At 38.3% G+C, this 72,089-nt stretch overlaps 1 protein-coding gene, 1 long non-coding RNA gene and 1 pseudogene across 2 annotated transcripts; 2 read left to right on the top strand and 1 right to left on the bottom strand.

The window, feature by feature from the left end:
• Positions 1 to 14,136: 14,136 nt before the first annotated feature.
• On the top strand, positions 14,137 to 18,360 carry LOC139044852 (large ribosomal subunit protein eL43-like; annotated as a pseudogene).
• A 14,361-nt stretch (positions 18,361 to 32,721) lies between these two features.
• LOC123283803 (uncharacterized) lies at positions 32,722 to 39,496 on the bottom strand. Its single transcript, XR_006524521.2, has 3 exons — positions 39,358 to 39,496; positions 37,413 to 37,938; positions 32,722 to 36,992 (listed from the first exon to the last, which is right to left on the bottom strand). It is a non-coding gene; the product is annotated as an uncharacterized lncRNA (long non-coding RNA).
• Positions 39,322 to 49,469, top strand: AREG (amphiregulin). The gene is made up of 6 exons (XM_044766147.2): positions 39,322 to 39,666; positions 41,017 to 41,247; positions 44,151 to 44,352; positions 45,077 to 45,232; positions 47,259 to 47,358; positions 49,217 to 49,469. The coding sequence occupies exons 1-5, from the start codon at positions 39,606 to 39,608 to the stop codon at positions 47,350 to 47,352; spliced, it is 744 nt and encodes a 247-aa protein (XP_044622082.1). The 5' UTR covers positions 39,322 to 39,605; the 3' UTR covers positions 47,353 to 47,358; positions 49,217 to 49,469.
• The last annotated feature ends 22,620 nt before the right edge of the window (positions 49,470 to 72,089 follow it).

Genomic DNA, 72,089 nt, shown 5'->3' with positions numbered 1-72,089 from the left:
CTACCATTCATGTGACTCATTGGAACGGAAATGTAAAGTTATTTGAAGGTATCCGGAAAATTTTGTATTAAGTGAACTAAACAAAATAAGTTAAATGTTGAGAGATGAGTCAGTTCTTTTCTCCAAAAGCTCTAGAATTCCTGACATCATTTAGAATCTTTGGTCTTCTCATAGTTATTCCACTCGTTCTACATCTAAATCACAGACTCTCTCAGGATTGTTAAACCAGCATACCATTATTCAAATTTTGAAATTAAAGCAGATAATTTTGCCGTGGGTGGAAGGTATCTGAATTTTTCAATAAACTTTCAATTTTGTAATACTTTCTTTTCAGGAACAGAGAATATAATGCATCAGAATGATGCATTTATATCAATAGTTCTGAGAAACTGGTATCCAAGAAATTTCCAAACTGTACCACAGATTACACAATAAAAGTATTTACAAACAAATGATAGTTGAAATAACACGATGTTTTGTTTTATCCTCATAAGATGTGCAAAGGGTAAGTCAATTTCCTTCCCAGACGGTGGTTTGTATAGGTGGTGACATCTATGGTGAAATGATCATGTACGCTTGCACGCTATTCATGTCCGGGCTTTTTCCATCAAAGAGAAATGACTAAGAGTGACCAAACTTGCTCATGGGGCCAAGAATTCCAGGACAGTCTTCTTGCTTGCCCAGGCCCAAACTCTTATGGGTTCATGGGTAGAAATCCTTTCTGATCATCCTCATAACCACTTACAACTGGGAAAAATTAGTTAAATAGTCTCTTAAACTAGATATTACTTAGTTATTACAGGTGACCAGTTGTTACTGAATCAGGTTCATTTTTGCCCACTGCCCAGAAAGCCAAACACGAAGATGACAAGATTGCAGTAGAGAGAGAGTTTACTCACAAGGCAGCCACGTGAGGAAGCAAGAGCATGAGCCTCAAATCTGCTTCCCTGAAAATAGGGACTCAGGGATATTTATGGGATAGGGAGCAAGATGGTCTGAAATATGGAGAGAGGTGACTAGAGGTGAGGTAATTGATGATCTGCACAAGCGTAGTCACACTTCATGCCTCTTCATAGGACCCATGTTCACCAAAGTGGCAGCATTAGCATGATCTGAGGGTAGAGTTTTTAGCATCTTGGTGTCCAAAGGTCACCTATTGGACATCTTCTTGGGCCCAGTTGTTGAGTTGGTGATCTCAGCCGGCCTGAAGTGGACAAGGAGTTCTAATTCCTGAAAAACAGCTCACACACCCATTACCATGGTGACCTAGGCTCCAGGGAGATGTTATCTGTAGGAGCCTAGTGGGAGTTGGATAGCATATTGCCTAAGCAACACAGCTAACAATAAGCGGGTTAAACAGCTAAAAGCTATAATCAGTAATTTAAAAAAGGAAAAAAAACTTTAGTACCTAGATATTTAATCATCAATGGCTGTTTGCCAGTTTCAATCCCCCCTATTCTTTGGTCATTCCTCATTCTTGAGAGATTTTTTTAGGGCCATGACTGATCTAGCTACTTCCTGCTGAATTGGAGTGTAGATCTGGGTTAAAGGAACGAAACTGTTTAGCACTTATTTGGAAATATTCTCCTGTTCCTGGCTTACCAGAAGGGTAAGAAGTATAGACAACCCAAATTTTAATAGTCCCTGAAAAATAGACCTAATCCCAGTGGGGCCTCCATCTGATCTCTAGGTGGAGGCAGACATCTGGTCTCAGTTCCTGATAGTCTTTTGTTTTGCTGGCTATGTTTCAGAGATCGGAGCAACAGCCTATGCCCTGATCTTTCAGTTGTCATTGATGATGGCCATCAGCACAGACTCTCTGCCTGGGGGTCATCACATTCCTAAGGAACTCAAAAGAACAAAGTTATCAACTTATAGCAGCTGCCAAAGTCCATAAAATCTACAGAGGATGTCTGGGTTAGTTAATCAGTGGTCATTCAAAGTTACAATATGATTTCTTTTTTACAATATGGCGTCTCTTATGTTAACCTTGTTTTGACTGGTATCAATCCCCCCTTTTGTTATCTTCAATATTGAGGGATTATCCTGTTGATGAGGGGCATAGGTTGTTCCATCTCATTGAACCAGCCTCTTAGTAAGATGGTGGTTGAGGTGGGCTCCCAAAGTTCAGCCTGTATTGTGTTAGCAAGTAAACAGGGATTTAATAAGAAGTATTTCTAAGAGACAAAAAGTAAAAGAAGGTTAATGTTTGGAGCAAATTATAAACCAGTGAATTATAAACCTTCCTGAGCCCAGGCAGCAGCCAGTCAAAAGATTTCTAGGTGTCAGAGTCGAAGCATCTTTTGCAGTTTGAAATGTGTCTGATGATGTCATCAGGTGTTCAGGTATCTTACTGAATGTCTTACACAGCAACAGACATGAATCTCTCTTAAGTTTATATCAAGTTGTCCAGCTTCAGTTTGCAAGGCTTCAGGAAAAAGGGTAGGTTCAGTTCTCAATGATTCCAAATGAAAATGATGGGAAAAAAATTAAAAACGTTAATTCGGAGATTTGTAGACAGATATTTCAAGAGACTAGAAGAATTTAGGATGCAGTCCAGTTAACAAATATAAAATAAAAACCTCAAAGACAATTATCAAGACTAGAACCTAATATCCATGAATGTGTACTATAGTTTTCATTGAAATGTAATTTTTCTCTCTAAAATCACCCTCATTTTTACCAAAGATAGCCAAATTGAGACTAATTGGTTTGAAAATAAATTTAGTTTCAATAAACTTGGCCCAATTATTTACATAAGTACAGCAAGAATCTGCTTTGCTGGAACTCTCTGAGGAATCTTGGGTTGAACTTTAAAGGCCTCTCGAGGCCAGGAAAGCCAAGCCAAAGACCTGTCATCAGATTTTGCCTGCAATACCTACAGATTTGGGTGGATTCCTGTCTTCTCTTGAGGTTCCACAAAGTATTTCAAGGCTCCAGGTACCTGCCAGATAAGTGACCATCCTTACTTACCTGGGTTGCTGGAATCCTCATAAACAAGGTACCAGGCCAATATTTCCAAGTGGCGTTACTCCAGGAAGACAACTTTATTCCTTAAAAGCTGTCTTGTCATATCTGAGTCTGTATGTTTTTCTCAAATATGACATTCCAGTCAAAGCTTTGGTAAGATAACCAATGTTTCCAATTGTGTCCTATTATAAGGAAAACAGATTCTTATTGAACTTATGCAAATAACTATATTGCAATGAAAACAATACTCACTCATTAACAGTTTTCAAATCCTGGAGGGATAAGGTAGGGAGAGAAATAAATATTTCAAATCTGCTTACAAAGGTATAATTTATCAAGTTGATATGAGTTATAGTTACCATGAGAGAAAAAGACTTCCTTAAATCTGGAAACAAAACAGAACATCAAAAAATCAGCAATATCTCAAATGAAAAGTCATATAAATTATAATCAACCTCATCAGTTCATCCAGTCCTGCATAATCAATTTTTGATCTTAATGTTTTGTCGGCAGTTTTATAAGGTGATCATTTCTCTGTTAGAGTTCTGTAATTTCTTACCCAGTTCAGTTTTACAATCTGAAAGTTTATAAGAAACCTGTATTCTAGAGTGTCAGAGTCCTTTCCATGAATTTCTCTGAAGACAAAACGTATTTTGCAAAAGTATCAGAGTAAAACATTAACTGTCTATAAACCACAAGATTCCAAAATGGCAACTGACAAAGAAATTTGGTTAATTTTGTGACATATGATACTTTAAAGTAATAACCAGAATTATGGCTGACAAGCAGGACTGATGAGAATTTTAGGAATGTTATATAATTTTTAAAACATTTATATTAATAACATTTATCCACATAATACCAGCTAAGAAAGTTTATCATCACTTATTTGATAATGCTTCCCATGTAATTTAACATACCAAATAAGCCTAATTAGCTTAGTGTCTTCCTCCTTAGAGGAAGAGAGAGCTAATCTCTTTGAGAAGTCACAGGGGGCCTCTGAAAATCCTCAGAGAAATTCTCTTCCTTCTTCCAGGCAAAAAGAAAGCCTTTATTCAGGATTTGAATATTTTAGTTGAGGGGGGAGCTTGTCAAAAATATCAAAAGGTTTTAAAACACTTGTTCAGATAGGAAACAATCCTCAGTTATCTATTCAAAGTGATGACAGAAACAGTCAAGGGCAAACAGTTAAAACAGTCAAAAAATCTTAACAGAGGGGCTGGCCAGCCAAGTGCTTAAGTTTGCATGCTCCACTTCGGCAGCCTGGGGTTTCACCGATTCGGATCCTGGGCATGGACCTAGCACTGCTTGTCAGGCTGTGCTGAGGCGGCATCCCACACAGCACAACCAGAGGTTCTCACAGCTAGAATATACAACTATATACTAGGGGGCTTTGGGAAGAAGAAAGAAAACCAACAAAAAAGAAGATTGGCAACAGTTGTTAGCTCAGGCACCAATCTTTAAAAAAAAAATCTTAATAGAGAGACCTTAGTCTTTCTGATCACAGGAAATTATTTTAACAAAACATAGATTTTTCTGTCTTTTAGGTAGACTTTTTCAAAAATAAAGAAAAAACCTTTTATAACCTCTTTATCAAGAGTGGATCAAAAGTTCAAGAAAATTATCCTTTTGGGAGAGAAAACCAAATTTTAATTTTTGCACCAGCTCATATATTTTTCTTTACGTTAAAACTCATTTACTTAATTGGATTTACTTTAATCTTAGCCAACTTGACCAGGCATAAAACTCCTTCCAGAATTTTTTTTTCACAAATCTTCTATAACTTCCTTTTTGCATTCAGAATTTGTCCCATGCTTTCATTCTTCCCTTCTAGTACTTGAGGACAAATTCATCTTTCTTTTTTTTTTTTAATTTTTTAAAAAAATTTTTTAAAGGTTGTAGGTCCTTCTGGTTGTGCTATGCGGGACGCCGCCTCAGCATGGCCTGACGAGTGGTGCCATGTCTGTCCGCGCCCAAGATCCGAACCAGTGAATCCCTGGGGTGCTGCAGCGGAGCAGCGAACTTAACCACTCGGCCACTGGGCCGGCCCCCAAATTCATCTTTCTTAACCCAACAAACAAAAATACTTCCATTCTTTATACCTTCTTTACTGAAAACATACATTTTAATTTCTTTGTATACAGAGCTGTTTGCCTTATCAATTTTTAGTAGCTTTAGTTACATATATATTAATTAGAATTTTTAACCCTTACAGACCATTGTAAAAACCAAAAGCTAAGCAATTATGAACCGTCCTTTACATTAGCATCCTGTGGCTTGGCAAATTTATAAATATGCTTTATATTTCTAGAAACATGCTACTTCATGGTACAATCTTAATAAAGTACAAGACATGTTTATTAATAGACCCAAACGTCTTTTAATTTCTTTGTAATAAGAAGCCGAAAGTAGGTAAATCTAGACATTTCTAGAGATAATGTTTCATATTTCATCTTATTTGAAAAACGACCCAGATATCCAGTGAGTTTTTTATCATTCAATTTTATCCAGCAACACTTCAAAGTTTCAAGTTATCAGAAAGATTTTGGAAGTTATTTTAAATATACTTGTTATAAATCATAATTATTTTAAAAAGTTCATCCAACACTTTTATCTTTTTCACATCTATTTAGTTTGCTAATTCTAAATAATTATTTAGATTGCCTATAAAACTTCATGAGGCATTAGACAAAATTAGCCATCATTTTAAATTATTATTTTTGCTAACCAGTTTTGTAATGGAGATATAACACCAGCTTATTTGACCAATAAATGTAGAATAAAGGCTGTATGTCTGCATCATACCCAGTGCTGACTCTGGAGGATACGTCCATTTTAATCAAACCCACAAATTTAAATAAGCTTTCATTTACCAAAGATTAATTTTATATCATGTTAACTTAAAAGACATTTGGATTAATTTATTTTCCATTTAGAAATAATTTAGGTAAGTGCTTACTTTAAGCCAATTAAACAGAGCTCTTAATTTTTGGCCATACCATCCCGAGGTAAAAATATCACACACATATAACATACACATAGACACACATACACAGAGACTGCACAGCTATTGTTTTAAAATTACTGGCATGAATCAGGTACGAGGCTCTCTAGTTATGAATCCAAATTTTGTTTTGAGCCTTTTTTATTAATATTTGTGGAGAAGACACTCGAGATGCTAGATTTTTGGCGAGGGCACTCTTCTGGCTGTTTTTTTTGGCTTTTTTCTTCTTTTCCTTCAGTCTTAGGAATTAGTGATGGGCTAGATAGTCCCCAGAGGGTTTGCAAGCTCTCTGAGATAAGGGAAATGGGTGGAACTGCCTCTAAAGCTGCATTTCCAGTCTTACAAGGATTTTCCTAGGACAGTTGCTCTTGATTTCTCAGAAATAGTGTTGTAACTCAAACAACATTATGGTTTGATCTACCTGTCCAACTACATCATAAAGGCACAGAGGAACCACTCAAGTTTTCTCCAAGATGGAGTTTCTGGGGCATAACATATCTAAAGTTGAAAGTGTTTCCAATTAATTAAAATGCACCCAATGGGTGAGTCTCTGGGGATGCTTGGGGCATTCCCCATGGTGATAAAGCACCGTCAGTGTCTGGCTCACAGTGGGCTGGAGAAGGGTGCGGAGCCCGACTGCAGGTGTCAACCTAGTTATAAGATTTACTCAAGTCCCATTCAGCCCAGGCACTTCGTCCCTGAGCCAGCACAAGCCAAGCCAGGGAGGCAAAAAGCAAACGCCTGGAGCTGGCGAGGATGGGCTCCCAATGTCAGAGTTGAGAGTTAAGTCCCTAGCAGAAAGTTTTCCAAGTTTTGATTTTATAGAAGGTCTAGGTTCTGCTCAGGTCCAGCCTGAACTGAACCCCGACTTGATGACAACAGGGGAGGTAAAGAACGAGACAAAGAAGGGAAAGAGGTGATCAGGCCTTGCCCTCCCAGCCTCTTCACAAGAGTTATCAAGATAATGTTCACACAAACAACAGTTCCTGGGCAAGATAGTTTACAGAATAAAGTACCCGTCTCCTGTCCCCACAACTGACTTAATAGGTGCCTAAAATTCTCAACAAGCTCTTGACAGGAGACAAAACAGGTTTCCAGATTGTCAGTCAAGGGATTGACTAATGGGCCAACCTGGAATCACTACTGGTGCCCGAAAACCAGAGGAGAGCTCCCGGGTGGAACACGGGCTCTTCAACACCAGGCAGAGGCGGGGTGGGGGTGGGCTGTGGAGCTTTCATTAGCATCTGTAAGACCACGAGTGGAAGCTGAGATTCCAAATTTGATTAAGTTCTTAAGACTAGTCATTGTAAGAGCTCTCTGATTGTGGCCACGTGGTGTTACAGGAAAATACCATCTTTTTCTTTTTCGTGGACTCGTAACAGAATGTTGTCCAGTTTTGAAGAAGGCAGCCTGGAGGCTGCAGGTGGGAATCAAATGAGTGTAATTTAGACATGGCTGGTCAAAGTATACTTATGCTGCAGCTAGAACCAGATCTCCAAACCAACCCAAGCCAAGCCAAGCCAAGCCAAGAGCACTTCTGTGAGTGGATTCCCTAATTCTTCCTTCTTATTGGGCATCCTCAAAACCAAGGCCCTCACAATGAAGGCCAGACCAAGGCTTCCTTTGTTGGAAGAAGAAATAAGAATGCAGTCACTTGTACCAAAGTTACTCACCAAAAGGACGTCTTCCAAACCAAGGAACCATCTGTCTACTGCAAAGTGAAAATATGCGCCAAGAAGTTGGCAGCACCAAGCCAGTAAAGAATCCCAAATAGTCCCAGGAGAAACACTCCTGGCAGCTGCTGGACTCACCCACAGGCTCTCTACACTGACAAGGGGCTGACGAACCTTGGGCAAAAAGGTCCATCTGGACTTAGCTCCTGGCTGGCTTGCCAGATTGTTACCGAACCAGGTTCATTTTTGCCCGCCGCCCAGAAAGCCAAACACCAAGATGACGAGATTGCAGCAGAGAGAGGGTTTACTCACAAGGCAGCCACGTGAGGAAGTGAGAACATGAGCCTCAAATTCTTTTGCCTGAAAATAGGGACTCAGGGATATTTATGAGATGGGGGCAAGGTGGTCTCAAATATGGAGAGAGGTGATTGGAGGTGAGGAGAGGTGAGGTAATTGATGATCTGCACAAGCGTAGTCAGACTTCATGCTTCTTCATAGGACCCATGTTCACAAAATGGTGGCATTAGCATGATCTGAGGGTAGAGTTTTTAGCCTCTTCACATTCAAATATCGCCTGTGGGACATCTCCATGGGCCCAGTTGATGAGCTGGTGGTCTCAACTGGCCTGAAGTTGACAAGGAGTTCTAATTCCTGAAAAACAGCTCACACACCCATTACCATGGTGACCTAGGCTCCAGGGAGATGTTATCTATAGGAGCCTAGTGGGAGTCAGATAGCATATTGCCTCAACAGCACAGTTAACAATGGGTGGGTTAAACAGCTGAAAGCCATAATCAGTAATTGCAAAAAGGAAAAAACTTTAGTACCTAGATAGTTAATCATCAGTGGCTGTTTGCTGGTTTCACAGTGATGATAGCCAGTGACAAAAACATACTTCTTCTATGATAAGATATAAGTTTTGTTATTCTCTAACTCCGTGCATAGCAACCCTGGCTGCACATCACTATTGAACACAAGAGATTTAGAAAATATACCTATGCCCAGGTTTTACTCCAGACAAATTAATCAGCATCTCTTAGAGTGAGACTTAGTTTCTGGAAGCTCCTCCTGATGCTTATGTGCTGACAGGGTTGGGAACAATGGTCTCAATCAATGGGATTACTCGGCAAGCTTCATGAAGTAGGGATGCTCAGGTCCCACCCACAGAGATTCAGACTTAATTGATCTGGGGTGCGGTCTGAACACTGGGAGTTTTGAGAATTCTGAAGGTGATTCTAAAATACAGCCAGGCCAAAATGATGATCTTATACATTGCCCGTATCTTCTGTTTAGAGATCTGTAGAAATCTAAGAAGAGGAATCCTCCTAAAGCAGTGGCTCCAATGTTGTATCTCCTCAGACACAACAGAGCCATTTATAACCACAATAATCCTTCACATTTATTTAGCATACAGTACATTTCAGAGTGTTCTCCAAGGCATTAGATCATATTAAATAGGTATGGAAATATTTTGAAAATAATTAGAAAATATAAGACCAATACCTCTCTATTATTGCTTATCATTTTCCACTTTGTATTATCAGTTATTTTAACTCACGCTTAGCTCCTCTAATAAACTGAAAATTCCTTAAGGTTACCTTCTGTGTCTTATTTATCTTTGTAACCCAGGCAAGTGTTCGATAAATGTTTTTACTTGGTAAGTGCTTGATAAATTTCTCTGGAATAAATGATTGGATAATTCCATTTGCTTTGATGAATACTATTGAGCACTTCTGTGCCCATCTCTCTCTAGCCCTTCTAGATACAGTGAACTGTATGTACACGGCTCCTGTTTGCATGGAGCTTAGATTCCAGGGAATGAATGAAATACTAAGATTTCAACCTCCAGGACTACCGCATATGTCTTGCATCAGTACTGACATGCCTCAACAGAGCTTGGGACTGGCACCAGCCAAAAAACCCAGGCGACACGTGCCTTTTCCCTTGCTAACAAGCAGTCAAGAACCAGCCTGTCTCGAACTGTTGCAATCCTTCTATCATCTTAAATGAACAACTTCCTGTTACTTTGAGCTTCCTCACACAGGGGACTTAAAAAGCAATGTATTAGCAATGCTTAGAACAGAAACCTGAAATCTTAACAGATGATGCCAGTGCCTCAGGTGGCCATGTAATCTCTGTTTAATTTCCTCATTGGAAGGACTGTCCCTGAGGTTTCTATTTGAACTGGGGATTTACTCACGCGATGTTAAAAGCAGATATATTTGCCAAGGAGATGTCTTGGCGTGAGAACACATTTAATATTCAATTAAAATAAAATTATATGTGTGCATGTGTAATACCTCCCACTGACAACTCTGAGGAGAATAAGGGTGGCTTTTCTTTAGGTTACATGAAATTGAAGAAGTGATTAAGAAGAACTTCAAAAGGCCTGCTGTTAGTAAAAACTCTCCCTCTCCCAAACAGCTCTAGTGTCAGATGCTTGTTTATCATCCTTTTAAGCAAAGACTAAGGTCTGTACTCTCCTTTCAATGGAAATGGGGCATCATCAGAGAGACAGATGGGGCTATAACATGATCTGAAGATAGGAGATTTGAGAATCAGACTCACTGGCCCTTCAGATTTCAAAAGTGCCCTTGGGAAGGAGGAAGAAAAATCAGAAATGCCCCTACTTTACTCAGAGTTGCATTCTGATGCACTGGCACCTAGAGTGGACTGGGTGAGGTGTGGCCAAAAATAAATTTCCCTGCAACTATTACAATTCTGCTTTGGGTTTTAGAATTCAGGCTCATTGGATTTTGTGATCAAAATGTCTTTTAGAAGTCCTGGCAGGCCGCATGGACCAATGGCGGTGATTCTGTTCAAAAACCATTTGTGCTTAATACTGAGCCAAGATAATATTCAGTGCAAACACCTGATTAAAGAATTACCATTATACTGGGATCTGAGGTGTGGAGGTGGGGATGGAAGAAGAGCTATTTTGAGTTTTGAGTTCAAACATAAATGTGATATACACAGATGGAAAAACATTAGTCTATTGTCAAATTCAACTTCCAAATAAAATTATTTATCGTAATAACCACTTTTAAAAGCACCTTGAAAAAAATTCACATAGAAAGTGGCAAATCATCTGAAGTTCAGAATCTCAGAGTCTGATCTAAAGTTAGTGTTTTCTTTCTTAATATCCCTTGCTGTGTTTCTACAAATGCTAATCTCAGGTTTATGTTTTCAAAAACAGTAGATATCTCCCAGTCCCTTATTATCCTTTTGAAATGAGATAAGAAAAAGAGCTAATTACTAGGGAAGAAAAAAACCACACTGTGTATCCAAACAGCTGACCCATATTAGGTATCACTTTCCTTTTCTAAGGCAGAACAGGATGATGATCCAGTGACTACTTTCAAAGATTGGAAACTGGCTAACAGGAGAGAATCATCTTGGAAGGTTGTATAGAGGACACTTTCGTTGCTACCAAGTAATTAAGTAAAGCGAACATATCAACTGATATTTGATATAAAGGCAAGGGAAATTTTACTGAAAGCACAATCTTTCTATGTTGCAAATATTAATATTTGAAGGAAGAAGTATAGTTATATCAGTTTTCTGTTACCTAGCATTTTATTAATCAGAGTTCTCTATTAATTGGCACTTCTGAAAATTTCTAGTACGTGGATAGTTTTTATGCAGTATTACAAGACTGGATATTGAAATATTGTGAAAAATTATTTAAAGGCCAAACATACAGTCATGTGCTAGATAATGATAATTCAGTTAACAATGGACCACGTTTACGATGCTAGTGCCATAAGATTAGTACCATATAGCCTAGATGTGTGGGAGGCTAAACATTCTGTGTTTGTGTAAGTACTGTAGTGGAGGAAAAAATTTTCCTCTACCCTTCTAGGTTCTTCTGGCTGATCTAAGAATTAAAGTGACGTGAAACAGATTAACAGGAGAAAAACAAACAAGAGTTTAATGACGTGTATACCTGGGAGAAACCCAGGAAAATCGAGTAACTCGCCAAATGGCCAAAGCCCTCAGCCTAAATACATCCTCAGCTAAAGACAAAAGAGGATGTCGGGGGTAGTGGTTTGGGACTTCAACGGGGAGGGAGGCAATTCCCAGGTGGGTTCAAACATTTGGAAAACAAGTGTTTGGCTGCACAAAAACAGAAGAACACAGAGGAGAGCCCAACAAACAGGCTTTCCTAGGATCCTCCCTGTCTACCACCCAGTGCATGTTATGCTAAGGTGATAGTCTGCTTCCCGAGACAGGTTTTTTTATCCAAATTCTTTTAGGCAGTTAAGGGGGAGTAACAAGAAAAACTTTCTGAGTCTTTTGTTTCTTAAAAATAGTCAGCCTAAAATAGCTTCATGTTAAAGTGACACATATTGGGGTGGCAAATTTTGTCCCCTTCAGTATACTCCATCATGTTCACACAACAATGAAATCTCCTAATGAGACATTTCTCAGAATGTATCCTGGTTGCTAAGAGACACACAATTGTGTTTGTATACTCTAATAGTTGAAAATTAACAGTGCTATGTAAGCCATGTTTGGCATATCTTAATTAACTATAGCATTATTCCCTAGGAATGCAAAATGCCAGACTTTTTGTAAATAACATCTATTTGAAGAATTCCCCCTTAAGGTATATTACTAGAAAAGATTTGTGTTTGAGGCCAATTCGAAAAGTAACACTGCAGAAAAATTATTAACGTATCATGAGTCTTGTACTTCAAGTGCCAATGAATTTGAGCTCATTGTTTCACTTCTCCATCAATTTCCAGATAGTAGATGGTTTCTCATTAAGCTTGGTTCTTCTTGACATGTCTGTCACTTTTACCATTTGGAGAATGATGTGTTAGGCTCCCATTATTGAGTTCAAGCATAGTTGTGCAATGGTGCAAACTGTAGGAGTTGTGACATGTCAATCACTAAAAGGTCATTAAAATGCATTTTTCAAAGCACAGTCTTTGGACCACTTGCATCAAGAAATCATCTGCGATGTTTGTTAAACTTGTGGATTCCTGGGCTCCATTCTAGATCCAATAAATCAAAATCTTGACACAGGAATGGGCATTTTTATTAAGTGCCCCAGTTGATTCTTACTCATGCTGAAGACTGAACATATCTATCTTAAAACGATTTCTTTTCCCAACTTTTAAAACCGAACTATTATAAAAGTTGGCAGTACTTAAAGATTTAGACTTATACTGAGCTCTAAGCTCTGCCTAATGTAAAACTGTCTCTGATGGAACTATATCACTATGTCCTATGGAGCCTCTAGGAAGCTTTTCCACAGTTACATGATGATGTTGGTGGTCATGGTAGGGGTGATGGTGGCAGTGATGGTGATGATGATGATGTTGATGGTGGTGGTGGTGATGATGGAATCACATTAATTTCGATCAAAATTCCATGCCGTTTCTTGAAAATGTTAAGCACACCACTTATCTCAGGGTCTTTGCTCTTATTTATGTTCCTTCTGCCTGAAATGATCATTCTCTAGACTTTAAAAGTCCTATTCTCCATTGGTGCTAAAAAATCACCTTATCTGAGAGATCTTCCACCCCAAAATTGTACCACCCTCCCTTACTCTCTATGCTCTCACATGGATTTATTTTTCTACACAGGTATTATCATACTATACATTATATATTTGTTTACTTGTTTAAGTTCTCCCTCCATTAGAATGTAAGACTGATGAGAACAATGTCTTCTTGTGTTTTGTTCACTGCTCTGTTCCCAGCGTCTAAGACAGTAAGTGGCACATGAGAAATCTTAATACATATTTGTTGGAAGTGAATGAGCCAAAATACACAGTTGTTAGTTAAACCTTCAGCAAACACATGTTTTAAAATGTCCAAAAAGGGAACTGGAATGTGAGCTTGTAAAACCTTAACTTACTCCATGCTTCTCATGCTTCAGCAAAGTTGCCTACACAAAGAATGTGCTAAAGGTAAATTTATGTTCCAATGTTTTAAGACACTCCCTCCTAATAGTCTCCCTGCTTCCACTATTGTCCCATTCTAATTCATCCTCCACACTGAAGACAGGGTGATCAGACTACATCATTCTTCTGCTTAAAATTCTTCAAAGGCAGCCCACTGGGTCGAGGATAAAAGACTCCCAGGGCTTTGCACGGTCCAGCTTTATCTGGATTCCCATCACTCTGCCTGATCAGCTCTTCCAGTAGTGCAAACTTTGCCAAACTCAAAGCCACATCTATGTTGACCTCTGTACCTGGACTGCTCCCCCGGCCCTTGCCTTGGCAAGCTCCTAATCATTATTCACATCTTGGGCAAAATGCCACATTTTCTCAGAAGCCTTTCCTGACCTTATGATTTAAGTGAATTCTCCTTGATGCATTTTCTGATAGCATTGTATGATTTTCTTCCATAATATTTATCACAATTCACATAGTTTTTTATGATATGATTATTATTTTTTAAAAAATCTTATCTCTATTAAATTTCAAGTTCCACTTCACATAATCTTCATTTTCTTTTTATGTCCCTAGTAGTTGGCACAGCGCAGTGTGGACTCTCAATCAATACAATTGAATGAATGAATGAACTGTCTGAAGCTAACCTCTGGTAAGCGTTGTGTTAAGATATAGCTAATTTAGCTCTCTGGGTTCGGACCCAGTTTGAGGTAACATGGCTAAATGTGCCAAGAAGATCAGAATTCTCTGTAAATATGGAACATGTCGTGGTGCCTCCCACAGGAAAATGGTGAAGAAAATTGAAATCAGCCAGCATGCCAAGTACACTTGCTCCTTCTGTGGCACAACCAGGATGAAGAGACGAGCTGTGGGAATCTGGCACTGTGGTTCCTGCATAAAAATGGCGGCCAGTGATGCCTGGAGCTAAACACCACTTCTGCCTTCACAGTAAAGTCCGAAATCAGAAGACTGAAGGAATCAAAAGACCAGTAGAAGCTCCACCACTTGAAACATTGCTAGCTTATAATAAATGAATCAATTTATGTAACAAGAAAAAATATACAGCTGTTTTACGCCATTGTGAGTACTTTTGAAGTTCACAGAAAGCTTAATGTTTTTTCTGGTAGTTTTGTTTTAATTCTATTGTCCTATTTTCATTGTTAATAGTAATTCTCATGTATTATCTGATGATTTGATTTAATCCTTTAAAATCTTTCTGAGGTAATTATTATTGTTTATTCATAAACGAGGCTTCGTACAAGCGATGGGTACGACGATTTGAGTCCAGTCCTGTTCACCCCAAAGCCTACGCCTTTACCTCTACACTGCATTGCTTTGGCGATATTGGAGCCTCCCACAGGTCTCTTGTTCCTTCCAGAAGCTTTGGATATGTCTACACTTGGGGATTGTCCTGAATTTACATTCATTGAAACATGGTTCTTCTCTGTTCTTTTGGGTATTTACAGAATCTAAGGGAAATAAGCTAAAGCATCCTACGTCATCAGCAGACACTGCAATCAAATACTCAGTAGTAATCCATAGGGCCTCGTGTTTTTAGGTTCTGAGTTTGGGATCTTATAAGACAAATTAGTGGCTTACCTTATTTTTTTCAACACTCTGAGTCAAAAAATTTTAATGAGTACAATGATAACCATATATGTTAAGATTTGCCTAACATTCAAGATTTGTATTTAGCAGCCACCTAGCATGCTAAATGCTAAGCTTAAACATGCCTTGGCATGAGCAAATGAGTTTGCTCTCTCTGCCCTCTTTATGGCATTCAGGCTGACAGAGAAAGCTCCCCAGTCAATGAGAATGCCCCATCAGCTATGGAATTTATAGCGTTATTTGCTTTGAATCAAAGTTCACTTGATCACCTCTGGCATTCCGGATGTTGGCCTGGGTCCTCCCAAAATGTCCTTGTTTATTCTAAAGTAAACCTCAGTTGAGGTTTCAAAATCTTGATTAACAGGAAATCAATTGACTCTGTTGAATTAAGTAAAAGCCAAAAATTCTTTTTATGTGAGAGTCCACTGGACCTTTGAAGACATGCGTAAATGATATGTGAGTCACTAACTTGAATGAGTTTATTTTGTATCACTATGATTTTGCTTTAAATCTCTAGTATTCTTTTCATGAGATAATTTTACTTGTTTTAAAATCATCGTAGAATTTCAATACTCTGTGTACCTTTATGTTTATTTTATGTTAGACCTCAAATCTGACTGTTCTTGTTTAGATTAGGACAACACACCAAGACAGGAAATCAGAAACTTTCTAACAGGATTATCTCTTTTGCTATATGATTTACAAGAAAGAGCAGGGATAGCATTGCAAATTTCAGAATAATTGACAAAATTTTCACCCACCTTTAAAATAGGAATTGGCCCATTTGGTAGACCATGAAGCTTGCTTAAAAGTGAAGAAAATGTGAGTAGTAATTTAGCTTCTTATTTTTCCATGCTTATTACATAAATGTGCACTAACTTAGTGCACTTAGACTTTCATGTGCCATTGGAATCACATGGGTTTCTTGTTAAATAGCAGATTATGATTCAGCAGGTTTGGATCTGAGATTCAGTCTTTCTATCAAGCACCAGCTGATGCTGATGCTGATGGTTCTTAAACCACTCTGGTCATGCCTTACAAAGAGTAAGAGTTCAATAGAGGCTGAATTAATTGAATTCGGGAGAATGATTTCATGAGGGCATGCTATGACTGTCATTCTTTTATTTATTGAACAAATATATTGAGGCCTCTTATGTTTCAGGCAGTGGGTATCCATGGTGGAGTAACCAGATACACAGCAGCCCTTACAGGCCGTAGTAGTGAGAATCAACTGAATACCAGTCCAGTCCCTGCCTCAGAGTCCCATGGAGAAGACAAATATTAAAGAAATAAACATATATGTAAATCCATCATCACAAATTGTGACATGAGCGATGAAGAATGTAATGAAAGAGAGTAAACAATTCATATTGGGGTGTGCAGAAGTGAGTTTCAGTTGACTTGGATGATGCCTAGATATTAACCATACGTAGGGGAGGAGAAATGTGTTCCAAGCAGGAAAGATGTCTTGGGCAGGGACCCTAAGGGGCAAAAAAATGAGGTTGGAGTGGAGTGACCACCTAATTTATTATCTAGTAATATTTTTTATTGTAACAGAATGCGTTCTTAACTACTTTAAGACAATTAGGTATAAATCACGGTGTATTACGCCTCCCAAGTGTGGGTGAGGGAGATCACAGAGGCCAGGTCACAGAAGTTCTTTTGGCCATAATGAATTTGTTGGGTTTTTTTTTTCCCTCCAATGGGAAGACCTTCTAGTTATAGGAGTAACATAATCTCATTTATGGCTTAATAGCTCACTTACTCTAGAAGCTATAAGGATGGCAAAATCAAAGTCTTTTTATTTTATTTCCAAAATTTTTTTATTTACTTCAGAAGAAGCAGTCTCAAAAAGATAGAACATAGGCCTGGCCCCATGGCCTGGTGGTGAAGTTTGGCACACTCTGCTTCAGCAGCCCGGGTCTGGTTCCCGGGCACAGCCCTACATCACTTGTTGGTGGCCATGCTATGGCAGTGACTCACGTACAAAATAGAGGAAAATCGGTACAGATGTTGGCTTAGGGTGAATCTTCCTCAAGCAAAAAGAGGAAGATTTGCAATGGATGTTAGCTAAAAAGAAAAAAAAAAAAAAGAACGTTAATGTGAGAAGGACTAAGGTAATATTTTTATTTTGTCCATTTATTTGTTTCATGTGGGTACATAAGATTTAATAGCCATATATTAGCATATGAATTTAGAAAGTGTTTCCATTTGTTTAATTAAAAGTGCATAAGCATTAAGTAAAAAATTTCTGTAAAGAATTTTAAGATCTTTAGAATATCAAGTGGTACATAAATTCAAAGAATTTTTAATACTGGGAACCTAAAATGATAAACGAGATATGATGAAAGACTGGGGCAAATGTGAGGTGTATATGCCAGAGGCCTGAGGTGCAGACATAAACAATGGTCCATCGCCCATCTGTGTCCACTAGGAACTTAAAACACCTCACACAGATGATATAGAGAGACCTTTGGGATACCTTAAAACAACTGAAAAAGGTTGTTTGAGATAATTCTATCTCAACAGAGGTAACAACTTCTTTTGCTACAACTAAATGCCGCCAGCTTTCTTTACATTTCTTCTCTTGAAGAAATGATTTCTCGTTTCCTTCCCAACCTTTCTAAACAGAAGACCAAAATGCTGACAGTTTACAATGCTTGTCTATGGCAGTGATTCTTCGACTCTCATCACCTCCCTAACTTTGGTGTGTCAGACTCTCCCCCAGAGCCAAGCCGGTTTCTGGCAGTGATTTGGAGGCTTGGGGAACACAGTCACTCTTTTAGGACGCTAGGATTGTTCATGTACCCCAAGAGCCTGATGCGTGTACACGGGTGTGGGAGTGAGGGCGTTCAAAGGCCCCACTGCTTCCTTTCTTCCCTCTTCTTCAACCCCTCTCTACACACCCTCTGATGCCAGTTGACTCATTCATTCTCCATGACCCATCCTCTCCTCTGGAACCGGTCCATGTTCTCCCCGCCTTCCCGCTTCCTCTGCCTGGAGCTCTAACTCTAAGACAGAGAAATGCTTTCCTAAAGAGAGGAGTGATATCACATCCTTTTTCAAACTGTTTATCTTATCCCCAGCCCCTGCTACACCCAGCACGCTTAATGCCCTTTGTGCTAGAGATGTCCTTAACATTTGTGACTGAATCAAATTTATTTCAAATGCACTACAATATCTTTGCTACTGAAAATAGTTCTCTGAAGAATGCTTTAAAATAAAGAAGAGGAAGTAGTCATTCCTACCTGCTCACCACCACTTTATCTGTTTTTTGAGTAAAGATTTCCACCTATGCTGTTTGTCAAAATGAGGTAAACCTGTAAAAAATATGGCTCTTCAGCCATCTCCAGTTTTAAATGCCCCTTTTTTAGCATGTCACAACTAGGGGCTGATACAGCCACTCGAAAAAGTAAAGGTCATTTTCTGATTATATCTAGTTCTATAAGACAACATGTCTTTTAAAAGTAAGAAAGCTATAACTTTTTATGTTTTTTGCAAAAAGCAATTGAACATAGCAGAATACAATGAAGAAAAAAATCACCCTTAATATAACCACCCAAGGATAAGCAATGTTAACATTGAGGGCCATTAGGTCACATTTTCCAAAATGAGTTTCCATGTTCTCACAAGGGTGGTTAGGGCTAGAGATGGGGGTGGGGACGAGAGAAAACAACTGTGGCCAACGGCACCAAACTATTTCTAAGTGGGTGGTAGAAGATATACATCATCTCTTTATCCTTGCAGGATGTCACGGCTGTCTCTGTAGAGAGTAAGAAAGGAAGTGGGGGTGAGAGCAGAGGAGGGCATGTCAACAAAACTCTTCCATCCCTACATTCTTCTGGATACTTCCTCAAATGGTAGGAAAAGTCAAAGAATAAAATTTAACAGAACTCAGTCTATTAAGTTATTTGCGAAATCTCTTCTGGGGACACGTGAACCTGGTTCTCCCTGTGGATAAGAGGTGATAACAAACTGTTAACTTGGATGTAGAAAGGATCTTAGTCCATTCTGTTCAATTGGGACTAGGTGGCTGGATGTGTTTGTGACTCTACCTTCTTCACAGATCACATAATTCCACATGACTGTAGGTCCCACTGTATGCTTGCTCTTAAGGGCTCCTAGGACAGGATATTATGCCCTAAAATAATTCCAGCCTCAGGAGCTTTGCATTTGCTATTCCCTCTGCCTTGAACATTGTCCTCCTAGATCTTTGCATGGTTGTCTCACCATCATTCATCCAAGCTCAAACGCATACTCTAAGAGAACTTCCCGAACCCTCTCAATACACAGTAGTCACGATCACTCCAGCCCTCTCTAACTCATTTTATTTTCTACATAATCTTATTAACATTTGAAATTATTGTCTTTATTTATCTACTTGTTTATTGTCTGTATCCCTCCATTATAACAAGACAAGAGAGCTCACGTGTCTAGTTCACTGCTCCTCTCCAGTGTCTATTAAAGCACATTGTGCTTTAAAATATATTCATTAATGTTAAATATTTATTAAATAATGAGTGAATGAAACAAACACTTGATGCAAATTATACTGATAAAATTATACTGATAAAATAACTTCATTGAAAGCAATGAGTAAAGCTTACATATTGCAACTTTCTAAAGAGTCACTTGAAAACTGAAACAAGCTAAAGCAGAACTTTCTTGGTGAGGCTAACACACAGACTGGCCCTTCTATGAGCCGAAACCCAGAAGATGAATAGGTTCTGAGGCTTCTTTCATCTGCTTACTCATTTCTTTTCCCCAGATGCTCTTAATTTACTCATAGGAAAAGACTTGTACGCTGTGAAGTACTTTATAAACAGAAAATGTTTTTATTTCTATTACCAAGAGTCATCTTACATTCACCCTACTTCTCTGTTGAAGATGAAGAAAACAATGGTGACGTGGGAGAGAATGAACTGTCCAAAGGTGCCGGACACAGAAGGGAGGCAACTATCACCAAATCCAAACCTGTCTACCACAGACGAGGTACAATCGCAGCCCTCAAACAACCTTATAAAATACTTCTTGTCAGCCCTATTTTCCAGATGAGGAAACAGAGATTAAAAGAGTTTTGAATAGCCTGTTCAAGATTACATAACTTAGCACTAAAGCTAGTCCTGACTCCAAAGCTAATGCCTTCTGCAATACCGCGATGCTCCAGAAGGGCAATGACGTATGAAAAAGGAAGCCACCCTGTTACTACTGTCCTCACTCCTTACTCCACACCATATCCAGTATCGAAACATGATAGCTTGTGGCAATGATAGACTTCCTTGAAATATGGAGGACAACATGGATCATTCACTTCTTCTGCCTCCTCACAAACATGTTCCTCTCCCTGAGGTCTCATTTCCACTGTGACTTTGACTTAATTCATCATCACCACTACGAAGAAGAAGAAGGAAAAGGAGGAGGAGGAGGAGAGAGAGGAAGAAAGGAAGGGATGATGGAAAGAAGAAAATAAATATATTAAGGCTCTGGGCACCAGGATTCTGACGGTCATTTTTCTAAAATCTTTTTTAGTTTGTTTGATATGGACATCTATATCACCTATTGCACAAAATGAGGCTAAACAGAGAACCACTTTTCCTCCATTTACATCTGGCACCAAAATATCTGGCTCAGTGTTAATCTAGATTTTATGTTTCTCTCTTACCACAGATATCACTCTCCTTTCATGCAATTTCTGGCCTCCAGTTTTCTCTTTATGGTCTTTGCTGAACAACAAGGAGAATTTTTTGCTCTCATTCTAACTTTTTAAGGAAATACTCATATCTTCAAGTAAGATTAGGGAGAAGTTGGGGTACGGGATGTGGAGAGGATGAGGTAGGAGGAGAAAAGGAGGAGGTGAAACTTAGTTTTAAAGGGAAAACTTTGGAAAGGAGTAGAGTAACCTCATTCCCACCACTCAGCTCTCAAGAAAAGAAGAGGTGGAGCGGGAGTGACTGGTACCTCAAGTGTGACTGCAGCCATTTTAGTGTGCGATCTGAGCTTAAAGTCCCAATGCAACTGGCTGGCTCTTTGCTCTCATGGCCACTCTCTTTACCAGCCACATCCCTGTCCCATATACTAGGACCAGTTGTGTTTTTAGTGAGGTTGAAGAGATTTAAAGTGTCCTCAGTCCCCTGTATTGTGATTCAACATCAAGCTATGTTTGCTGCTGGTCCTTCTCTGCCTGATGCCTCCCTCAGCCCTCCCTGATTATGGTAACTAGATGCTTATATGGTTCCCATAATTAGAACTTTATCTTGCTCATCCAACTGAGATCCTGAATTTCTGCTCTTCCTGCCTTGGACCCATGTTTGGAGTGTTGCTTTGGATCTGTGGAGTGTTGCTTTGGACCCGTGACCTCATTTTGATGAGTTTTGACATGGGTACTACATCCATGTAACCACCATCCAAAACCAGATATAAAATGTTTTTATCACTCCAGAAATTTCCTCACTTCCCTTTCTAATCAATTCTTTCTTTCATCTGTTCTAAGAGCATCTGCTTTCTCAATTATTCCACTATAGATTCTTTTGGCCTATTCTTGGACTTCATATAACTGAAACAATAAACTCTATTGAAACTTTTGTATCTGGCTGCTTTCACTTAATTTAATGATTTTGAGGTTCAGCCATGTTATTGTCTATATGATTCTTGTTTATGGCTGAGTAGCATTCCCTTATACAAACATACCACAATTTGCTTCTTTCTTCTTTCGTTGATGGATATTGGGTGGTTTCCAGTTTGGGGTAATTACGAATATGGCTGCTGTGAATAGCCTTGCACATTCTCTTCAGTAAATACACACAAGTGGAATTGCTGGCTCAAAAGTGAAATATATTATTTAGCTTTATTAAAAACTGCAAGCAGTTCTCCAAAGTAGTTGCACCATTTTACTCTCCTATGAGCAATGTAGAAGAGATCTGGTTGCTCTCCATCATCACCAGCCTTTGGTATTGTCAGTCTTTTCAATTCTCGCCATTTGTATGGGTGTGAAATGGTACTTCACTATGGTTTTACTTTTCATTTCCTTGAAGATGAATGATATCCAGTATCATTTCCTTCACATGTTGCCCATTCATATTTTCTTTGTGCACTACCTTTTCAAGTCTTTACTCATTATTTTGTTGGGTTATTCATTTTTGTATTGTCATTTTGATTGAATTCTTTATATATTCTAGATACAAACTCTGTCAGATATATGTGCCATAAATATATTTTTCTAGTCTGTGGATTGTTCATTTTCTTAATGGTGACTCGAGACTCATAAATTTTGAAGAAGTCCAAAATAGCAACTTTTTGTTCTATTATTTAGTGCTTTCTGTGTCCTGTCCAGAAAAGCTTTGCCTATACTAAGGTCATAAAGATATTTTCATATATTTGCTTCTAGAACAGCACAGACTAGTAGAACTTTCTTTGATGATCGAACTCTTTTCCATAACTGCACTATCCAACACAGCAGCCTCTAGACATATCCAGCTATTAAACACTTTCAATGTGCCTGAGGAACTGATTTCTAAATTTTATTTAAATAGACACATGTGACTAATGGCTACTATACTAGACAGAACAATTCAAGAAGTTTTAAGGTTCTGGGTTTTATGTTTAGATCTAGGATGAATGTAAAATTAATTTTCATGTGTGATGTAAGAATAAGTCATAGTTCATTGATTTCCATATGGATACTCATATGGAATATGGGGACGTCTTGGGGAAATAAAGTCTTCCATTTAAGGGTTGCTTCTGCTCTCATTAAGATCTCTGTGCAATTAGGAACTCATGGCAGTCAGAGGGAATTGTAGAATGGTACAGTACGGCTGGGGAAATACAGGGTGCCTTGGACATATGTAGAATGGACAGGCAACTTGGATTTGGGGCAAAAGTCATGGATGTCTTCCTGAAATAATTAGTGTCTAAATCAAAGACTGAATACAAGGTAGTCAAAGGTGAGAAAATGTGTTTCAGGCAAAAGAACAGAAAGAAAAGCAGCTAACAAAAAGAAAAATATACTGTTTGAGTGCTTACAATTAGCCAAACACAGTGCTTTAATGGTTTTTTTTAGTTAACCTTCACATTTATCTATTGAGACAAAATAACACCACCATTTTGCAGATAGGTAAACTGAGGCAATCAAAGACTAAGTAGAGGCCCACCCTGTGGCTGAGTGGTTAAGTTCACGCGCTCTGCTTCTGCAGCGCAGGGTTTCACTGGCACCACTCATTAGGCCATGCTGAGGCGGCATCCCACATAGCACAACCAGAAGGACCCACAACTAGAATATACAACTATATACTGGGGAGCTTTGGGGAGAAGAAGGAGAAGGAAAAAAAGAAGATTGGCAACAGATGTTAGCTCAGGTGCCAATCTTTAAAAAAAAACATTAAGTAACTTTCCAAGTCACATGCATAGTAAGTAGCAATACCAAGGCAATACCAAGCAGGATTTGAAAACAGTCTCTCACCCCAAAACCAGGCTCTTATCCACTATTCAATAATGCTTATATTATTTGACAGTCATTTCATTTTTCTGTATTATTTTATCTAATTTTAATTTTTTTATAGTCCCCTTGCTGTATATTAGATCCCCAGAACTTATTCATCTTATCTCTGGAAGTTTGTACCCTTTGACCAACCTCTCCCCATTCCCCCACTCCTATTCCCTGGCAACCAACATTCTGCTTTCTGTTTTTATGAATTTGACTTTTTAAGACTCTATATGTAATGAGACCATACAGTATTTGTCTTTCTCTGTCTGACTTATTCCACTTAGCATAATGCCCTCAAGGTCCATCCATGTTGTCACAAATGGAAGGATTTCCTTCTTTTTTATAGCTGGGTAATATTCCAGTGTGTGTGTTTGTGTGTGTGTGTGTGCATCACATTTTGTTTATCCATTCATTCATCAATGGAGACTTAGGTTGTTTCCATGTCTTGGCTATTGTAAATAATGCTGTAATGACCATAGGGGTACAAACTTCTCTTTGAGATAGTGATTTTATTTCCTTTTGACACATATCCAGAAGCGGGACAGCTGGATCATATAGTAGTTCTATTTTTACCTTTTTGAGGAACCGCCATACTGTTTTCTATAGCGGCTGCACAAATTTACCTTCCAATCAACAACGTACAAGGGTTCCCTTTTCTCCATATTCTCGTCACACTTATCTCTGTCTTTTTGATAATGGTCATTCTAACACGTGTAAGGTGTTTAAAGAAAAATAAAGAGTGTAAGCCCTTTTATTTATTTATTTTGTTCTTGTTTTTGTTTTTTTTTTTTGGAGGAAGATTAGCCCTCAGCTAACTACTGCCAGTCCTCCTCTTTTTGCTGAGGAAGCCTGGCTCTGAGCTAACATCCGTGCCCATCTTCCTCTAGTTTATACGTGGGACGCCTACCACAGCATGGCTGCCAAGCAGTGCCATGTCCGCACCCGGGATCCGAACCAGCGAACCCCGGGCCGCCGAGAAGCGGAACGTGCGAACTTAACCGCTGCGCCACCGGGCCGGCCCCCTGTAAGCCCTTTTAATTGTTAGACCCTCTCCATGAAGAATCAAGGTATCTTTTTTCTTGACTAATTATCATCTCTACTAACACTTTAGCCAAAAGTGTAAGCTTCTGCTCTAATATGAAAGAATTTTAAAAGTCAGAAAATACTACAGAGATAATAGAATTCTATGCCCACTGGAGATTGGTCAAATCTTCTACCCTGAGTTAAGTATCACACGTGCAGGCTGAATTTTGTACTTTCCTCATTCCCCTTATTCACACTTTGACACTGTGATGAAAGTTCTGGTTTTAAAGCATCTAATGCTCCAGCACAAGGCCATATTCCAGGCCACAGGAGAGAAAAGAAACCAGTTCACAGAGTACATAATGAGTCCCCAAGTTATCAAGTGCTGGCCGTAATAAACTAAGAATAGCGTGTAACTCACTTCCAAGTCGTTGGTGTTAGCTCCACAGTGCTGACAACAGGGAAAGTAAACAGTCAACAAAATGGTTATGAGTCAGAAATAGTACACGGCATGTTTACAGAAGGCCAAGTCTGGCTCTTTCTTTGTATCCCACATAGTTCCTTCTTACACGGAGCTCCTTTTGAAGTCAGTTAAAGCTCTGTGATGGAAACGAATGAAGAAACATGTAGAAAAAAGCCAATAAATGTGATGGTCAGTGGTTTAGACAGCAGTCATTTGAGAAAAAAAAATCATTACATGTGATTAGGAATCTATCTTAAACGATTTCCTAACATCGTAGAGGTGACCGTGATACTGAAGCTAGAGAATGGATCACCAAGTGCTGTTTCTTTGTTAACACTTCTTTTGCATAATTACTGATACATTATAAATATGCTTTTGTTCGTATGGAATTTGATGATAAAAATGGAAAAAATGCATCATAACGCATTTCCCACTTAAAGATCCATCAAGAAATTTTAACTCTGCCCTTCTACATTTCATTGTCTGCATTATTAAGCTTTTTTATTTATTGTACTAACATTTCATTAAAATTATTTATAGCTGGAAAACTTAAATTTACTTACACTTACAAGTGTTAACAAGTCATATTAGAATAGAATGCCAATCTCCTATTTGATTTAAAAACAATATCTAAAATTCATAACCATATGCCTTCTGAGAAGAAGCCTGAAAGCTTTCACAGGGATAATGAAAGGTGTCCTGAGAGGAGAAGCAGGCTGGTGATGGTGAACTTCTCGGCAGCCACACTGAGCACAGACGGCAACGACACAGTCACTACAATGTTCTGAGTAGAATAACTTTGAAACTAGAAGTTGATTCACAGCCAACTATCAATCAAATGTAAAAAAAAAGATACATTTTAAGATATATAAGAACTTGGGCAACTAACAGCTCATACACTCTTATGTTAAACAGTTTATTTGAGGAGATACTCCAGGGAAAGAAAAATTGAAATGGGAGAACATGAAAGAGAATGACGTGGTAAAAGAAAGAGTAGCAGCTGAATATTACCCGCAAGAGGTGAAGGAAATTAAACAGCAAGACACTTTGGGATAGACTGATGGGCAGAGATGCTTGGAAGATGGCAGACACTATTAATTTCCAATTTTTAAATTATCTATACAAAAAAGCAAAATTACATGATAGTCATAATGTGAACATATTTGAATGTATTCTTCTATTTGACATAACTGAATTTCAAAGTTATAAAACAGAATAAGGCTAGTGTAATAAAATAACCACTGGAAAGAGATTAATAAGAGAAGAAGTGGAGGCTGGACTGGTGGCACAGTGATTTCGTTTATGCACTCTGATTCAGCAGCCCAGGGTTCACAGGTTTGGACCCCAGGCATGGACCTGCACACCACTCATCAAGCCATGCTGTGGCGGCGTCCCACATACAAAATAGAGGAAGATAGACACACACGTTAGTGCAGGGTGAATCTTCCTCAAGCAAGAAAAAAAAAAGAAGTGAAAAGTGAAAGAGTAAAGTCAACCTACTTCTATTTTTTATTTGGAGGGAGTCAATATTTTCCATATAAAGTCAATAAATTCAAAACAGTGTTTTAAGGGCATTGTTTATGGTCATAAAGGCAACTGAATAAAGAAAACTATAATTATAGCTTACAAAAATTGGAAACCAGATGGGATTGGGAGACAGTATTAACTAATATATTTCTTTTCCTTCTTTGGGGGAACTAAATAATCTCTAAAACTGATAAGTCAAGAATGGAGCTACAGCCGTATTATATAAAGTTATATAATAACCACCAGAAGAACCAAAACCAAATAGACGCCAGTGGTTACCTCTGAGAAATGGCACTGGGGGAGGTGGTAGGGGCAGGTCTTTGTGAATTATTTTATGGACACTTTTATTCTTGATCTGATTTAAACATGTCCAACAATTACTTTGAAAATTTAACAATGAAATGAATGAAACAACTTGTTTTAAATTCTGTAATCTAGTCATTTTTATTCACGGATATTCCAAAAAGAATTTAAGGAAGCTCAGTTCTATGAGTTCTCTGGTTTTATATTTGCTAAAAGTTTTTACTCTCATAAACAAAGCATTTTGAATTTGTTTCTTTCAAAGATATGCTTTGGACATTGAGTATATAAGAAGTTGGAGGGAAAATATCCTTAAAACAAATACGTGGTTGCTATAAGGGAACATGTTAATGATTTAGGAGATGACAGAGAATCACCTTCTCACTGTCCTTCTCCACCACTGACATTCCTTGTGTTGAGGAGACAGCAGATCAACAACAGACGACACACGCCTCAGCTTTCATAAGCAGGACATGTCGATATTCCCTATTATTCTGAACTGTTCTCAATATTATTCTATTTTAAAATTTCCCTTTCCCATGTTGAAGTTCTTGAGAATGTTTTCTTCAGCTTGCGCTGTGAAAGTCATTCTTTGATTCCTCCTACAAATTTTACAAAATAATATTAGAGGTGTCCGACTTCAGGCTCCAGATCCCTGAATTACGTGTCATTTGCAAACAGTACACATTTTGAGAACTCTTGAATGCATGAAGGGTGCTACATATGTTAAGGCCTCCGGAATGACTCATGTTTAATTGAACTGCCACAGCAACAGTTCTTGGTAGGTAACAGTCTTTCTCAAAACATGAGGAAACAAAACAAGATGATGTCACAGAGGAAGAAGTACAGAAGAGCGCCACTGACTGCCTGGTCTTTGGCTTCCTGTCTGTTCATGTGGTTTGTAACAAAGAAAAGAGGTCACAGAAGAAGGGTATTTGTTATTACAAGAATGAGACATCAAATATGTCTTAAGAGTCGTATCTATTTCATCACAACTTTGTAAGGCTGATGACAGTGGCCCAGTCAACTAATAGACAGAGCTCTGTGAGCAGCTGGTCCCTGGCTCCTGATTAGATACAGCTTTTGCAAATGCTGCTGCCTTTACTTAAAACACTAGCATTCTTCTCATCCTCACCCTCACTCCCACCATAAACTTACATGCATAATCATCTACTCTTCATATAATTACTCCAACTTCTCCTTCCCAGATGTCATTTCTCCCAAGAAGTCTAGCTGATTCTTTTAAGTCTAGGCTACATTCCCATACTATGTAGATCTCAGAGTACCATGTCTTTTAGTTACTATCATGCCACTATCACAGTCCATTGTAATTGTTTGCTTCTCAACTGTATCTACTTCTGCACTATAAATTGCTTTAAAAAATTATCTTTTTCATTTTTGTATCCCTAAGGCCTATCACAGTGCCTGGAATATAATAGGTGATACATGATAATATGTAATACATAATAATACATAACAGGTAGTAGGTGTTGAATTAATGAATGAATGAACAAATGACTTGCCGGTTCAGAACACCATCATGGCCGTTCTTGAAAGACGAAGCTGACTTTCAGAGGTGATCTAACCAAACTTGCATAGAGTGAGGAAGAAATCCACATGTCAATTTAGTAATTTACAGTGAGAATTGTGACTGCTGATGTGCCTGGTTACAGGAATCCTTCTGGCCTGCACGGACCTTGGGAAACTAGAGAAGAGAAATTCTAAGCAGAAAGTTGCAATGGCCTTGGACTGAGTGAGATGGACATATCTAATTTTTCAATAATGATGTGTCAGCTACAGAATAAAAGAGATGGACTCCTTCAGCCAGAGAAGACCCTTCCTGGAAACATCTTCAGATGGACGGAGCCAACTTCAGCCTTCTTAAATCTCCCTTCTGATGGCACTTTTGTCCTTCGGTTTTATTAAAACAGTCGATGTCTTGTAGGCCTATGAGCAATTTTGATCATTTAGAGTTATTTCACATGTCTGCTCTGCTCTATTAATTAAAAACTCAGAGGTCAATTTATTTCTAAGATCTTTTACACTATGGTATCACTACTGTTTCATTTATCAAGCAATTAATTTCCTTTTAAAAACATTGGTTTGGCACCTACTGTATGCCTAGTGCTATGGGGCTATGCTAGTCATTTCATGTAATAGTGATTAAATGCTGGGCTTTGGGTTAAAGAGACTAGGTCTGGGTCCTACTTCTAGCAAATAAATGCATGGCCTCCAGCAAGTTATCTGAACCCTTGATTTCCTCATCTGTTACATGGGGATGCTAACACTTACTTTATAGGATTTTATAAAGACCAAATGAGGTGAAATCTATCAAATGCTTCGAGCATAAATGCTAGATAAATGTTATCTAAATGACACGAAAATATTTACAACTTAAAGATTCTCTCTAGTCAGAGGCGCCTTTCACTGTAAAGGAAGAAGAAACCCAAACTAACAGTTTCAGAATTAACAATAAATTGTGAGTATTTTTTTAGTGTAGGAAACACTTAATGGATTTCTATTCTTTATCTCAGGACCTGTATACAATGATAAATAATATTATTTACTGAGAAAATCCAATATATAAAGATGTGCTAGGAATTAAGGGTGAAGAACAGATGAAGAGAATACATCTCTGCCCCTAGTGCTACAAATTATCCAGGTTGGGTAGAGTTAATTCTCATTTTCAGTAGCTTTTCAAATATCTCTTTCACGTTGCTTTGGTAATCATATTAACCTAATCACTACAACGTTTTCCGATGTGAAAAAAATTTATTTTAAAAAATGACGTAAGTTCATTTAAATATTATCTTGGTGACTGTGAAATAGAGATAGTAAATGGATGTTCTTGATTTGTTTACTAAACGCTTGTTAATTCATTCAATTCATTCCACCAAAATTAATTGAGCCCTTATCCTGCACCAAGCATTGTGACAGGTGAGAAAGAAAAAAGTAGTCCCTGACGTCCTGGGGCTGGTGTGGTACTGTCATCTTGGCCTTGATGTTCTCCTATTGAACATAAGCAATTTTACAGAACGTCAACATCAAACAAGGCCACTCTGTGGCCACGATGGATTACAGCAAAAGCAAGACCATTCCATGATCATGTCTGAACACAGACAAGACATGAACATCGGCCAAGCCACAACAGTGACCAAATATCCTCCTATCCTGACTTCTATGGGTGACTGCGGATTCTTTAACAGTGACAGCTTTAGCCTCTCTCCTTCTATAGAAGACTTATTAAGATACCCAGTTGCTGAATTATGCCCACTTCCTGACAGCATTCAATCCACAGCAAAATGTCGCTCCTCCAACCCTCCTCAAACCACCTAACACAAGCCCAAATCCTCTAGGTCCTTTCTAATGCTTACTCTACACTATCTTTTAACAAGAGACCCACGGTTTCCAATGGTGGACATTCTCCCTAGCTGCAAGTTGTTCAGCTGTGTTCCTGGTGGTCTTTGGAGGGCATGGACATAGAAGGGAATATCATAATGAATACAACGGAGTGTCTGATGCCAAATTATTTAGTATTGGCTTCAGCTGCATATACCAGAAAACCTAAAACAATAGTGGCTTAAACAAGATAAAAGGTTTTCCCCCTGATATAAAAGAAGCCTGAAGGTAAAGAGTACAGGGCTGGTGTAGCAGCTCCAAATCAGGAATTCAGGCTCTTTTTGTCTTTCTCTTCCACTATTCTAGCACAAGCCTTCCAGATTCAAGTTGACTCATGGTCCAGTATGATTCCTGGAGATGCAGCCAAGTGTCCATATTCCAGGCAACTGGGAAGGAGTAAAGAGAGAAGAACAGGAGTGTGGCTCCCACCTTCACCAGCTCCCTTCAAGAAGCCTTCCTGGAAATTCTACACATCACTTCCGCTTACAGTTCACTAAACCTCACTGGCAGAACTTAGGCATGTGGCCACCATATCTTCAAGAAAACCTGGGAAATGTTATATTTTAGCTGGGCATATTATCAGTCTACACAATATCAGGGTTCCGTTACTAAGGAAAGAGATGAGACTGGATATAGTGGAGTCTATAACAAAATTATTGGTGTGGTAATTCGTATTGAAAAAATAGCTCTCCCTTTTACTTTGGTGTTGACTGAGTTAGTTTACAGTGAACAATAAATTCCACTAACAAACGAATTCACAACAGAAAGGGCTTGATTCTGTAGGAAATGCTGGTACGAAGACATCACATGGTAGGGAAATACAGCAGCCCCTCTTACCCTTGGTTTCCCTTTCCTCAGTTTTATTTACCCAAGATCAACCTGGGTCCGAAAATATTAAATGGAAAATTTCAGAAAGAAGGAATTCACAAGTTTTAAAATGCACGCCGTTCTGAGTAGTGTGATGAAATCTTGCGCTGTCCTGCTCCATCCCACCCGGACGGTGAATCATCCTTTTGACCAGCGCATCCACGCTATGAATGCTACTTGCCCGTTAGTCACTTAGTAGCCTTCTCTGTTATCACATAAACTTTATTACAGTATATTGTTATAATTGTTTTATTTTATTATTAGTTATTGTTGTTAATCTTCTTACTGTGCCTAATTTATAAATTAAACTTTATCATATGTATGTACGTATAGGAAAAGACATAGTATATATAGGGTTCAATACTGTCCACAGTTTCAGGCATCCACTGGGGGTCTTGGAGCACATCCCTCCAGGGGAAAACTACTGCATTGCACAGCTTAAAAAAAAAAGAAAAGAAAAATTGAGAGGAGGATCCTTGTATATAGCCTTTAGATATTTAAAAACAAGTAACCCTCTGGAAATGTCATGTCTCTGGAGTCAGCAGTGCAAGCTATTTGAAACAGGACCTTAGTAACAGGGCTCACTCTTGTTGCCCTCATCATTCTAAAACAATTTTAAATTCTTACAGGCTTATCTGTCACGGTAAGCAGAGGTTCTCAAGTTATGAAACCAGTTATAACAGTGTTGAGATATTTATTTGTGTCTACAAAATGCATCAGAAAGTTGTTTCATTGGAATTCCTAGTAGTTTCTTTACTGGTCTCAATATTAATAATAATAAAAATACATTAGAGATTTTAGTGATTATGAAAGGTCAGATACTGCTCCAAGTGTTTCACATGTATTATTGCAATTAAACCTCACAAGAGCCCTATGATTTAGGTATTGTTATTATTATCATCTCCTTTCTAAACATAAGAAAACTAGAGGGGGCCGGCTCCGTGGCTGAGTGGTTAAGTTCGCTCGCTCCGCTGCGGCAGCCCAGGGTTCGGATCCTGGGCATGGACATGGCACCGCTCATCAGGCCACGTTGAGGCGGCGTCCCACATCCCACAACTAGAGGGACCTGCAACTAAGATGTACAGCTGTGTATGGGGGAGTTTGGGGGAGATAAAGCAGAAAAAAAAATATTAAAAAAAAAAAAGAAAACTAGAGCCACAAAGTATTTACATAACTGGCCCCGGTTGGTAAGGGGAAGAGCTGTACTAAAATCCAGGAGTCTCAAACTCAGATGCTACAGCCTTAATCACCTCACTCTCCTCCCTGGATATAGCACACAGCAAAGGACAGCACAGATGTGGGAGCAAGTGTACAAGGGTAAATAAGGGTGGGGAAAAGCAGACGGCTCACATGATCATTTTCTTTCACAACTCACATCCTCTTTTGGAAAAACGGATGTGACTGATTACAGAAATCATGTTAAATCAGTTTGTTGGGAAATCATCCTCTTGTCTGGATTGAGGCTTTTAAGTTAAAAAAAAAGAGAAGTAATACATGATTTTTGTACATATATTAGGACATACAGATAAGCAATTCCTCAACCAAAGATAAGCATTTTTAACATATCTTTTCAGAATGCTTCTATGCATGCATATCTATAAATACATATTTATATATAATATGTACATAAGTGTTTGTAAATACAGTATTAAAAGTTTCATACTGTACATAGTTTTGTTAATTTTTTACATAACAGGTTTCAGACATTCAAAAAATATTAATAAATATATGACCATATAACTTTCTTGTCTTACTCTTTAAAATAACAGATTCTTTAAAAATGTAGACTTGCTCTTATACTATTATTCTTTTTTCTTTCCTCGTGTGTGCGTGTATTAGCCCCCAAAATCTATAAATGCAGAAATGAAGATACACTTTTAGTTTTTCCCAGGAAAATCCAATTGTAACTAATCATTTTGTCCAGATTGAAATATTGTTGTCAGGAAAATAAAAAATGAAGCATATTTTATAAATTAGTATAGGCATATCTTCAAATCTCCAAATTAGGCAAATTTAGAAACAAAATTTAACATGGAATTTTTAGAAGTCATTATATCCTTAGCTATCTGGCAGTTAAAATAACTTTTAAAAGTGCAAACTGCATGAATTTTCCCAAAGATGTAATTTTAGGTAAAACATATTTCCAAAGTTTCTATTTTTTTCTATTTCAATAAATGTAAGACTTTTAGTAGATACTGTTTTTCAGATGGGAACATTTGACCAAACTTGTATTTCCTTAAAACATTCTTTAAATTTTTTTCCTATCATGTAAGTAGCCCTCTCCCACCATTATACTAGAATTAGTTCCGGCCAGTTATACTGCTGCAAAGCCAAATATTTCTTTATAGTCACACAAGATAGTGCTTGAGAATCACAAAGTTATCTGGCAATTCGACATTAAAGAATCCTGTTGGAATGTTTGCTAACTTGAGAAGAGACCAAAACTAATGATTTTTGGAATTCCTATGGAAGGAAAGAAATCTAGGAGTGAAATTACATCTGCAAATAGCAAGATCATTTGGGAGTACATAAATCCAGATTTAAGACAAAAATATTGATTTCAGGAAAAATACTGAGGGACACACGCTGTTTATAAAATGTATAACTATATTTTCAACTCTTCTTTTTCTAGGAGTTCTAGACGTGCCTGTATTTTCCATATTAAGTTATAAATACTTTTTCTTATTCTGGCCACGTAATTTTAGCACACACATTCAGAAAGTTTTGGGAAGTATGACATACAAAGGCCAGTTTCTTTGTGATTTAACCTATCTCTGCCTAGGATAGACTATACAGGAGTGGTCTACTCAACAAATTAGTAATTTATTCACCTATATTTAAAAACTGCTATTCTCTGGGGCCGGCCCGGTGGTGCAGCGGTTAAGTTCGCACATTCCGCTTCTCGGCGGCCCGGGGTTCGCTGGTTCGGATCCCGGGTGCGGACATGGCACTGCTTGGCAGCCATGCTGTGGTAGGCGTCCCACGTATAAACTAGAGGAAGATGGGCACGGATGTTAGCTCAGAGCCAGCCTTCCTCAGCAAAAAGAGGAGGACTGGCAGTAGTTAGCTGAGGGCTAATCTTCCTCCAAAAAAAAAAAAAAAAAAACTGCTATTCTCATTGAACTCAGAAACAAAAGCCCGTCATGTTCATGGGAAAATACAACAAAATCTATGTGCAATGTAGCCTCGCTTTGCTAAAAGTGCATGAATGTTTAAGAGACTGCCTAAACTCATTATAGAAACAAATCAGATATGATCATTAATAATAGGATCATTTAATTCTTAGAGATATGCATATGCCATCAACTTTTAGGTAACAAGAGGGCAAATGCAAGGTTTTGGCAACTATGAAAAAGTGGTCATCGCGCAATATTGAAGTTGTGATAACTGGAGTGATAAATTGTAAAATAAAATGCAAGAAAATAAGGAAAGTAGAAATACATTAAAGAAAGGTTAAGTACATACAAAGTGATTTTTGGAAATAATAAAAATATCAAGGATATAATTATTTAATGACTATAATTGATAGTCTGCAAAAATCTTTCATAGGATTCTGACTACTTCAATCACCTTACTTCAATACATTATTTTTCTGAAATAACAAAATGCCAAATCTTATCCTGAAATCCTAAACTTATAAAGAATTAATAGCACACTAAAATTTGACACATTTCCTATGATGGTTGATGGTATGATGGTTGCAGACATCCTGTTTTCTGGTCTTAGATTCCGAATGGAGTTACTGAGCAGCCGCAACAGTTTGGTGTTGATATGATTCCATTTATGTGACAAATTGGTTCCGGAAGAAGTACATGCAAAGTGGATTTTTTTCTTTTTCATATATTCAGACATATTTTTCTCACACTAAAGTAGTTCTCTATTTAAAGGGATAGTCTTTGAATCAGTTTGTAACATGAGTTTCTTAGAGGTAAAATAAATGTCTTCATTACACTTATTTAAATGCTTCCTGTGGAAATTCATTTCTCCATCCTTCACATTCCCAACAAAACGTCCATCTACATGAAGCACAGCCCCACCAGTTTACAATCTCTCTGAATGCACCTTGATTGTTTTCACTCATGTATCCCCTAGTGGAATAGTTCTTAATCAGAGAGAGGCACATAGCAGAATACTCTTGAAAGTTCTTTAAAAAAAATACACAGGCCTGGACCCCACATCAAACCTGAATCAAGAGGGGAGATTGGAGTGTACATTTTGGAAACGTTCTCTGGTGATTCTGATCAGTTGACCTTTAGTTAAGAGCTGAGAGCTCTTTTCTAGCAGTGCTAAGACAAGTGTTTGAGAAATGATTAGTAGAATGAATGAATTCTACAATGTCCTAAAATCCTCCACATTTTTGAGGCACAATTCAATGCCTCTGTCTGTTCAGCATCTCTCATTCTTTTTGTCTATGCTTATCTCTATCCTACTCTCATTCCTGTCCATGCTTATCTCCACTCTTCCACACTGCTGTTATTGTTCAATAGAATAATCCTCTCTGTTTTATCCTTCCATCCATTTCCTCTAGAAAGAAACCATGAACTACTTAAGCATAGGGTCTATCTTGTATTTCTTTTTAATCATCTTCCTTCACCATCCAAAATTTTCTATATCACACATTTTATTTCCCTTTTAGCACTTCTCACTACCTAAAATTATTTTGTGTATTGTTTCCTTATTATGTGTTCCCCCTTAACAGAAAGTAAGGTCATTAAAAACAAGGACATTACAACCTATTCAAAGTTCTATTCCCAGTGCCTAGAAGAGTATCTTGTTCTCAAAATATATTGGCTGAGTAAATGAACGACCTAGAGGATTCAGTTTTTTGTGTAAATGTAGTTAACTGTATATGACATTCAGTTTCCATTGTATCAAATCATCCACTGCCTTCAGTCCCATCTGCTAAGTTCTTGTTCTGCAAAAGCCATCACGTTAAGGCTATAAAGGGCAAATAATTTTATTTTACTAGTATGCCAAGGCACCCAATAAGCAAGTTCATTTAAGGCCTCTTTTTGAAGGAACTGGAAATCGTATATTCTTTAGCATGAATACATTCAAAGGCGAAAAGTAGAAAATTATAGACATCTAAATGGAGCTAATCATTTGTTAATAATATAGAAAATGTTACTTATAGAGAATTTCTTAATTTTAGTTTGGGGGTTTGTGTGTTGACTCATAAAAATGACCATAGTGTAATACTTACTCAGACCCTGGCACTATCTGTAAAAACTCAAGATCAATTATACGAACAAACACAGAATTATACTTTTTGTTCTATAGCACACCTTTTAGCTGACTCAAAGTGAGTTTGCTTCCACTATACATATAAAATTTTATCATGCTCCAGATACTAGACACCAAAATGAATGGTTGGCTAGGGCCATTTGCCGTTAGAGTTGCCGTTAACCTCATACTAGATGAGGAAACCATCAAGTTATCAGGATAAACAAGAGTTGCTTCCTTACTTAGATTTCTTAAAATTGTTCCTCCTTGTCTCAGCTTAGCATGTAAAGAATCCTACAGTTATGCAGAGTTGGTTTCCTTCTCATGCGTATATTCCAGAATGCCATGAGTCATCAAGGGGTGCTGCCATTGTGATGCAATGGTGATGACGCCCCATGTCGCCCTATGATGCACCATAAAATGTTCAAAATGGTTAGTCTTAATGTGAAGTAGGTACAAAGTTCATGGCTTGAAAATATTGAAGGAGATTATTTCACTTGCTCTGTGAGTAGCTCCATTTTTAAGAGTCACTTAGTTCTTCAATGTGATTACTGTAATGTAAATATTGTAATGTCAAGGTTAATAATAATAGTTACCATTTATTGAGTACTCACCATATGTTAGGATCTGTGCTACTTGTTTATCTATCTTTTCTCATTTGATCTGCTTAACAGCAAGTAGGTATCTTTATTCTTATTTTCAGATAAGGAATCTGAGTCTTTTAAATATTATGTAACTTAGTATCTGGTAGAATTTGTATATGAAAACCCAATTGGTTGAATCTAAAGCTCATACTAAACACTAGCTATTCCGCCCCTATGACACTATGTTATATTCCACACCAACATAAATGACCACCCTCTACATTTCTAATGGGAAAAAGACTGAGCAATTTCCAATGTAAAGAGACCACTTTCAGTTCAAACAAAGCAAAACATTTCTGACAACAGATATAAACAACTTGCACTCACCTCAATAAGAAGAAAGAGTAAGAGAAAGGGAAGAACAGGACTAGAACAAAATTGAAACCTACGAGAGCAGAAAGGTACAAACGTTTAGGCTGACAGCCTGAACTCTAAACGAAATCTCCATCATCTTTTGAAATCTGTGGGCAAGGCTCTGAATCTTTCTGAATCACAATTGCCTCATCCACTAGAAAAGATGACAATGCAGGACCCGGCTTCACCTTGCAAGGGCAGTGCCATTTTTCTAGTCTTACTTTCCATTTTCGGTAACACTTCGTCATGAGGTATTATTTTCATTTAAACTTTCTGCTGGGACCGCCACTGAGTCGCCTCTCCATCTTTCCACAAAGCTTTCCATGACACCCACAGGCAAAATCAAAATGACAGAGCATCCTGTCTTCCACGGCACTCAGAGTCCTTCTTATTATCTGATCTAACAGAATTACTTTCCTGTGTAATGGACCACACCACAATGAGCTCTGGAGAGCAGAGAGGAGCTGGTCATCGTTTAATCTTCCTCTTTACTGTCCCCCTGCAGCAAAATAAATAAAACAAGTGGGTTACACAAAGTTTACTCTCAACAAATGTCAAACAGGAGAGAAGGCATGATTCACAAGTGTTTATTTCATCCTCCTAAATGTATGGCATTATTTAGCCAACTCACTACCACATGCCATTAAAAAGTTAGCGGCTTTAAAAAAAAATTCCCAGAATTACAGCAAATGCATTAACTCACATTCCTAAAAAGGCTGTTTTACTGGAACAATCAGGGAAGAGATATGTATCCTCAAGACAAGAAAACACTTAGAACAATGCTTTTTTCTCTTAAGAAAAATCCAGTTCTAGAGTTGTCTTTATATCAAAGTTAAGTCAAATTAAGCAGCTCCTTCCTTCCTTCCTTCCTTCATTTTATCTACTCCTTGTCATGATTCAATGCTCTACAAGGTTCTAAACAGGCCCTGGAAGCTGGTCCTTTTATCTTGGTATTTGAGAGGCTTGGGCACCACCTTTCATCCAAATGCCGATATGCTACTGGTAAGGATTATGCCTTTAGGAGGCAAGTATTTGTTCTCCCCAGAAACTGTCTTTTTAAAGATCAGTTTAAATTCTTTTATCAGAGAGGACAGAGACTTTAGAGTCAGATTAATTTAAATCCATCTGGCTTCTGCCATGACCAGCTGTGTAAAGTCCTTGCCTTGTAAAGCTGCCAGTTGTCCTCCTTGTAAAATAGAGAAAATGATGCTTCCCCAGCAAGGTTTTTGAGTGACATGGTGTATGTAATATTTTCAACGTCTAGTTCGGCAATAATAAGTGGTCAATAAACATTAATTTTGATGAGGACCCTGGGCCACATATAGAAATAGGAAGTGAGGTGGGTTGAAATTCTGGCCACTTCACAGTGGTGGGTGGGAAAGAGCCCTTGGTTGAGATACTGCCCATCATGAATAAACCAGCTCCTCATTAGGAGGCGCTCTCTCTAGTCATATAATAAACTTCATTTATCTTTGTTAAAGACATCTGGCTGTCATTCTTAAGTCACTCTCGGTCTTAGAGTACTTTTACATCTTACTATGGAACTTTTCTAATGAATCCCTGTCTGTTATAATATTAAGATCTACCAAAGTGTATACGAAGGTTTTTCAGATGGTTGGAGAAATTGAGACTTTTCACGGTCAGATACGAGCTTCCCAACTGCACCCCCGCCCTCGCTTCTGGATCAGGGATTTTTCAGCTGGCAGCGAGGGGTTTAATTTCCATTTCCTCCCAGCGGTTCTGTCCCCTAGGGAGGTGGAGCGCCCGCCATCCGTGTGTGGTTTTGGGGTAGGCACCTCTTCTGGGGAGGCCGCCCGCCCCCACCCACCGCGCAGGCCTTGACGTCACGGGCAGTGGCGGTCCCCCGCCCAGCTATAAAGCGGCAGGTGCGCGCCGCGCCTCCGGGATGTTCACACACCTTGTGCCTGCGCTCGAGTCGGAGCCCAGAGGTCCCGGGGCGAGCTCCGGGCGCTGCGTCCCGCGCCGAGCCCGGCCGGGCCTGCGAGCACCGCCGCCCAGCCCCGTCTCTGTCTCTCCCATCCAGCCGAGCCCGGCCGGGCCTGCGAGCACCGCAGCCCAGCCCGGTCTCCGTCTCTCCCATCCCCCTCCAGCGCGCAGCTCCCGCCGAGTTGCCCCAGAGACCGCGACGCCGCCGCCGAGGGACCAATGAGAGCCCCGCTGCTGCCGCCGGCGCCGGTGGTGCTGTCGCTCTTGATCCTCGGCTCAGGTGAGGACGTCCCGGCTCTGAGCTGCCCGGCGCTTCTCCCACGGCAGGCAGAAGCTGGCGCCTCTTGAATTTTACTGCTGCTTCTCCAAAAAACCCAAAACCCAAAAACCGAAAGCCACCTTTTGGCACCCCCAACTCTGTCCCGCGGGAGGTGATCGGGGTATCTTCCTACCTAAGGTTACTCACCGGAAGAAGGAGAAAAGGGGCAGGTGTCACAGACGTTCCATGTCAGGAAGAGGGTGCCCGAGAATCCCTGTACTTTTACTTTAGTCCCCCTGAAGGAGACCTTAGAGATGCGGTGATCCAAACCCTTCGTTTTACAGATAAAGAAACCGAGAGCCAGAGAGGCGACGTGATTTCCGCAGATCCTAGAGTAGAGGAGTTAAGTCCTGGACCCGGGGCTGCTGAGCCTCCTGCCCAAATTCTCCATCTCTTCTGCCTAGTGATTTTGCCTTTACCTTCCTAGGGGTCCTCACAGCGTCCCACGGAGAAGTCAGAAGCCCCGCTCTGAGGCTGTTTTAGTGAAACCTAAGAGAGAAAACAGGGCCTTGAATCTCTGGGCCCCAAATCTTACCTGGTCCCCAGTTTCTGCTCTATGTCAGAAAAATAATAATGACACAATGGCAGTAAGAATCGTTATTATCAACTACCATTTATATTACATTTTATATTTCTAATCTTTTAAAAATGTGAGCATGTGTTAAGGAAATCTGATATTTATATCTAGAACCTGTCTATGGAAATGGGACGGGTAGCATTCTAGCAAACAAGAATGCATTTGTCTGTGAAGTGATGGGAATATTTAGACATTTCCTCTTAAATAATTAGATTAATTTGCCTATTTGGCAGTATTTTTTTTTTTAAGATTTTATTTTTTTCCTTTTTTCTCCCCAAAGCCCCCCGGTACATAGTTGTATATTCTTCGTTGTGGGTCCTTCTAGTTGTGGCATGTGGGACGCTGCCTCAGCGTGGTTTGATGAGCAGTGCCATGTCCGCGCCCAGGATTCGAACCAACGAAACACTGGGCCGCCTGCAGCGGAGTGCGCGAACTTAACCACTCGGCCACGGGGCCAGCCCCGGCAGTATTTTTTTTTTTTGATGTGGAAATTAATGTAGACTATGTGTGGAAAAGGAAACCTTGATGAAAGAAGCTCTGTAATTGGAACAGCTGAGTTTGCTTGTTGGCAAAATGTGGAGTTGCTTTCATATGTGACTCAATCAGAAACAATAGCACATGTGCAATAGCTGCTTTGATATAGGAAGGTAAATATTTCTCCTGAACTCAGCTGACTGATGAGAAAGGCACTCTGCTTTACCTTTTCTTTTCTTCCCTTGTTCTTCCTCCCACAGCCCATTATGCTGCTGGATTGGATGTCAATGACACCTACTCTGGAAAAGAGGAACCGTTTTCTGGGGACCACAGTGCTGATGGGTTTGAGGTGACCTCAGGAAGTGAGATCTCCCCTGTGAGTGAAATGCCTTCTAGTAGCGAACTGCCCTTGGGTCTCGACTATGACTATGAAGAAGAGTATGACAACGAACCACAAATATCCGGCTATATTGTAGACGATTCCATCAGAGGTGAGTAGAGGAAAACGTGAAAATGTAGCCTAGAAGATGTGTGTGTGTTTGAGCAAAGTTGCTTTAAAAGAAAAGCCATTCCCTGCATCTTCTGGTGGCTTTCTTGTGTGTTGCATACCCCCTGGGTAGGCTGTGAACTGAGACGGACAGAGCTCTATGTGGGCACGTCCTATATGTCTGGAGCTGTAACAAATGTTTTAGGTCTGTTAAGTCTAAACTTCACAACAACTTTACAAAGTAAGAATTTTCATTTTACGGATGTGATAACTGAAGTTCAAAAAGGTTAAGTGTTTTGCCCAAAGTTCCACAGCCGGGAAGCAGTTGAGCCAGAATGAGAACTCCAGTCTGTTTCATTCCAGATACTCTGCTTCTTCCCACTGTGCCGCATGACCCCCATGGAAGACAGGTGTAGACATCAGTCTTCCTATCTACTTTGTGTCTTAGCTTTTGTATCTGCTCCCCACGACCATTCTTCCTAAATATTTGCATTTTAACACAAATAAGGGAACAGACAAAAGTAATGGGAAGGGAGCAATTGGACTTCAGCCCTTAAGTAATGGGTGTTGAGAAACTGGTGCTGCTACTACTACTACTAATGCAATCTTCTGGGAATATTAAAGGCCAAATATGCGTGGATTTTATGTTGTAAAAATTATGATTTAACCTCAAATTCCATTTGTCATTTAAATAATAGTGACCCATAGGGGCCAGCCTGGTTAAGTTCCCACACTCCATTTCTGCGGCCTGAGGTTCACCAGTTCAGATCCCAGGCGCGGACCAACACTGGTCGTCAAGCCATGCTGTGGTGGCGTCCCACATAAAATAGAGGAACATTGGTACAGGTGTTAGCTCAGCAATAATCTTCCTTGAGCAAAAAGAGGAAGGTTGGCAACTGATGTTGGCTCAGGGCCAGTCTTCCTCACATACACACAAAATCAGTGAATAATAGTGACCCATAGTTTTTCTTCTCTTTTGCTGTTATCTGATCTTTGAAAAGGAGCATTTGCATAAAAGTAAGGTACCAAAGTAAGAGGTAAGTATTGTTCATTACCCTCATATGACTTTAGAGTCTGAGGACAGATGAGGTCATCAGTAAATCAGAGCTAAATAGTCTAGGAGTATCCACTATGGAGGCAGGCCATAAAGCCCTTTCTCTCCTGACCTTCATTTCTCTGACTCCTCTCCCTCTGTCTGGCTCCCAGAACTGGTGAAGGGAGTGCAGGTGGTACCACAGGGACAGTGACTGGGTTAGCTGGCAGGTGGGAATAGCTTTACTCCACTTGACTCCCTTGCTTCAGAGCTTGTGCTTTTAAATAAGGTGGGGGAAGGGGTCCATTTATAATTCTTATTCTTAGAGGGGTAAGATTAGACTGTCAAGATTCTAGAAACTTTTCTCTTAAAGATGTTTCAAGTTGTTAACATTTGAAAAGGCCAAATAAATTGTTAGTGGTGAAAATGGCTAGTGCTTAAAATTGCACTGCTTTGTGAAATAGGGTTGGCTGAATTCCTCTAAGAGGCTGTAAAACCTGTGGGGTTAATGTCTATTGTGGCACTTCAGCACAGTGACTATTCATCTGTGTCGAAAGTTTGTAATATATCTGATCAAGAGCAGTAATAGTCATTTACAATGCTTCTGTTAGAGGACTTACTCTAATTTGTGGTACCTTTTTATCATTAGAGGACAGTTTCAATATAAAAGTTGCATAACCACTTATTAGACATTGTTCCTATTTTGACTATCATTAATGTTATTATAATAACCTGCTAAAATATTCCCGATATTTATTTGTCATTTCCTTAATCACAGAGTTCTATCTTTGATATCCCTCCCTATGTTTCTAATGTTTTCGATTTAGTGGGTGCTGCAGTACCATTATGACTACTGGTATTAAGACATTATGGCATTTTCCTCTTTTCACTGGGCTCTGTTTGCTAAATGCTTATTCAGTTAAACCTCTTCGGGGATTAGTATAACAAAAATGTGCGGCTCTAACATGGAAACAACTCCTTCCTATATTTAGCATTTGGGTAAACTATACCCCCTGTAACTGTAACACTGAACAAATGTTTCTGTGGATCTGAAGAGTTCAGATGAATCTCTGAAGCATCAAGTACAAATATCTCTGGACTCCTGTTTTTTCAAGTAGATTGACCACAGAAGCGAGCCCCCTGGAAGGTATTGATTAATTATAATCTGTTGTAATCTGGGAGCTGGAGAACATTGATCAACTCTAATGTATAATTCTCAGTTTTGTCCACCCTCAAGTAGTACATGCTAATTCCCAATTATGATAGACAGCGCAAACAATATGAGTAAATGAAATCAACAAAAATACCCAAGTCCCACTTTATTTAATGGCATTGACCTTTCCCAAGAGAAAACATAGTATAGGGAGGGAATAAGAGGCGACGGTGCCCCCTAGCACTGCCACTTTCTAGCTGTGTGTCCTAGGGCAAGTTACTTGTCTTCACTCAGCTTCAGTTTCCTCATCACCATCATCTCAGTAACAACACATTCTGCTGTGATTTGGGTTTAATTAAATTAAGGCTCATTATTAAGAACTTGGTTTGTATTAGAAATTCAAGAAATGTTTAAAATATTTTGTGGATTTTCTTAGGCAGGTAACTCCTTTGATCAATAAGGATACTGATACAAGTAAATTCAAAATATATTTCTAAGCTAATAAAATAACAAAGGAGTTCAGATTTTAAAGTGTTACACAATACAGATATTCTGTTTGCCCAATTATTGTGCATGAATTGTGTTAAATAATGAGACAAATATGGCCATTGTCCCAAAGAACTCCCACTGCTGGGACTTCTTTCTCTTATGTCTCTGAAATGATATTCAAGATGAAGAGAGACTGTTGTCAATGAGTCTTGTTTTTCTTTGTTTTTTTTAGTTGAACAGGTAGTTAAGCCCAAGAAAAACAAAACAGAGAGTGAAAAGACTTCAGATAAACCCAAAAGAAAGAAAAAGGGAGGCAAAAATGGAAAAAATAGAAGAAACAAAAAGAAGAAAAATCCATGTGATGCAGAATTCCAAAATTTCTGCATTCATGGAGAATGCAAATATATAGAGCACCTGGAAGCAGTAACGTGCCAGTAAGTTTTCCTAAATTAAATAGAATTCTATGTTTCTAACACCATGTCTAAAACTCCTGGCTGCAGAAAACCATTTATTTTTCCAACATATAAACCAAGCATCTGTAAACTTTTTCTTAAAGGACCAGATAGTAAATATTTTAGGCTTCCTGGGTCAACATTATTTATGTGCTTATAAGACCAATTAAAATGTAACCATGTAAAAATGTAAAAATCATTCTTGGCTTGCATATGGTAAAGAAACCTGACAAATGGCCAAATTTGACGTGTGGCTATAGTTTCCTGACCCCTGGTGTAAACCATCATTGTACAAAATATATTTTACAAAATCTCTTTTTTAAGAAGGACTTAAGGATACTTTTCACATAATGTTGTTTCATCCTCCTTTCCCCTAAAAAAGCTGATAGCACATTAAATGATAGTGGAATGTGTTGGCTGCCTAACGAGTCACTGGACTCATCAGTTGGTCATAATAGGAGCACAAAGAATGAAAAGGCGTGTCTTCTTGGAATATCACGCCCAAACTAATCTCAACTTGTTCTTATACTAACAGATCTTTGGCTCGAATACATTCCATGTCTCATGATTTTGAAATACAAATATATGGATGGCATGACCTTTTTTTTGATGTTAGAATTGAATGGCTGTTTATGACCTAAAAAGTAGACCTAAAATATAAGGAATGCTTTCAGTTATTATATTTTTGAATGTGGGTCGTTTACAGGTGTCATCAGGATTACTTTGGTGAGCGGTGTGGGGAAAAGTCCATGAAGACTCACAGCATGGTTGACAGTAATTTATCAAAAATTGCTTTAGCGGCCATCGCTGCCTTTGTCTCTGCCGTGAGCTTCACAGCTGTTGCTGTTGTTATTACAATCCAGTAAGTATGCGTAACCTAAAAATTCCTAGTAAAATAATACCAGGTCAGTTTTTCTCAGTATTTCTATCACATTGTGCTATCATCTTTTAGATGAATTATTCTATTGGTGGTAACTGATCTTTGGTCATATCTTTATCCTTCATTGACAAAGATCACAGAATATGGTCAAAATTTATATGACTTTGACCGCCATTGAAACTTAATATTTTAAGCCCTTTTATAGAAAAATCTAGAAATTTTTGGAACTTAAAACCTGATTGTTTTGTTTCATGTCATATTTCATGTCATGGCACTTCCAAATCTCAGACTGTTGGTATCTATTATGAATATCTTCAGCTGAAGCAAGCCTTCCAGAAGCTAATTAAGACCTGGTTCATCGTAGGTTGTCAGAGATACTGCTTTGCTGCTAAAAATCACAAACAGCTTCAAACCAGGAGCCAAGAAAAGACGTCTTTTGTTCCTATTAGAATGTAAAGTTCTGAGTTAGGAATTTCATAGCTTGGTACCAATTTCCTTAGAGCTTATGCCTGTTTTGTTACTGTCAAATGCAATATGGGAACCCAATTAATAAAGAAAGAAACCATTTCCTCCATATGGCATGGCGTAGGAAGCAGGGACAATTCTATTACTGTTTCACTCCTTCAGTATCTTCCCTGAGCTCACAATAACAGATCACATACTTCACTTCATGACCAATGAATGTTAGGGCTAGACTGTTCCAGATTGTAGGCACTGGTAGGTATGTCAAAATGGCATTGTCTGTCAAACAGAAGTCAGTGAATTAAGGAAGTTGGGGGAGGACATGAATGGCTCTGTAATGACTCATGTGCTACTAGAGCTTGGGAAAAGCAAGAGACTCATTATTCTAATTTTAGGTCTTGGTCAATTACTTTAACAACTGGACGGTGACCATGATCTACTGCTCCTGCCATTCAGGAAACAAGGGGTTATCTTCTGCCATTGTTTACTATTATTTTAGATGCAGATCAGATAATGGTAAAATGACACATAAAAAACTGTTATGATACACATAAAGTTTGATATGTGGTTTAAACTTGTTTTGCACACCCTAGAAATTGTTTTGATCTGTTAGTACCTCAAGTGAGATATGCAAATGTGTTCAGGAGCGATACCCTCAAACAAACCATTATTATCTGACATAGAAGGATAGAAGAAAAAAATTGCCAGTTAGGGAAGCTGTTTTGAAATAATTATTTAAACTTGTAATTATTCAACTTGAAATATTTAATAATCCTTTGGGAAAGTGTGGAAAAACATTGTCATGTTGGTACTCTTTAAACTAAGCAATGACTTTTCTTCTTTTCTCCCATATTCTCCTTGTATTTGAAACACAAGCGCTATCCTAAGCCACAACTTCTGTTTTTTCATAAGTGAATTTTTTTCCCAACCATCACACTTAAAGTTTTTCTGATTTTAATATTAAAGTTTGATAGATGGATGAAAGAGCTGCTAAAAGTAAAATGACTTCTACAATGCCAAGACGTTTTTAAACCATTGAAGCTTTTTAAAATAAAAATTAGCAATAAATAAAACTGGAAGGAAGTATTTATTATAGTTAGAAATGAATAAAACCCAACTTGTTTTGTAAGCCTGTTTAAAAAATTCTAATCTTTTAAATTAGTTTGTACCAGCATAAAGTCCTTCTGTGGTAAAACTATACTATCTACGTCTTCGTCTGCTTGTGCATGGCAACTGTGCTAAGTTCTGAAAAACAAAACAGAATGCGTATGGAGGTGTTCCATGCTTTCTGAAAGTTTGCATCTCAAGGCACATTTATTTAAAGCTCAGAACTCTGGAGATATGTTTATATAAAGTCACTATAAACATCCCCCCAAAAGAACATTGGTAGTATCTTCTGGCTGGGTTTAAGTTTTGGTTTGGCGTAGAGTACAGTGTGTAATGGGCTATAAGAACTCACGAAAAGAATTCCTTTTCTTGTGAAAACTCCAGTCAATATAAAGATGAATACAACTTTGATGACAGTGGAATATCTTGTTCTCTAAAGGCTTCGAAAACGATACTTCAGGCACTGTGAGGGAGAAGCTGAAGAACGAAAGAAACTTCGACAAGAAAATGGAAATGCACATACCATAGCATAACTGAAGGTAATATTACAGGTTTGAGGGTTTTTTTTTTCTGCTTTATCTCCCCCAACCCCCCCTGTACACAGTTGTATATCCTAGTTGCACATCCTTCCGGTTGTGGGATGTGAGTTTTAAAAGATATCTTTATATCATATCCTATAATTTTGAAAAATATAATATCTGTTATCTCAAGAAAAATGAGGAAATCGGTGTTCTTCATTATGGATACACTATGAATATGGGCTCCACTAAAGTCTTATGCTTTGAGCATGAGGTGGAGTTCAATATTGAGAAAGGACTGTGTCCTTGGTCAGTATTATAAGGGCTATAAGGAGGCAGGAGATACAGCTTCTCTTCTCAAAGGACTTAGTGTTTAGTAGACAGAAAATAGTGAAAGGAACCAGAATATGAGGGGAAGCAAAATACATGTTATAAAAAAAGGAACCAGTGGAATATGAGATTCTTTCCAAAGAAGGATGGAAAGAATCCATTGGGGATGCATTTAGGGAGCAGGAAAGGATGTGTATCTAGGTTGGCATTGGAAGTGAGCCTCAAAGGACTGATGAGATTGAGACAAGCAATTATGAAGGGAAAGGAAGATTAATACTGTGAGATGGACTAGATCATTTTAGAAACTTGTGAAAAATGGCCTCGTTCAGGTGGGTGTTGGGGGAGATAAGGTTGAAATGATAGGTTGAGCTCACGTGGTGGGGAGCCAGAGTCAGGATGCTTGAGCTACAAATGTGAGCAAATGGAGATAGCAGGTTGAATATCCTTTTAAAGAAAGGAACTAGGAAGGGAGAAGGGGTACAAATTTGAGAGAGAGCTTGGATGGAGTATATTGTGTAGTTTTTATTTTTAATTATCTTATAACGAGGGAGAGCTGACATGTTCTAGGAAAAGGTAAGAAGGTGTGTAGAGTGTTGTTTCCTTGATACCTAAAGTGAACAGCTAAGGAAGCAAACTTCCAAAGGCAGGAAGATCAAGGACATACAAAGTCGGTCAGAAGAAGGAATTCCATTTCCTCGGACATTCAGGAAAGATGTCACATCCTTAAGTCATTGATTTTCTACCTTCAGTGGTGCAAGAATTACTTGAGATGCTTGTTAAATATATGCATATTCCTAAGCCAAATTCTAACTCTACTAAATCAGTATTTCTATTTTAAATTGACACTTCAGATGCCTGGAGAACCACTACGTTTAGCATTGGTTAAGTGCAGGTCATATGTTCTGAGCCTACGACAGAGTAAGCCCCAAACTCATGAAATGATAATTATGTATGCCAATGCTATGCTCAATACTTATTGCATCAAAATTTGTTCATGTATTGACTTAATGTGCTGAAGCTAAGACCACCAACATGAATAAGGGTGGATTTTTGATTATTTAGTAGAATTGAGATTTTTCAGAGTAGGTCCTGGGATGATTTTAGGAAAAGGAATATGCTGTGCTGGCACATAGTGGCTGCCTATTAACCAGTAGCTACTATTATTATGCCCTCGGTACTAACTACCCTAAATTAACTATATATCATAAATGCACCAAGCCACTTAATCTTTATTTTAATTATGTCCATTGCATAGATTTGGTTAGGAAAACTATTTCTCATGACTGTTGTTGCTTCTTTATCAAGCAGATTTGATGAAATGGGTTGGAGCATCAGCATTCTTCTCCTGAGTTGGCATATAACCAAAGCCAGTAGGAAAGAGAGATTCAAGTCAAAGTGATAGTTTGTCTCTGAAAGCTCTTAGCATTTTTCATAAGACATGTTAGAAAAAAATTGACAGAAAGTTTGATTCCTGATTATTCTTTGACATTTTCTTCAAGCGATGTTGGAATTGAGTTTCTCTCTGACACTTTGTTGTATTTTCTAACAGGGTAGCAGATCGGAGTCACTGTCATGTGACAACCATGAAGAGCTGGTGCCTCTTTTCAGTGGATCATAAGAAAACAGAACCTTTTTGTTCTGATGGTTTTAAACTTTCAATTGTCACTTTTTATGCTAAGTCTTATTTCTGTACATAAAGCGGCATGCAGATAAAAAGTATTTTTTCAAGTTGTAAATAATTTATTTAATATTTAATGGAAGTGTATTTATTTTACAGCTCATTAAAATTTTTTAATCAAAAAGATTGAGAGTTTGAATATAACTTTCGAGACTACAGAGCTCTACAGTATTTTTCTCCTAACCCTTAGATGATCATTTAAAAAGGAGTTCCTTTTCTTTTTCACTGTTTCTATGTTGATTTTCGAAACCTATTCCTTTTCTTGAAAGCAAGTTTAATTGGGAAGTTATAAACTAGAGTCACTTAGTCCTCCCACAATACTGATATCCCAAACCAGCCTTTCTTATTCCATGTAGAACTTGTACCATGTCCTGTTAATTATAAAAGCTTCTAAAATCAAGACGTGGCATTGCCTCTGTTACAGTAGACACAGATATTATAAAAGAAAGCAAATCCCGATGCCCAGTGCCATCATCTCTGTAGACAAGAAGACAAGAATAGATTTGAATGTTACAAAAGTGGCATTGCAAGAGGACCAGGAAGTATTTAGATTTGAGACTTTGTTCCTTATTATCATGACATGAATGTACAAAGCATCTAAAAATCCATTCCTCTCATTCTTCCCCTTGCTACTGTTTTCTTACATTATTTTAAATAAATGTATGTGTATTTGTGGTGGGTGCTCTTTGAAGAACATTAATGTAATGGGGTGAATCACAGTCTGGTTCCTGGCTCGACAAGTATGTTACCTACATGCAAAACAAAACAACCTTTATAATGTGCAGGGAATATCTTGACAAAATTGACCAATAATAAGCCTAATTCCAGCAAGTGTCTCATAGAATTTCATGAATGAAAGGTGCCTGAAGCATCATTTCCATCCTTCTGTAGCATACCATTCACCAAATCCTTGCCCAGTGATCATCTAACCAATTGGTTCCCAGTCTCACCTGCACATTGTCACTTGAGTTTTAAATGTCTAAATGCCCAGGCCCTCTCCCAGAGCTCCTGATTTAAATGGACTGGGATGTGTCACTGGCATCTGTACTTTTAAAAGATGCCTAGACGTTTCCTATATACAGCCCATGTTGAGAACCTCTTATTTACCTCTGCTTGAACATCTACAGTACACATTTTCCTTAACCTCATTTGTTAAACATTTATTGTGGATGACTCAAGTATAATGCTAGCGGTCCAAGACAGAAAAGCCCTGACTTTGAGACCTTTACTACCTAGTTGGTGGGAGAGAGTGTGTCTTGTCAATACAGAACAGTAAATAACTGGATGAAGTGTGTCCCAGGGATCCATGGGGGCCCAGGGCATGCTCACCTAGCTCAGACTTAATGAGTCAGGGAGGACTTCCTGGAGAGATGCTACCTGAGATTATCCTAGAAGGATGAGTAGGAGTTATGTAGAGAAGATCATTATAGGCACAAGCAAAATTACAAAGTCATCAAACAGTATGACCCGAAAGGGAAAATACATATAATGGTTCCATATTACTGAAACAGGACGTGTGAAGTCAACAGAGGCTGTAAAGGAAGATGGAGTGGTAAGGGCAGGGTCACATAGGACCTTTAACTCATATTTGGGTCATGAGGAACCATTCAAGCCAGTTGATCAGGGGTAGAAACTTGATCAGATTTGCAATTCCAAGAGGTCATCAGGCAACCATGTGAGGGAAGGCCTTAAGCCAAAGCCAAAGGTCGGAAGGTTGGCTTGGAAGCAGCTGAAATATTCCAAGTGAGAAATGAAGAACGCCTGAAGCCGGGAAGTTAAAATAGGGCAAGAAAACTCAACACGTATTGAAAGATTCTATTTTTATACATTAAAAATACAAAAACAAGGTGATTTGTTATAAAAACAAGGCTGAGGGGAACGAGAGAGTGAGTAGGAGAGGAAATCTAAGATGACCCTCAACTTCCCCGCTTCAGTGGCTAGGAGGATGGTGACATCATAATTTTAAGTAGGGAATCACTTAAACTGCCTTGTTGAATATTCTAGATGGGAAGCATGGCTTTTTATTTATCCTTGACTGAAGAATGGCTTTTCTCTATTTTGTAAAGTCATCCTTTCTGATTTGTTATGGATTTATGAGGAAATAAGTACCAGTCCAGTCAATTAGTCAACTGAATCAACCGTGGCCTTCACCTCACAACTGAGATTGCGCATAGGAGGGGACGAAGACCAGGGCTGCAAGTGTGATGATGAGTTCAGCTTTGTATCTGTCAAGTATGAGATGTCAGGAGATGTCTAGTAAGCAGTTAGATATACAAGTCTGAAGTTCAGTGAGGGGAAGAATTATAGATGGGAAGTTGTCAAAACATATATGGTAACTGCAGCCACAAAAGTACCCAAGATTACCAAAGGAGGCTATAATGAGTCCAAAGAAAATGTATTTGTATTGACAAATCTTGGAGGGAGGACCCAGGCTACTCTAGCCACTGCAAAGGTTCTAGGTACTTACCTGCTATCCCATGTACTTTTCTAGCCCTTAAAATAAGATAAAAGTTTATTAAACAGAGTGGAGTAGAAGGAAAATAAAAATACTGCCTTTATAATAACAATAATAATGTTAAACTTATTGAGTGGTCAGATATCCTACAGACTGTTCTGAGGGCTTTACATATAGTAATTCATCTAATGGTCATAACTTCCTTAGAAAGTAAATATATTTTATAGATAAGTAAAGTAAGGCTCAGAGAGATTAAGTAACTTCTTCATCGTCACACAGCTAGTAAATGACAGAGTCAGGCTCTCTGGTTCCAGAGCTGATCCACGTAAACTCCTCTCTCTACTACTTCTCCTATAGTCAAGGTGTTTGTTTTTGGTTTGGAGAATGCTATCCACATACCAGTTTAGCATGGTTTAAAACTGCTACTCATAAGATAGCTGGTTTATTTCTTCAAGACTTAGATAAGATGACATTTTTTGTCTTCCTGTGCTGCCTTCACAAAACTTCCCAATCTATACCCTCCCTCACTGTATAGAATACACACTTCAGAGTTAGCCCACCCAAGGGGTAAGAAAGCTGGAACATTTATCCATAAATTTTCAAATAATTGTTTAAGAGCTGTTCCTGGGGTGGGAGAGATTAGTTCCCTGGAACTTCCGACATGTCTCATGTGTAGGTAAAGTGAACTCCAGTGGCCAAAGAAAGTCCTCAAGCAATGAGATACTGTAGATCAGGCTACAGACAGGGCCAACATGCTTACAAACAGAAATGACATAGGGTATATGGATGGAGTGCAATGAACATCTGTTAAAGTGGCTGGCTTACTGCTGAGCAATGCAACTCTTACTTTGGGGCTACTTTTCATTTGTTCAATAAATAATTACAAATAATCATTAAGCTCCAACTATGCACCAGGCAAGCATAGGTTACCAAAAAGCAACGTCTCATAAGTCCTAAGGAGAAGTATCCATAGAGTTAATACCAGAAAGGAAATGGCAGAGGAAAAAAATTTAGTGTCAGACTAGATAATCATCCTGTCAATAATTAATAATTCACTTTGTAGATGGATCTGACCTTTATGAGGTATGACTAAAGTAACGATATTGGTTTTCTTTCTTTTTTTTCTGAGGAAGATTGGCCCTGAGCTAACGTCTGTTGCCAATCTTCCTCTTTTTGCTTGAGGAAGATTGGCCTTGAGCTAACCTGTGTTCCAGTCTTCCTCTCTTTTATGTGGGATGCCCCCACAGCATGGTTTGACAAGTGGGTCTAGGTCTGTGCCTGGGGTTCAAACCGGCAAACCTTGGGCCACCGAAATGGAGCACACAAACTTAACCACTATGCTACTGGGCCTGCCCCAATACTGGTTTTCTTCTGTGGCTTATAAATCAACAGAATTACTTGTAATATCTCATGCAAATATATTCAAATTAACCTCCAATCTCTCAAATTACATACATATACTATGTTTATTTAATCATTAATTTAATAAATATTTATTGAGCATTTACTATAAGCATAGTGATGCTTTGGACAGTGCAATCCAACCTTCTTCCAGGTCTCTCTGGAGAGACCAAGTGTGTCATAAACTGCTCTGGATGTGTATGTGTGTGCATGCTGGTGGTGAGGCGCTTGACAGGTTGGGTCATAAAGTCATAATGCAATGCAATTAGGAAATAAATTTTTTAAAGGATAGCAAAAACTGATATACGTCTGGACCCTAATGCCATATAAAATCTCTTGAGTTAAAAGTTATCTTAAGGAAAATTACAAAGTACTTAGAAATGAATGAAATATTTTATTTTATTTTATTTTATTTTATTTTATTTTATTCTGCTTTATCTCCACAAACCCCTGCCCGTACACAGTTGTATATCTTAGTTGCAGGTCCTTCTAGTTGTGGGCTGTAGGATGCCGCCTCAACGTGGCCTGACGAGCACTGCCATGTCCGTGCCCAGGATCCGAACCCTGGGCCGCCGCAGTGGAGCACGTGAACTTAACCACTCTGCCACGGAGCTGGCCCCGAATGAAATATTTTATTTGTCAAAATTTGTAAGGCAGAGCTAAAATAGTACTTAGTATACAATTTGTAGATTCAAATATATTTATCAGAAAATAAGAAAAGCATAAAAAGGAAAAACTTAAGCTAAGAGTTTAACTCAAAAATTAGGAAAAAAGCAATTGAATAAACCCAAGAAAGATAAGAAGGAAATATTTTTAAAATGGCAGAAATAGATGACAAAAATAATTGGAAAAAAAGCCAAAATATTATTCTTTGGAAATACTAACAAGATAGGCCTCTGTTAAAATTGATCAAAATAAAGAGAAGATACAAAAAAGGAAAGGTAGAAAGAAAAAGGAGAAATAACTACAGGAACAACAGATTTGAAAAGTGAAAAAAGAGAAAGTACCAGGATCCACATACATAAATAAATTTTAGTGGCTTAAGAGATAAGTTATTATCTTTAATAAACAAAATATAAAAGGAAGGTACTCTAAGGTTGTTTAATTCATTGGTCCAATAATAATCTCAAAGATCTAGGTCCTTTCCTCCTTGCTGATATTCTATCCTCATAGTTGCAAGATGGCACTAATATATAAAAACTCTAGATGTAATGGATACATTTCTACAAAAATACAAAAGAATATACAAGGGGCCAGCCCAGTGGCGTAGTGGTTAAGTTTGCCCACTTTGCTTCAGGGGCCTGGGGTTTGCAGGTTTGGATCCTGGACGTGGATCTAGCACTGCTTGTCGAGCCACCCTGTGGCAGTATCTCACATGAAACAGAGAAAGATTGGCACAGATGTTAGCTCAGGGCCGATCTTCCTCACAAAAAAAAAAAAAGAATTTACAAAATGTTTAATAGGAGAAAATAGAAAGCTTAAATGAATAAGAAATAAAAAATTGATCAGAGTTCATGCTGCCTGCCCCCCAAAAAACCTAACCCATGTGGTTACAGTTGTTCAGAATGTAAAGAAAGAGTGAAATCTGCCCAGTTTATAGTATGGTGCCAGTGCCAATCTGTACAAGGGCAATATATGAAAGAATATCAAGGGCACATTTTACTTACATACATAGATGTGAAAATTCAAAAATATATTTAAGAAATTACATCATGAAAGTAGAGTTTTGCTGGGAATGCAAGGACGGTTCAACATCAGAAAGCATATCATTGGTATATAAAATAGAGTAAAAAACCATAGAATTTTCTCTGTTATGTAATAGAGAGTTAAAAAATATTATCTTATTAAAGGCAGAAAAAGCATGTAAATGCAAAATCTATTTACAGTTTAAAATAATTTTGAAACTGGGAATAGAAGGACACTTTCTGAGCTTAATAAAAGCTATATACTAGAATGTACAGCAGAATTTATACTTAATCTATAGATGCTATCCGTTTAAGATTAGGAATGAGGCAAGGATGCCCATTATCACTACTACTGTTTAGCATAGTACCAAAATTCTGACCAAAGTCGTAGGAAAAGAAACAAATATAGGAGATATAAGAATTTGTAGGAAAAAGATAAATCTGTTCTTGTTTGCAGATAAGATGACAGTCTACCTAGAATATCCAATGGAAACAATATGCTTACTATTAGATTTTATACAAGAATTTCATGAGATCGCCAGGTATAATATAAAATCCCAAAATTAATAGTATTTTCTTCAGTGACAAATTAACTCAATCTTAAAATAAAAAGTAAAATAGCAAGCACAATTGCTAGCAAATCGTGAGATACACGTGCATTAACAATGAACACATTAGGTTTCATTTAAGACAAATTTAGATATCTGTTAAAAGACAACAAAGAAATCTGTCATGGAGAGTCAGTTCTTTCTTTTAGACTTTAGGATGTAAAGAAGTTAATTCTCTCCCGAATAATCTTTAAATTTAATAAACTGCTAATCAGAATTGTAATGGGTATTTTGAGGGACTTCATCCATCATATTTTAAAGTTTGCATGGAAAAATAATAGTCCATGAAGACCTTCCGTTTTGTTAAAAAAAAAAGCAAAAAGGAGCCTTATATATACAGACATATACCAAGTAAAGTAGTAAAACAGTGTGGCTCTAGCATGAGTACGGACAAATAGACCAATGGAACAATGCAGAGAGCTCAGAGACAATTTATTACATGATAAGATAGCACTATAAATTAATGGGAAAAAAATTGACTGCTCAGCAAATGTAGAGAAAAAGGTCTTAGAATGTGGAGAAAAATAAGATCAGATGACTACCTCATGGTCAAAGGTGAATCCCACAAGGATTACACATCTAAATGTGAAATGTAACACTACAGAGTTAATACAAAATAAGGCAGGAAAATATACTTACACATAAGGTTGGAAAAGGATTTAAACAAAACTCCACAATTAAAAAAAGGGGAGAGAAAAAATCACTATCTTTGATTGTCAAAATTAAGAAGTCCTATTAAAAGAAGAATGTCATGGACAAATTTGATAGACAGTGGACAGAATGGGAGAAGCAATGTGCAATGTCTAAAACTGAAAAATGATTATAATATGCAAGGAATGACTAAAAATCAATAAGAAAATAAAGGATCTCCAACTTAAAGAGGGGGAAAGATATGAGCAAGGAATTCCCAGAATTTGAAACCTGAGTGACTGATAAGCCTGTGTTCTCAGCTAGTGCTAGCCCATGTGTTGCTTTGGTGATAATTCGCAAAAGTCAGCCCTCTCCTCAGATAGCTATAGTCCCATGCAGATCATGGGCTGGGTCTCAGCTCCCACACATATTCTTGATGAGACATTCTTTTGTAAGTACACAGCACACATCTATACATCATGGCCCTGCAAATAAAGAGATACTCAAACTTATTGAAAATCACAGAAATACAGATCAAAACAGTAGGATGTCGCTTTATGCCCATCAGATTTGCAAAAATAGAAGGATGGAAAATGTTGGTAGAAGCTCATGGACATAGAAATATCTCTTAAACAATGCTGGTTGGATGAGCTGGAACTGCCATTATGGTAGTCCTTAATCAAATTAAAAATAAATAAACCCTATTACTCAGAGGGAACATGTCCCTGAGACATGTAGGTCTACACAGGGGCTTGCATGAGGATGTTCATTATAGTGTTGTTTATGATGATGGGGAATTAGAGGCAATCTAGTTGTCTACTACGGGATAATGAAAAAGTCAAAAGAATTCAGGGCACACTGGGAAATACTAAGCAGGCATTAGAAACAAAGGAGGCATACTCATAGTAACATGGGTGGATTTTTTAAAATTTTAAAAGGTGGTGCCGAAGCAAGTAAGAAATAGACCAAGCAATGCATATTTTTGTATATTAATTAAATATACATTTTATAAAGGTCAAAAGTTACTTATATTAAGTAACACTTATGTTGATTAAACATAAAAAGTTCATATAAAACACATCAAAATGGTTGCCTAACGGTGAGAGAAGGGTGATAGGGGCAGGAAGGTGGTGGGAAAGGAATGGAGAATTAACTAAATAAAACAATGAGAGGTCTAACCGCTAAGAACGTTTAGTTTACTCTGAACCCAAGGTAAAAAAAAAAATAAGGAACAGAAAAAAATATGCATAAAATGATGACAAGTAAATGAAGGCGATAAACATGAAGCTTAAATTATAAGTGTGGAGGAGGGCTGATATAGACCAGGTGGAAGGCCTTACTGAGAAGGTGTCCTTTAGTTGATATTTGAAGGCTGAGAAGGGACTAGTGTGAGAAGTGTGGGGCATCTGGTAAGACGATGTAGGAAGGTGCTTGGCCCCTTGGAGGAGGTGTGACAAGAACAGAGTGAGGGGAGAAAGTAGGCCAAATCTTCTACAGGACACTAAAGTTGAGATTCTCGTGTAAGTGTAATGGGGAGCTTGACTTAAAATCGGAAAGTCTCATGATCTGACTAACATATTATGTTGCTAGGTGGAGAATGGGCTAGAGAAGGACAGGGAGGAAGCGGGAGATCAATTGGTGAGGAGATTCTTTTGGTGGGTCAGCTGAGGAAGATAAAGGTAGCTTTCATTAGGGTGATGGCACTGGCAATGAAGAGAAATAAACTTGGAAGAACATGAAAAGCTTAGCCTGGAGGATGGAGAATTTGGGGGGAAATAAAACTCTTGTTAAGTGTTTAAACCTTAGCCATTAAAAAATCTAATTACTCTGTTACTCTAGAGAAAACAAAAAGTTTCTACAATTCCAATCCTGTAAGGGTTGCTTTTGTTTAATGCAAGTAAGAAATACCTGAGAAGTACCTAACAATAGACGTTGCTGCCCCTAATTTGTGGATTCTCAGGCAATGAAAACACTGAAGTCAAGAATATGTCTGAACCTGTGGTGGGAGGGAGTAGGTAGCAGGAGTGAGATCTGTGTGGTATGGAGAGGTGGAGGTAAATGACCACTGTGGTCTCTTCCAACGTTAAGTAGCGTTCATTCAAGGAGAAGAGCAGAAATCTATGTAACCAGCTAAAATGTGCGAAATTCAGTGTTGCTAAATCCTTGGATGAGGAAAGCGTTGTCACCGTGGTAGAGTGCTTGTGCTTGGGATGAATGGAATCAGGTCTCAGACACCTTCTTCAAGGAGCTGAGCTTGAATTATTTTCTTAAAAATAACTTCAATTGCTTTTACAGAAGTGCACAATCGTTGAATTATAAGAGGGAAGAAAATAAAAATCACCTAGAGTTTCAGCAGTCAGAAATAAGACTTTTAGTATTCTGGTGTAAATTCTTCCAAATACTTTATCAACATATATCTGTTATCTAAGAAAAAACTTTATCCTACTTTTCATACTGCTTTAAAAATTCTGTTTCATTTAGAATATATTAGAAATATCTCTCCCCATCATTAAATATTGTTCCATAATATAACTTTTAATGCTGTAGAGTATCCTGCCATTTAGCCAATCCTTGGACATTTTGTGGATAATTTTGAAAGTGGGATGATGGGACACAGTATGAGAAAGACTTGCTAAATGAAATTTATGACATATGCTATAAAGTTGTATGGATAGGAGAATGAAGTTTGGAAGATTTTTTTCTTACTGAACAAACTACAAAGCCTTAGCAAGTTACAATTAGAGTGTTTATCATGTACCAAGCGAGGTTTAAGCACTTCGTACAATTCATTTGTTCCTTACAACAATCCTGTTAAATATTAACTGCCCGTATCACACATGAAGATACTAAGGCACAGAGTTGTAGTAACTTTCTCAAGGGCACACAAGTAATGATCTAGGTATGGAATGCAGGCGTCACCACGCCATGCTATTTTAGGCACCCTTTTGGAAGGGGTTAAAGGACAAACATTAGCAGGCTTCACTTCTGGTTAGTGCAAAGGTTACATTTCTGAGCTCAGTGAATTTACTTCTGCAAGGCTCAGTGAAAGTAGATTGTGAGTGACGTACATCACGTTTCCTGTTAGCCAGGAAGCTTTACTCCTATACCATGTTTCCACAGAGGCAAAGTGACCTCCCCTTAGTATTGGGTTATTTCTGCTTTCTCTTTTTTCCTTCTTACTTGATTCTCCCTAAAACAAGATGAATAACTTACCTATTCAGTGAATTAGTAATAGGTAAAAATCCAATGGGCCATGGTTATCAGAAAGTGGGGTCACTGGCTTGCAAAGGCTCCAGACCTGCCTTGCCTTTACTCTCCTTCTTCTTGGATGAATGAGAGCAAGCAGGCTGAACTTCAGTTCTCTGCCTGTGACTAGGTGGGTAGGTCAAGCGGGCCCACATCTTTAGTCCTGCCTTTCTTTACTTCAGAAAGGACAAAGTGAGAACGCCCATTCAAGGCTCAGATGCCACCACCATTGTTCAATCCAGGTTTACCACTCTTTGCTATTAATTCTTTGGGCCCAGTTTGGCTACATTTGTCTCTTCTTGGTTAGTTAGGGCCTGAATAGAGGAGGAGAGAGTGGCTGAATCCCCAAACTTCCAGGCGTTCTAGTTTGCTGAACTGGGGACTAACTGTGGGACCCTGTGGGATGACAAAATCGTTCGAAAATAAAGAAAGCTTTCCCTACCCATTTATACTTTTTCATTGTTTCCAGTTACGGGGGGCCCACAAACTTCCTGAAGTCCATTCTTTAACCACTCAAGAGTCTGTCGGCCAGGATTAAGAAAGTCTGGATTAGATTGCCTTCACAGGTCCTGTGTGCCTTGTTTTTGTTTTTGTTTTTTTTTAACTCTAATGCACTCAAAAATTGTTTAGTATTTTCAAAGACTCAGCTCCAATTCTAGGGGTTTATAAGCAAATAAAAACTCCTTTAACCCCAGTGCTCACCCTTCTGTAGAGCATAGAAATGTTTGCTGGAACACACAAGAAGCAGGTTTCTTCATGCATGGGAAGAAGTTTGGAGGAAATTTCTAAGACTAGGGATGACAACTGGAGAAAATAAACAAACAGAACAGTTTCGAGAACCAAGAAAGGGATGGAGAGTGGGAGGAGATAGATGCAGCAAGATTGGCAGGATGGGAATGGTACTAGACTCTGGAGGTAGGAAGAAGAAGCTGTCCCTTGTACTATTGAATATGTGCCAGGTAACTTGTTGGGTCCTAATGACTCCACCACACCATCTATGAAAACATAGGTCCCTTAATACCCCCAGTGTCTGGTTATCAAACATTAATTAGTTGATTGATTGATTAATTCATTCATTAAATGTATTCTGGTATTCTAAGTATGGCCTGAAATCAGTGACATTAATTTTCAGGTACTTTTCTTAGTTTAAGGTCACCTGGAGTGACTTGGCAGCCTGCCTGTTGGGTTTCCCCCAGGGATTGTTTCAAGCACATGACTCATGCCATGGATGCATTTAGAGCCAATAACCTCAGAGCTGGGGACAAGGGTCGGAGACGTGGCTTACTCCGTAGCCTTCAATTAAAAGTGAGAAGGGTGAATCTTAATAGGCCAGGATTTGATTATAGCCAAATCCTAGATAAGGAAAATGAAGGACGTAATTCAATCTCAGTCAGCTGATGCTGTCATTCAAGTCCCCAGAGGACTTCACAGAGACCCAGCAGCTGACTGGGCTGGACCACCACAGGCAGAGCACTAAGGCGTTCTATCGGATCTATGTTTATCCCGTCACGTGTGCTCACTGAAAGGGCCAGGGTAGCCATCAGGGGCTTTCAGGAGCTTGTGTCTGTTCCTAATTAGGCCTGGACTTGCTGTGTGATTTTATATTTCTCCCTTCTGTGTGCCGTTTTCCCTCGTTTATGAAGTTTCGGGCCCCTCCACTGAGAGAAGATAATGCTATCTTTAAAACACTGTGAATTTCACAGGAAGAAATGCTGGAAAGCACACAGAACCCCAAAGCAGGGACTTGTGCCTGATGAACAAGCTCTTTGGCCTCTCTTGAGCTGTAGGGCCATGGGAGGTCCCTTAACACTTAACCTCGGCCTCATCTGAAAACGCAGCCCTTAAAAGAGGTGACCACGAGCTCTTTTCTAATACTGAGCGGCTACTCGGGCACAAGCCAAGTTTGCTTATGACCACTCAGAAAGCCACCTGATAAAGATTTTGGATAATGTAGCTAGTCTTCCCAGTTTGTTGGGGACAGAGTTCCTCTACACTTTTCCAAAAGGCAATTCCCGAAAGCTACCTAAGTTAGGTTGCTTTATTTTAGCCGAGCTGGTGCTGTGACTCCTCCCTACAGTGTTGAGGAGCGTGCCTAGAGCTCATGGGACGCACCCAATACATTTTATTTTTAGTGTATGAGTAAATGAATTAGTGAGAGCTTCTTAACCCATGGAGAGGGAATGAACGACTACTTGATAATGTAGAATCTGTTATAATAAAAGTTTGCTGCAGTTGGATTGACAGAGAAATTCAGTGAAATGAACACAAGATCTGCCATCAGAAGCCCTAGGTGTGAGGTCTGAATGGACTTTGACAACACGTGTGGCTTTTCTAAGACTCAGTTTTCTCATTTGCAAGCTGAAACTAATACCAATACCTATCCTATCTGCCCCATAGGATTCTGATAAGAATCAAATAATATCTGAAAAAGCTTTGCAAACAATAGTATTATAAAAGCACTAGATGTCATAATACCCTTAACAGTATGATTATTTGTGGTAATGGGTTACTTACCCTTATATTTCTTTCAATATTATCTATTTAGTGTTTCATCAGTAAGCCATTTTAACTCATAAATTAAGAAAAAAATGTTATCTACAAAAATTTACCTGTTGGGGCTGGCCCCGTGGCTGAGTGGTTAAGTCCGTGCGCTCTGCTGCAGGCGGCCCAGTGTTTCGTCGGTTCGAATCCTGGGCGCTGACATGGCACTGCTCATCGAGCCATGCTGAGGTGGCATCCCACATGCCACAGCTAGAAGGCCCACAACAAAGAATATACAACTATGTACCGGGGGGCTTTGGGGAGAAAAAAGGAAAAAAATTTTAAGAAAAAAATTTACTTGTTGTTTTTTAAAATTGTTTTAAATTTTAAATTTTTTTCATTATTTTATTGAGGTCATATTGGCTTTTAACATTGTGTAAATTTCAGTTGTACATTATTATATTTCAGTTTCTACATAGATTGCGTGGTATTCACCACCAATAGTCTAGTTTTTATCTGTCACCATACGCATATGCCCCTTTACCCTTTTTGCCTTCCCCTGACTCCTTCTCTGGTAACCACAAATCTGTGCTCCTTATCTATGTGTTTGTTTATCTTCCACATGAGTGAAATCATACAGTATTTGTCTTTCTCTGTCTGACATTTTGCTTAGCATAATACCTCAAGGTTGATCCATCTTGTCACAAATGGCACGATTCTGTCTTTTTTTATGGCTGAGTAGTATTCCATTGTATTACATAAACCACAGCTTCTTTATCCATTCATCCGTTGATGGGCACTTGAGTTGCTTCCACATCTTGGCTATTGTGAATAATGCTGTGATAAACATAGGAGTGCATAAATCTTTTTGAATTGTTGACTTTGTGTTCTTTGGATGAAAACCCAATAGTGGAATAGCTGGCTCATATGGTATTTCTGTTTTTAATTTTTTTGATAAATCTCTGTACTGTCTTCCATAGCAGCTGCCCAGTTTGCATTCCCACCAGCAGTGTATGAGGATTCCCTTTTCTCCACATCCTCTCCAACACTTGTTATTTCTTGTCTTGTTAATTACAGCTATTCTGATGGGTCTGAGGTGATATCTTACTGTAGTTTTGATTTGCATTTCCCTAATAATTAGTGATGTTGAACATCTTTTCATGTGCCTATTGGCCATCTGTATATCTTCTTTGGAAAAATATCTCTTCCTATCCTCTGACCATTTTTTGATCAAGTTGTTCATGTTTTTGTTATTGAGTTGCATGAGTTCTTTACATATTTTGTAAATTAACCCCTTGTCAGATATTGATTTGCAAATATTTTCTCCCAGTTGGTGGGTTGTCTTTTCATTTTGTTGATGCTTTCCTTTGTTGTGCAGAAGCTTTTTAGTCTGATGTAGTCCCATATGATAAACCCACAGCTGACATCATATTCAATAGTGAAAAACTGAAAGCTATTCCTCTGAGAGGAGGGACAAGACAAGGATGCCCATTCTCACCACTCTTATTCAACATAGTACTGGAAGTTTTAGCCAGAGCAATTAGGCAAGAAAAAGAAATAAAAGGCATCCAAATTGGAAAGGAAGAAGTAAAACTGTCCCTATTTGTGGATGACATGATCCCATATGTAGAAAACTCTGAAGAATCCACCAAAAAACTATTAGAAATAATCAACAAATACAGTAAAGTTGCAGGGTACAAAAATCAATGTACAAAATCAGTTGCAGATCTATATGTTTATAACAAACTAGCAGAAAGAGAAGTAAAGAAAACAATCTCATTTACAATCACAACAAAAAGAATAAAATACACAGGAATGAATTCAACCAAGGAGATGAAAGATCTATACACTGAAAATGTTAAGATGTTATTGAAAGAAATTGAAGAAGACATGATAGTCCATGCTCATGGATTGGGAGAATAAATATGGTTAAAGTGTCCATATTACCTAAAGCAATCTACAGATTCAGTGCAATCCCAATCAGAATCCCAATGCCATTCTTCATGGAAATAGAACAAAGAATCCTGAAATTTATATGAAACAACGAAAGACCTTGAATAGCCAAAATAATCCTCAGAAAAAAGAACAAAGTTGGAATTATCACACTCTCTGGATCCAAAATATACTACAAAGCAATAGTAATCAAAACAGCATGGTACTGGCACAAATACCTATCAATGAACAGAATTGAGAGCCCAGAAATAAAACCACACATCTATGGACAGCTAATCTTTGACAAAGTAGCCAAGAACATACAATGGAGAACGGAATGTCTCTTCAATAAATAGTGTTGGGAAAAGTGGACAGCCACATGCAAAAGAATGAAAGTAGACCATTACCTTACACCATATACAAAAATTAACTCAAAATGAATTAGACTTGAATATAAGACCTGAAACCATAAAACTCTTAGAAGAAAATATAGGCAGTACATTCTTTGACATCAGTCTTAGCAGTATCTTTTCAAATACCATGTCTACTTGGGCAAGGGAAACAAAGGAAAAAACAAAGAAATGGGACCATATCTATTGTTTTTAAACACTTACAAATGGTCACTTTTTCTAACAGACATTTTAATCTAATAAATAATGTACATTAGCATGTTATGATGACATCAATATCTGATTGTATTTTGTTTCCTAGAGGCTTCTTAGGGGCCTTTCAAATACATATTCTTAATTCCTTATCTGCAACTGCCAAATCTAAAAATCTCCAAAAATTGACTTTTTTGTTTTTATTTATTTATCCCAATTAGTAATAATATTTACTCATTTCATTGCATAAATATCAATGAGTGTGATTTCTCATGTCATCCAGTCCCAGATGGAGATGATATGAAATGTATGGGATATGTAAGGTATTACCTTTCTAAAACAGAAAAGTTCCAAATTTCACAGCATGTTAAGTTTCAAAGAATTCTGATGAGGGATCATGGCCCTATGCTATCACAAGAAAAGAATGTAAGCCTAACAACAATAGCAGCTCAGGTACATTGGAGACTAATTTTTTCTTGGAAATATATCAGAACTGAACCACTAAAGTCTGTGTCAGCCTGCTGGCAAGCTCTATTCTTAGCCTAGTGGTACTCAATCTTCCCACTGAAATTGTCCTTATACGCGGTATCACATTCCTTTGAAAATCTGCTGTGATGGCAAATCTTTGTGCTTTTGTATGGATTACACTCTTGAAAGCAACTCAAACCATCAAAAGCAAATCTGGTGAATATAGTGGGCATTCAAGCTGAGCGATATGTTGTGATTTTTGTTGCTACTGGTATAAAAAAAAAATCTAGATATAGGAACATTGACAAGTTGGAAAACCAATATAATAGGCTGTAATTAAGTCTTTTCACAACTCACAGGATCTCTCAGATAGTTTATAATCTCTTTTTTATAAGACAGAGACTATTAGATCTTATTGAATAAATTCTGCATAAGCAATAAGATCTTGGAAAAATAAACTTAAAATGTTGTTACTGGATATAATAACTTTTGTCTTCTGGAATAGCAGAATCTTCCATAGCAGAATTTACTTATTTTTTTCCCCAAAATTTTGCTTCCAGAGATGATTTAGTAACTAGTACTGAACTTATCCTCCTGCTGTTAGCAACTAGAAAACTGGAAAAAAAAATGAAACTCTTTTCAAACTATGGACAACAGATAGTGCAGGACTATGATCCTTGAGAAAAGGAAAACAAATGACTTGGACCTTACTGTCATCCTGGATTCCTGGATCAGAAAGCCTGGAGGTGCTTTCTGTATCTCAGAACAGGGAGGAGAAACCCAAGCAGAGCATGGAGGTCTCACTAAGTTGAGGAGACAGAGATTTGAGTGCAGGGTGGCTAAGATAGCAGAAGTTTATGGGTCTGAGTAGCATAGAGTTGGAAGGTATGCAAAGAAAGAGGTCCAGAAATCTGCATGGGGTCTCCCTAAGACTTTGATTGAATATTAATGCGCAATTAGGATGAAATTCCACAAGGCCAGGCAAAGAACAACTTATGAATGTCTGTGAGTGGAACAATTCCCAGAGCTCCAATTGGGCCAGAAGATGTTCAAGTTCATACCACTCATTGTGGACAGACCTCACTGAACACTCGAGGCATTCAATAGAGGCTTCAGTAGAGCCACGTTTTATCAGTGGAGTAGAGGTTACTCTAAACAAACCTGAATGAAGCTTAAGAACAAGTCACAAAAACATCAAACTGATTTGAAGTAACAAAGCTGCACACCAAAAAGAAAAAATCTTAAAAGGAAGACCACAAAAATCCAGACACTGAATAACAATATCAAAATGACCAACATCCAACGAAAACTTTCTGGACATCCAAAACAGGGTTATTTTGCTCAAGTTCCAATGAAAAAATACAAAAAATATTGTGTTTTCTCAATTTCTGGTTATTATTTATTTAATCAAACTTTCTTTCAGAATAAGCTTTTATATTAAACTAAAATTAACTCCTTAGTTGTCTTGTCATAGTTAACAGTCCATTTGAATGAACAACACCTTTGATAATTTTAGCATTTTTCTGGATTATCAGGTGCCTGATAGTAAGGTACAACAACATATGGACAGGTTTGTGTGACCATGGACATCAGATCATTTAAATATTAGTTGAAAAAATACTATGGCTCCCCAAAACTCCTATTCTGGATGGTACTTTCTTCCAAGGAGTTTTATTTACATACCTCAAAGATTTGTTTGACCTCCTCAAAGCTAGTAAGAAGTTTCTGCTCTAAATATTATACATTTCTACCAGCACATGAAACACTATGCTCTTCTATTTCTCTTTGCTTTTACTTCAAGGCTTTTGGCTTCCCTGGAAGCATAGTGGAACTATGGGTTGAAGCACAATGCAAGATGTCCCTGGTGTGGTCATTTGCCCTGCACACTACAAAAGACTAGAGAAAATTGTCTCCATTTTTTCATTTTCTAGTCTCACCTCAAATAAAGTGACAATAGATACATCCCATGATCCATTAATAGAATTCATGCAGAATAAATCATACATCAACCCTGTAAAAATACTTAAAAGCAATCTTATTCAACTCATTTTAAGAAATGTGTACTAATTACCTACCAGATGCCCTGATAGACAGTAAAATTATACAAAAACAATAAGAAGCTTAATTTTCCATTTTATATAGGCAGTCCTGAACTTCCATGCATTTAATTTTCAATCTAAACTTTCACGCATTATAAAATGACATCCTTAAACTAGTTTTAACAAACCTTATTTGAATATTTATGCATCAGTTGGCACACATTTCAAGTCATGGTGTCGCAGAGTTTACTGTCAGCCAAGACTTCAGTTTAGAGTTTATTGTCCCCGTTGTTAGCATGACAGTTTTCATTTGTGCCATTATTTAAATATTTTGTTGTAATGGTTTTCAAACACAAAAGTGGGAGGTTCCTCAGAATTATCTTCTGGGTTGAAGCGGGGGCAATTTGATAATGTTGTGTGTCCTCTACGCCAGCTCAGTCAGGAGCCTCTGCTTCCATTTGTGTGTTTAACTGGCCTTTTAAGAACTGGCCTTGAATAAACTCTTCTACAATTTAAAAATATTAAAAATCACTAAAATCATTTTGCATTTTTATCAGTACCTCATAAAATGAGTAGAAAATAGAAACATCAAAGTGCCAATAGCTTAACTAAGTCAAAGGCTTTTTATTAGACTGCCAAAGTGGCAAACTTTTAGCCCTGGTGAGACGCTTATTGTGATCAACCAGTACACCGCCTTATTTGGGAAGAGAAAGAACCAAATTAATAAGTATCACCAAAACTATTTCAAAGACGAGGCATAATTATGGATTTTGAGATATATTTTCACTTTCCAGGAACAAAACCCTTCCAATATAGCCTATAAGTTCCTGTCTGAGTTTGGCACCTTCAAACTCATTAAACATTTTTCTTTAAAGTAACAGTAAGGAATATTTGTACCAGATAATAAAAACATGAATTGAAGCCACCCTCATTGAAATTTTATCTTTTTCTCCGTTGGAAAAAATAAACCGTCTTTTGCTAGGAATGATGTCCTAGGAGAACTCTTTTTGGGACTTCATCCAACTGTGATCTCTTGGGAATCATTGAAGACAATCGAAGCCACCTCCACTGGGAGGAATAGCTGTAGGAGAGAGGTGAGGGGAAAAAGCCCAGAGATCTAGGGAGACATTTCAGAGAAAGGTACTGTTTGAACTTGTTCTGGGAGGGCCAGCTGATCAGTTAGATTACCTTTCCAAACACAACAAAAGCTCTTCAGGGTAGAATGCCAGTCCCAGGGTAAAGCTTCCTATTTAAAAGCAGAGATTGCCTGTGGCATTGGGGCACACCCAAGTCCTCTGACAACTAGTTTCAAGGCTTGAGGAGGTAACCAAAAAATGGAACTGAGGCAATGAGATGTGATCAAAATTATGGAACTAGCAACTTGCACAGGAGTGAAAGGAGTTGTGGAAAGAAGGAGGTGGGGGTAGGAGAGAGAGAAGTAGGAGGAAAGACATCAAGTAGGAAGGAGGGATGGGTTAAGAGAAAAATCTGATCAACCTCCAAACTCATCCAAAGAAACCATTTCTGTTCCAACTTCTTTTGTACTTTCATTGACTTTCTAGTCGTCTGTTTTCTCCAATTTTTCTCACTATTTTTCTTGGGATGGCAATGGAAAAGTATGCACTAGCTTCTTAAAAGACTGATTTTTCCCAAAAGGTGGCCACAAATAACAGCTTTATTTTCAGAGAGCTCTAAATTATAATCCCAAATCTGACCTCTTTCTAGCTAAGTGACCTAGTTTAGCCCAGTAGCCTTCTTTATTCGAAAACTGGAGAATTGGTGGTTACCACCCAAGATGGGTTGTGAATAAATCTCAGGCACATAGTGAACACTCAAGTGTTAGCAAACTCATTGAAACCCTGAGCCAATGGACTGGCTGAACAGGTTTGAATTGTTGTCACTAGCTTTGTGACTATGGGCAACATAGACCACTTTGTTAAACCTCAGTTTCCACAGCTAGAAAAGGGGAAAGTTGTAAAATGGTAAAGTGTCTACTTCATGAGGTTGTTATGGAATTAATTGGGAAGAAAAAACTATAAAATATATATCCCTAGACTAGACACGTAATAAGAGTTCAATAAATGTTAGTTCTTACTATCCTTTTTCTCTATAAATGGCTCATCATGGAATATTCTCATTAAGGACTCAATTCTTACCCTTTGAACAGTGTAATAAATAGGGTCATCCAAGTAGCATGTCACTTCACTGTATGACATCAAATGCACGTAAATGGTGATAATGGACTGAGGAGAGAAGGTGAGTCAGAAACGCTCCACGTTTTATTATACTTACTGCCTAGAGATAGACCAAACTGAAAATAAGAATGGCCACATACTTACTCTTACTGTACTGGCGTCAAGAAGAATGGCTGAAGTTTTAAACTGACCCAAGTCCCTAATTTATTTAGAAATCAAACACCAATGATAAGATGACTTCTTTATAAAGTACTTTAGTGTTTGTAAAAGAATCTGGATTTCTTGAGATAAGGAAACTAAAAACAAAGACAATGACTGCACTATTAGCAAAACTGGAACTGTTCATAATCATTTTCTGACTAAAAATAGTAATGATTACAGCCAGCCAGGTGGCGGTAGCAGTTAAGTTTGTGTGCTTCACCTTGGGGGCCCGCTTCGGCGGCCCGGGGTTCACTGGTTCAGATCTTGGGTGCGGACATGGCACCACTTGGCAAGCCATGCTGTGGCAGGCGTCCCACATATAAAATAGAGGAAGATGGGCATAGATGTTAGCTCAGGGCCAATCTTCCTCAGCGAAAAGAGGAGGATTGGTGGTGGATGTTAGCTCAGGGCTAATCTTCTTCTTCAAAGAAGAAGAAAAGAAAAAGTAATGATTCCAAATATTTACTAAGGAGAACTTTTCTCTACTTGAATAATTACTGATCAAGATTAGAAGTATATAATGTATAGTTGCCGGGGTAGGATGGTGAGTATCTTTGTATAGAAGGAATACAGACAGATATAGAAGAATCTAAATGTCAGGCAGAGGAGTTTAGTCTTTTACTGAAGAGCTGCTGAGCCCTGGGTATGGTGATAGGTGCTACAGAGGCAGATACAAATAAGAAACCATCCAGAATTCCTCCCCAGTGCCCTTTCAGGATACTGGGAATATAATAGCATATAATGGATAAAATTATTTTAAACCTTAGGGAAAAGAGTGCTAAATACACACAAGGTATTAACAGGCTGAATACACTTTTTTACTAGAATTTAATTTAAAACTAGCAATCGACTGATGACTAACTATCAATAATAAAATGGAGGCTGAAAGGCTAAGCTTAGCTTAACAATAAGTAATAATAATAAACAATAATTTATTGTTCTCTGTTATGGGCTAGACACTTAATGAATCTGAATCTGCATTGTAACAAGATCCCCAGAGGACTTCACATTGTGTTTGAGCAGCATGCAATGACAGATGTATGAGTAAGGGGCTATTGGAGCTCATAGGAAGGAACTGCTGTCTTCAAGAAGACATGGCTGGAAAGCTGCCTCAAAGCCTGTCAGGCAGCATGTGGCATAAAACATTGCTGTCCACATCAGCTGACCTCTTCGTATAGTCATATAGTTCACTTGGTGAGGAGTAGGTAGGCATATTACCGAGAAGTACAGAATTGACAGATATATTAATTCGTACAATACCACACATTGGTGGAAAAAATGCAATTCTATATATTTTTGAGCTCATAAATGCATGCATTTACTGGCATATGCTTGTGCATTATGGTCTTTAATAACATGTTTGTTACTCTTTTTGTTTGGTAAAATTATTGGTATTAGTGACCATTTGCACAAGTTAGACTTTCACAGAAACATTTTGCCGACTGTCTCTCCTTGATGTCTAGGATCACTTGGCTCTCCGTTGACCCAATACTCGGACATACTAGTAATTTAAAACGTAACATGCATTGAGAAAGAGGAGGGGAGAATATTTTCCCTCTTCTGTTTGGAGGAATTGGCCAATTACATGATTTAACATAACCAGGCCTCCAAAGACAGAGGGATCATGCCATGGGCCAGAGAGAGGCCTGGGCTGTGGCTTGTAGAAGAGCTCATTGGTGTTGATGCCAGCCTGAACCCCGCCTCAAATCTAGCCACATTGGTGTGATCTGAAATGAGAGGTATAGACCTTGATTCAAACAGTATATTCCAACACTTAGCAGTGTTCACCCAGTGACAGCAATTCTTCCCCTTTTTTATGCATCAGACAAAAGAAGCTTCCCACTCTTCCATGGGCCATGCAGGATGTTGCAAGGATGGGTTGAGAGAAGCCGTCAGCAAGGAGACAACAGTGATCCTTCTTTTGGCAGCTACACCTAAGCTGCAGGCGAGAGGCAGAGCCCAACTTAATACAACAATAATAACAAATATGTTTTGCACTCCTTCTATAAACCAGGCAGTGCTCTAAGCTTTTACGTGAATTAGCTTATTTAATTCTTACTCTGAAGCTAAGAAATAAATATTATTATTGTAGTAAGCTGAGGAAAATGAGATCCAGAAAGGCTTAGAAATTTCACAAAGACTACTCAGAACTGAAATTTGAATCTATAGTCTAATTGAAAAGAACATCAACTAAAAAGAAAAATAAAATATTGTTTGAAAGCATTCAACTGAAAGTGTCATCTCACGTAACACACGCACTCTACTGCCTTCTCTTGCTATGTTGGGTTAGGCAAAGTGATAGCAGATTGAAACTTGTTGAAAATACTGGGAGACAGCATGAGAAAACATCACAATATGAGGTGGTATTGAGTGTGTCTTTAGTGCATTGATGCAAATAAGCAATAATCTATAGGTAATTATGAAAGTGAATTGAGTTGACTCGCAAGGAAGCCAGTTTAAGTCAGATATGGCAACTTTCTTCTTTGCCCACTGCTTAGAACAATAACAGTGACACTAGTGGATAATAAACTGTCTTCCAGGCACTTCTCAAAGTGATTTACATGTACTATCTTATTTAATCATCATTACAATCCTATGAGTAGGCATGATTATTCCCTTTCTACAGATGAGGCAGATTTGGCTGTAGAGAGCTTAAGTAGCTTAAGCAAGATGTCATGGCTAACAGTAAGTGGCAAAGTTGGATATTGAACCTGGCAGTGTAATTCCAGAACATGTATCTTTAGCAGCTACATACTGTCGCACTTGAGAAGTGAATTGAAGTGCCAGGCCTTGGCACCATG

Source organism: Equus asinus, chromosome 3, assembly GCF_041296235.1.
Source record: "Equus asinus isolate D_3611 breed Donkey chromosome 3, EquAss-T2T_v2, whole genome shotgun sequence".
Taxonomy (NCBI): Eukaryota; Metazoa; Chordata; class Mammalia; order Perissodactyla; family Equidae; genus Equus; species Equus asinus.
This window is presented reverse-complemented; position numbering and strand designations above follow the sequence as displayed.

Excerpts from the sequence above, each read along its gene's own strand:
- AREG (XM_044766147.2), top strand. The coding sequence starts at position 39,606 with ATGAGAGCCCCGCTGCTGCCGCCGGCGCCGGTGGTGCTGTCGCTCTTG. Across the intron at positions 41,248-44,150 it reads TGTAGACGATTCCATCAGAG|TTGAACAGGTAGTTAAGCCC; the intron begins GTGAGTAGAGGA and ends TGTTTTTTTTAG. Across the intron at positions 44,353-45,076 it reads CTGGAAGCAGTAACGTGCCA|GTGTCATCAGGATTACTTTG; the intron begins GTAAGTTTTCCT and ends GGTCGTTTACAG.